Source organism: Nicotiana tabacum, chromosome 9 (genome assembly GCF_000715075.1).
Source record: "Nicotiana tabacum cultivar K326 chromosome 9, ASM71507v2, whole genome shotgun sequence".
Lineage (NCBI taxonomy): Eukaryota > Viridiplantae > Streptophyta > Magnoliopsida > Solanales > Solanaceae > Nicotiana > Nicotiana tabacum.
The window spans coordinates 110,067,327-110,139,415 of record NC_134088.1 but is presented as its reverse complement, the minus strand read 5'-3'; the positions used below and the strand labels follow the sequence as shown (position 1 = coordinate 110,139,415).

The 72,089-nt window shown below is 37.1% G+C and overlaps 4 protein-coding genes across 10 annotated transcripts in view; 3 read left to right on the top strand and 1 right to left on the bottom strand.

Moving 5' to 3' along the window:
- Window positions 1–92, bottom strand: part of LOC142164087 (uncharacterized) — an 816-nt gene extending 724 nt beyond the window's left edge. The window contains exon 1 of the mRNA XM_075221259.1: window positions 1–92. This exon is cut by the window's left edge and continues 724 nt beyond it. Within this exon, the coding sequence (XP_075077360.1) occupies window positions 1–92 (92 nt within the window).
- A 42,447-nt stretch (window positions 93–42,539) lies between these two features.
- LOC107788780 (protein ENHANCED DISEASE RESISTANCE 2) lies at window positions 42,540–52,612 on the top strand. 4 transcript variants are annotated; one of them, XM_016610495.2, is made up of 21 exons: window positions 42,540–43,147; window positions 45,439–45,513; window positions 45,641–45,694; window positions 45,772–45,837; window positions 45,907–45,965; window positions 46,365–46,495; window positions 46,688–46,734; window positions 46,819–46,916; window positions 47,887–47,982; window positions 48,059–48,123; window positions 48,205–48,276; window positions 48,565–48,711; window positions 48,828–49,126; window positions 49,582–49,645; window positions 49,728–49,903; window positions 50,344–50,445; window positions 50,525–50,575; window positions 50,667–50,810; window positions 51,729–51,824; window positions 52,105–52,206; window positions 52,319–52,612. In XM_016610495.2, the coding sequence occupies exons 1-21, from the start codon at window positions 42,992–42,994 to the stop codon at window positions 52,409–52,411; spliced, it is 2,193 nt and encodes a 730-aa protein (XP_016465981.1). In that variant the 5' UTR covers window positions 42,540–42,991; the 3' UTR covers window positions 52,412–52,612. The 4 variants fall into 4 exon arrangements, with proteins under 4 accessions (XP_016465981.1, XP_016465982.1, XP_075078125.1 ...); XM_016610496.2 differs by having other exon boundaries at window positions 42,543–43,147; window positions 45,911–45,965; XM_075222024.1 differs by having other exon boundaries at window positions 42,752–45,258.
- Window positions 52,613–54,740: 2,128 nt separating this feature from the next.
- On the top strand, window positions 54,741–62,142 carry LOC107788779 (protein-tyrosine sulfotransferase-like). Of its 3 annotated transcripts, none has more exons than XM_016610493.2 (13): window positions 54,741–54,929; window positions 55,983–56,070; window positions 56,662–56,839; window positions 56,967–57,038; window positions 57,607–57,892; window positions 59,020–59,160; window positions 60,117–60,221; window positions 60,316–60,463; window positions 60,938–60,987; window positions 61,103–61,171; window positions 61,269–61,388; window positions 61,536–61,670; window positions 61,835–62,142. In XM_016610493.2, the coding sequence occupies exons 2-13, from the start codon at window positions 56,013–56,015 to the stop codon at window positions 61,976–61,978; spliced, it is 1,506 nt and encodes a 501-aa protein (XP_016465979.2). In that variant the 5' UTR covers window positions 54,741–54,929; window positions 55,983–56,012; the 3' UTR covers window positions 61,979–62,142. The 3 variants fall into 3 exon arrangements, with proteins under 3 accessions (XP_016465979.2, XP_016465980.2, XP_075078123.1); XM_016610494.2 differs by lacking the exon at window positions 54,741–54,929 and adding an exon at window positions 55,016–55,138; XM_075222022.1 differs by lacking the exon at window positions 54,741–54,929 and adding an exon at window positions 55,033–55,053.
- A 2,139-nt stretch (window positions 62,143–64,281) lies between these two features.
- On the top strand, window positions 64,282–69,133 carry LOC107788777 (GATA transcription factor 11). 2 transcript variants are annotated; one of them, XM_016610491.2, is made up of 3 exons: window positions 64,282–64,625; window positions 65,695–65,958; window positions 68,223–69,133. In XM_016610491.2, exons 1-3 carry the CDS (start codon window positions 64,623–64,625, stop codon window positions 68,874–68,876), a joined length of 921 nt encoding a protein of 306 aa, XP_016465977.1. In that variant the 5' UTR covers window positions 64,282–64,622; the 3' UTR covers window positions 68,877–69,133. The 2 variants fall into 2 exon arrangements, with proteins under 2 accessions (XP_016465977.1, XP_016465978.1); XM_016610492.2 differs by having other exon boundaries at window positions 64,283–64,625; window positions 65,698–65,958.
- Window positions 69,134–72,089: the final 2,956 nt, after the last annotated feature.

Sequence of the window (72,089 nt, the reverse complement as noted above, 5' to 3'; positions counted from 1 at the left end):
GACACATAAAAATTGTGAGCAGATAATAATGGGGGCATAACCTCTTTTGTTCCGATGAGTTCCCCTCCTTGGCTGGCATGTGCCTTCTTCATAGAGGGGGGAGGCGCGGCGGCCGTCCTAGCATATGGCTGGTGCCGCTCCCTGTTGGGTCGCGAAATCGAGTGATCTCTTCTGGTGTTGTCTCTTCGTTCTTTTCTAGGTTTTTTCTTGTACCGAGGTTAACCGGTGAGTTGGTCTGCTGAGGTCGTCCTTGTCTGTTCAGACCTCGGCGCAGTAAGCGTTATGGATTTCATCCCAAGTTGTTGGAGGATACTTCATCAATTGGTTCAGTAGTTTTCTAGTTGCCCTTGAACCATATTTACTCAACCCATTCTAGAAAGTTGTGACCGCCATCCCTTCGGATACGTTTGGCAGAGTCATCCTTACTCTGTTGAACCAGGCGAGGAAGTCTCCCAAGGACTGCTTAATAGTGAATATGTCATTTACTCTTGCTTCAGCCTTCTTGGCTCAGGCATGGGTGATTACGAACTTATCGTCCATTTCCTCAAAAGTTTCTATGGAGCGGGATGGTAGTTGTGAATACCATGTTAATGCCCCTCCCGTAAGGGTTTCGTCAAATGTTTTATCAAAATAGAGGACACTTGTTCCTTGGCGAGGCTGTTGCCTTTCACGGCGGTGACGTAGTGAGTCATATGATCTTCAGGATCGGTCGTTCCATCGTATATCTTGAGATAGGGCAACATTTTGAAAGTCTTTGGTATGGTATGCAGGGCTGCGTCATCACTGTACGGCTACTCTATGAACCTACCGGCATCCCTTTTTGGTAGCAGCTTAGGGGCGCCCTGTATTTTGTCAACTCGTTCTTGATGTTCTTTCATCTGGTCTCGGAGTGCCTAGTTTTCATTCTCCATTTCTTCCATCCTCTTTAGAATGGCAGCGAGGGCGTTGTCACCTGCATTGTCAGTAATATTGTGAGTTATACCTATCGTTGGAGGGTTTGGTTAGTTACACTGATTGTCTGTCCGTTGTATCATGCAAGCTCTTGCAGTTTCTACAATCATGACTGTAGCGGGTTTGTTGAGGATTCTAGCTAGCATGTCGATCAACCATGCTTCGAGGAGTTTTTTCACAACTAGAGGTGTCCCTTCTTCTGCAGAAGTGGTGGCCCCGTTTTCGCTGGATTTTGTTATGCTGCAGTGTGGTGGAGGCGACCTTTCTCTCCTAGGGGATGTGTTGGGCGTCACGTCCTCACCTACTATTTCAAAGCTTTCGTTGATGACATTCATGAGGTTGGTTGGGAAGTCACTTATTATTTTTGTCCTTTCTCCTTGGTTACCTGCCATGTAGGGTTTTGTGTGCACCTAATGGTTACCTGCCATGTAGATCTAGAGGAAACTAAAAATTTAACTATGAAATCCCCACAGATGGCGCCTAATTGTTTGACCAAAAAATATAGATTTTGGTTCAACTAATTAAATTTATATAAATGAAGGTTAATCTTAGCTAACAATAATATTACAAAGAGGGAGTTCTCAAAAGTGTAATAAATATTACGTAGGTATATTTTAATAACAGCGGCAACACTCAATCAATATTTTAGAAATCAAAGAGAATAACGTAGCATTCAATATCAACAAATAGTAATAAATGGCATTTAAGTAAATAGAATGACTGAGTCACCCAAGAAAGGATGCAATCAATGAGTGTTCTTTCTTATAATGATTAGTGATGGACAATCCTTTGAATATCTAAGTTATTCTTGGATCTAGTGGAAAAGTGTAGACAAGAATCTTAGTGAAAAAGTGATGTTTGTATGCTTGCAATGAAATTTGATTCCCTCTCTCAAGTCAAAGTGTATTTTTATAAATAAATATCACATGTCCCCTATCATTGTGTCTCTTTCTATTTATAGGAAACATGTTCATAGAAACCCTAATAGTACAAGTGCAGAGAATATCTACTAGAATATTCTCCTTTAAGTCCTATCTTAAAAATAGCCGTTATAACTCTATCAAAGGTGCTCAACTTCAGCCTCGATGACAACTTCTCGACTTCAGTCTTGCTGACTCTTCGACCGCGGACTTTGTTGATAATTAGATTACCTCAACGCGTGGCATCCCAGGAATATTTTACTAACACCATTTTCGACTAAAGTTGGATTTTGACCCATATAAGTACAAATACTCATTATTTACGACATGAATTATAAGATAAAGTATTTAATAATGTTCGTTTCTCATAATTTCTCACCTCAACATCAACATAGTTCTAGAAAACTACATTTATAACTTTCCTTCGCGCGGAACTTTCGTATTTTCTCCCCGCACGCCAAATAAATATATAAAACTGTGTTGAAAAATAGAAACTAGAACATCAACATACTAATTAAGACCAAATAGAAACAAAGATTTATTTCGAGCCCACAAGTTGTTTATTTGTGTGTCCTTAAAGAAATTTGGTCATCTCATTGTCGCCCGTTTTTGGATTAATTCTTCCCATAATAGAAAGGAAAACTATTTTGTGATAGTGACAATGCAAATCACATAACTTTAATGAACTCAAATGGTGGAGCAAATCACACTTGACACTTAAGTTTGCTTTTAAAAACAATGTTGTGATGCATAAAAGATGCTGGGATTGGAAGTTGGTGAATGGGGAATGGAGGAAAAAATGTAAAGGGAAAGTAAGTTGTTCCCTTATGCTTTGGAAAAAGCAATTGTCCCTCATTGGTAGTGGAAAGAAAAGGAATGTGCTTATATTAAGAAAGCACTTCTCTTGGTGTTAAATGGGTTGGAAAGAAAGTAAGCCTCGCGTTGTCGTCGTCGTCGTCGCTCGGCTCGGCTTCGGCTTTTGTCAACGATTGATTGATTAATTTTTTGAAAAAATTTTCTTTTAATTATTTAATAATATTGATTAACTTAATTATTAAAAAATAACCTGGAATAACCCAGGATCCGCGCGCGCGATGCGACCTGGTCCGTATCCTTTCCCGAATTATTTTAAATTCTTTTCACGAAATATTTTAAACGTTCCCACCTGTTCCAACAGTCATGGAACCCAGAATTTTACCTTACGCAATTTTTTGAACTTCTTCTGCACAAATAAATTGCAGTGTGATTTACAGCCATTAAGTGTTCGCAGTTCACCAGCGTTTTTGGTACCTATACTCTGGTGAGTTAAATCGTTCTATTCTAGGAGGATAATATTCCAATACCTCCGGTACTTGAGGGGAATAACTTTTATTAAGGACGCACTGTGCATTCAATGAGCTCGATTTTATTCTGAAATATATTTTCAGATTCTGCTTCTGATTATTTACATTTCTACTTTACATTTGTTTTTTCCTGTTTCTATTTTTGTTACAGGAAATTTAATGATTCATAATATTATAGTAAATACATATTACTAACAATCTTAAGGAAATTATATTTATACTTTAATCTGTATTCTAGTTTCTGGAGATTAAAACCTTTGTGGTTTTCTACTCATTCTGAATTTTTCTATTTCTGATTTGAGGATATAAAAACTTTATCGGAGTATTAAAATTCAAAAACGATTTGAAGAACATAAAAACTTCACCGTTTTCTTGTGAAACAATATATAAAAATTTCAGTTTTTGTTTATTAAATATACTATTTATTATTAATTACAATATTGTTTACTGTTTTATTTCTGCCATTAATTGAATTGTTCTGTTGTTGACAGTGAGAAATGGCAATTGAAAATGAAAATCATTTTGCAACTGTTGCAGCAACAACAATAGCCTCGTCAAGTTGAACTGTTGTGCCACCGGCCGAAAAATCGGGAAAATGTTCTGGAGCCAACTTCAAATGATGGCAGCAAAGGATGTTCTTTTGGCTTAGCACACTTGGTATGCAGAAATTCACCAGTGAAGACCCTCCAGTGCCTGCCGCCGACATGCCAGACAATAAAAAGTTTATGATTGTTGAGGCGTGAAAACAGACAGATTTTCTTTGCAAAGGCTACATTCTAAGTGCTTTGGAGGATGATTTATACAATGTTTACAGTGCTATGAATACTTCGAAAGAATTGTGGGATGCACTTGAGAAGAAATACAAGACTAAAGATGTGTGCTTGAAAAAGTTTGTGGTTGCCAAGTTTCTTGGTTGTACAATGATAGATAGCATAACAGTTGGAACCCAAGTTCAAGAGCTTCAACTTATTTTTCACGGCCTTATTGCTGAAGGTATGGTAGTGAATGAGGTATTTCAAGTGGCTGCAATGATTGAAAAGTTTCCTCCTTCGTGGAGAGATTTCAAAAATTATCTAAAGCACAAGCGCAAAGAAATGAAGTTAAAAGATTTTGTGATTCGTCTCAAGAGTGAGGAAGATAAAAAAAAATAGTCGAGAAGAAGTCGCGTGAAAATTCAACGATTATGGGAGCGTATATCTTTGAAGAGACTGCTTTAAAAAGTAAGAAGAGGAAGAGGTCTTTTGGACAGACTAAGGAGAAGAACAAGAAAAAATTCAAGGGCAACTGCTATAATTGTGGAAAAGCTAGTCACAAAGCCCCTGACTGTCGTCTCCCGAAAAAGGACAAGAAAAAGGGACAGAACAACATAGTGGTGAAGAATGATGACATTGATGATCTGTGTGCAATGCTTTCAGAATGTAACTTAGTTGGAAATCCAAATGAGTAGTGGATTGACTCTGGAGCCACTCGACATGTTTGTATTGTCAAAGAAGCATTTGCTACTTACTCTACTGTTGGTCCCGAAGAAGATCTTTTCATGGAAAATACTGCAACGGCCAAGATTGAGGGTTATGGGAAGATATTCCTGAGGATGACTTCCGGCAAGGTGCTAACGCTCAACAACGTTCTTCATGTTCCTACTATTAGGAAAAAATTAACTTTGACTTCCCTACTTGTTATAAATGGATTCAAATGTGTATTTGTATCTGACATGGTTGTTGTAAGCAAAAATGATATGTATGTTAGAAAAGGCTACCTCACATAGAGACTTTTCAAACTCAATGCAATGGTTGTTGACATTATTAATAAAATTTTAGCTTCTTATTATTTATTGTAGTCAAATGATTTATGGCATATTCATTTTGGACATGTCAATTACAAAACCTTGCGGAAGTTAATTAATTTAGAAGTATTGCCTAAATTTGAGTGTAATAAATCAAAATGTCAAACATCCTTATAAGTCTGTTGAAAGGAATTTAAATCCTTTCGACTTAATTCATACCAACATTTGTGATATGAAGTCAACACCATCTCGTGGTGGAAAATAGTATTTTATAACTTTTATTGACGATTGTGCTCGATATTATTATGTTTATTTGCTTAATAATAAGGATGAAGCAATTGAAGCATTTAAGCAATACAAGAATGAAGTGGAGAATCAAATGAACAAAAAGATTAAAATGATTAGAGGTGATAGGGGTAGAGAATACGAATCCCCTTTTGTAGAAATATGTTCGTAATATAGAATTATCCATCAAACTACTGCCCCCTATACACCTCAATCCAATGAAAATATGGAAAGAAAAAACTGGACATTAGAGGAAATGATGAATGCTTTATTAATAAGTTCCGGGTTACCGCAGAGCTTGTGGGGGGAAGATATCCTTACAGCTAACTGAATACTCAATAGAGTACTCCCCCCCCCTCCCCCTCCCACAACAAACACAATCTATTCCATATGAAAAATGGAAAGGAAGAAAACCCAACTTGAAATATTTTAAAGTGTAGGGGTATTTAGCAAAGGTACAAGTACCTTTACCCAAAAGGGTAAAAATTAGACCAAAAACTGTGGATTGTGTTTTCATTAGATTTGCTACAAACAATAAAGCATGTCGGTTTTTGGTTCATAAATCTGATAATCCCGAAATTTATGTTAATACAGTAATTGAATAAGATAATATTCAATTCTTTGAAAATATTTATCCGTTTAACACTCAATGCGAGTCGTCAAGTGAAAGATCTAAACGACCACCGGAAGAACCAAAGGAAAATACTCCAAGTGAAAAGGATCCAAGGCGTAGCAAACGTCAAAGAACATCTACTTCCTTTGGACCAGATTTCGTGACATTCTTGCTTGAAAATGAGCCTCAAACTTTCAAAGCAGCTATGTCATCTTCTGATTCAGCATTTTGGAAAGAGGCAGTCACTAGTGAGATTCAATCAATTTTGGATAATCATACATGGGAATTGGTTGATCTTCCTCAAGGAATAAGACTTTAGGTTCGAAATGGATCTTTAAGAGGAAAATGAAAGCTGATGACACTATTGACAAATATAAGGCAAGACTTGTTGTCAAAGGTTATAGACAAAAGGAAGGCCTTGATTACTTTGACACTTACTCGCCAGTAATGGGGATAACATCTATTAGGGTGTTAGTGGCACTGGCGGTCGTGTATGGTCTTGAAATCTATCAAATAGATGTTAAAACAACTTTCTTAAATGGAGAGTTGGAGGAAGAAAGTTACATGGAACAACCTGAGAGTTTTGTGGTTCCTGGTAAAGAAAAAAAGTGTGCAAACTTGTTAAGTCGCTTTATGGACTTAACAAGAACCCAAACAATGGCATGCTAAATTTGACCAAACAATGTTGGCAAATGGTTTTAAAATCAACGAGTGTGACAAATGTGTTTACATTAAAAATACTCCGGGTCATGAAGTTATTGTTTGCTTATATGTTGATGACATGTTGATAATGAGCAAAGATATGGCATATATAAATACTACTAAGCGCATGCTGGCTAGCAAATTCGATATGAAAGACTTAGGAGTTGGTGATGTGATCTTAGGAATCAGAATTCACAAGACTCCACATGGTCTAGCATTATCAGAGTTTCACTACATTAAAAAAGTGCTTGACAAGTTCAAGTATTTAGATTTCAAGATTGCCAAGACTCCGATTGACGTGAGTTATGCACTTCAAAAGAATGAAAGTGAAAGTGACTCACAACCGGACTATGCAAGAGTATTGTGAAGTTTGATATATATCATGAATTGTACGTGACCAGATATAGCATGTGCTATTAGCAAACTGACTCGGTTTACAAGTAATCCCAATCAAATACATTGGATGGCAATGAAACGAGTTTTGGGGTATCTGAAACATACCCAAGACTATGCTCTGCATTATAATATATAGCCCTTCGTGATTGAGGGATATAGTGATGCAAATTGGATCACCGAATCATCTGAAGTTAAATCCACAAGTGGATATGTTTTCACAGTTGGGGGTGGAGCAGTGTCATGGAAATCATCCAAACAAACGTGCATCGCTCGTTCTACGATGGAATCTGAATTCATAGCTTTAGGCAATGCTGGTGAAGAAGCTGAATGGCTCCGGAATTTCTTTGAAGATATTCTATTTTGGCTCAAATCTTTGGCACTTGCATGTATACATTGTGATAGTCAAGCAGCAATAAGTAGGGTAGGAAGCGTTATGTATAACGAAAAATCTCGTCACATACGACGGAGATACAATACCGTTAGACAACTACTCTCTAGTGGTGTTATTACGATTGACTACGTGAAGTCAAGAGATAACGTGTCAGATCCACTTACAAAAGGCCTATCTAGAGAGGCAGTTGAAAGATCATCGAAGGGAATGGGGTTAAGGCCTAGGACAAGTCATCATGGCGGTAACTCTACCTAGCATACTGGAGATCCAACGAGCTAGGTTCAAAGAGATCAAACAAAATTATGAATGACGGTTCAGCATTGTCAAATAACTTAACCAATTCTCGAGATGAAGACAATGCTCGGGAATCAGGGCAAAACATTAAGGTTTTTTAATGAGTCAATAAAGCTTAAAGCTTTTTAATGATTTGCTAAGTCTGGCTGGAAATGACCAGATAGTGTGTCTATAGGACTACATGTTTAGAAATCACCTATGTGGGTGTGAAGTATAAGCCGCTTCAAGGGGAATAAAAGTAAAGGCCCATTCCCTAAGCACTCATGAAACCAGTCGATGTTTATGGCTGAAATGAACACAACCGTGAGAACTATAGATGGTTAAAGGTTGATTGTGTGACTTATGTTGTCAAGGTATACAACAAAGCTCGACGGTTCAAAGATATCAAATCTATCGATTGACTGAGTATATCCGATATAAGTTCACTACAGAAAGTTCAAAGGGAAACCTACTTATCCAGATGCAATTAATCCTTGCTTGTAAATTACACACTCGTCCGTGCATTCCTTTGTCTTATAGCCATTACCCATTCCTGTGGGGGATTGTTGGGAACGAAAGTTGGTGAATGGGAAATGGAGGGAAAAAATGTGAAGGGAAAGTGAGTTGTTCCTTTATACTTTGGAAAGAGCAATTGTCCCTCGTTGGTAGTGGAAAGAAAAGGGAAATTGCTTATATTAAGAAAGTACTTCTCTTGGTGTTAAATGGGTTGGAAAGAAGGTAAGCCTCGCGGCCTTGTCGTCGTCGCTTCAGCTTCGGATTTGGTAAAAGATCGATTGATTGATTAATTATTTGGACAAATTTTCTTTCAATTATTTAATAACATTGATTAAATTAATTATTAAAAAATCAACCCAGAATAACCCAGGACCCGCGCGCACGATGCGACCCGTTCCGTTTTTTTTCTCGGATAATTTTAAATTCTTTTCCCGAAATATTTTAAATGTTCTCGTCTGTTCCAACAGCCATGGTTGTTTTTGAAATGTTGTAAATTTTCAGAAATAGAGCCAGAAAATGGCTATAAATACGCCTTGATCCCACAATTTTTTCTTACTAAATTTTCTGAACTTCTTCTCCTTCTTCTGCACAAATAAATTTCAGTGTGATTTATTCCTGGGAGGATACTTTGGTGAGTTAAATCGCTCTATCCTGGGAGGATAATATTCCAACACCTCCGGTACTTGAGCGGAATAATTTCCTTAAAGACACACTGTGCATTCAGTGAGCTCGATTTTATTCTGAAACATATTTTCAGATTCTGTTTCTGATTATTTACATTTCTATTTTACTTCTGCTTTTTTCTGTTTTTGTTTTTGTTACAGAAAATTTATCGATTCATAATATTATAGTAAATACAGATTACTAACAAAAGAGAGGGCAGAGTGTTTTCATATTTCCGGTAGTAGAAAATGCGGCCAAACCTCTTAATTTATTGCCATCAAGTTGGATTTGAAATGGTGTGACAGTGCATGTTTGGAAACAAGACAGTGTCTCTTGACGAAAGTGTCTGTTCGGTCACGATTTCAAATTTTTTAAGTATTCGAAAAATAACCGATTGGAAAAACCCGCAAATTTTAAACAAGTGCATTGATTTTGATTTCGAAGTCGAGCGAGCGAGCGACGGTGCAAGCCTTGCTTTTTTCGTAACTCTTTAAAATCTAGAATAAGTAATTCTAGGTATAAACACAACAATCTTGATCTTCCTATCCAATGACAAACAAAATTACTTTGTAAAAACAAACCAATTTAAAAAAATTATTTTCCTATATTTTCCGTTCACACCTTAACTAAAAAACCTCAAATAGATCCATCGTCAGCTAAAGAAGAGAAGGACCTTTTAATTTGTTGGAGTTTTCCCTATAATTAAAGGTCTTAAATATCCAAGTTTGTCTTTTGTAAAATTTGCTTGTTGATGCAACATTTACAAAGGCAAATCAAATACTGTAAGCTAAAGCTTATGATTGCAAAAACATAAAGAAAAAGTAAAAGCAAAGTTTGTTAATGTTGGACTACTTCTTTTTACCGAAAAGAATATAATTCGCACCAAAAAGAATGATATAATAATGGTAATCGGAAAATCGAACATATAATTTTTAATTTTTTAAAAATAGATTTTAAAAATTTAGAAGCTACAAAATTACTATAAGTTACAATAATTAACAATTCAAAATATTCAAAAGACCTATAAAAAATTATAATAAAATAATAACTCATTTGACTTTCGAAATTTGAACTGTATTATTTTTTTTGGAAAAAAAAAATACTATTTAACCGTCCTTATCTCAAGACTCGAATTTATAGCAGAGAGCACTTGGGTAAAGTGTGTAATAATTAGTAGTATGATGCTTACTCACGAGGAAAAGCAGCACTCACAGAGGGAAAAAGTTGTAATGTGTGGAATCTTGAAATGATGTAAAAAGAGTGCCTTGTTGAGTTGGAAGTTAGGTGACGTGGTAACATCAATTGATCAATCTACCTTATACACCAGACAAGGAGAAATATATACTAGTATTTGCTATGATGTATTTGGGGTAAAAAATGAGGATTTTTCCTTAGATATATATTTTTTCTCTTAAATCTTTGCATGTGAAATTTGATAGATCAATACATCTCTGTTTATATTTAAGTGGACAATTACCGACTATTGTTTACCCGTAAAATGGTACAGTTGAATTTATACGTGGTTTAAAAATAAATAAATTAATTTGATCCTAAAATAATAAATGAATTGGATAAAAATATAATGCTTAGCCTTGAGAAGAGGATGAAATAGCAGAAATAGTAATTCCGGGAGCAGGGCTTCCGGACACAACAACAATGATATCAAAAAGCAAGAAGATAAAATTATATTAAGTTTTGAATAGAGTGTGGCATGTGTTTTCCAGAAAATTTGTCTCTCCTACAATGATAATAGAGCTCAACTATTTATAGCTGCACCTAGTAAACAAGGTCCTAAGATCAAGCCCCTCTTTAATGTCAATTACGAGGGCCATTGAAAAATGTGTAACGGCTGGCATGAATGCCATATTCTTTTGTAACGGGCAGTGCACTAAATACTGTAGAATATTCTTCATTAAATACTACCGGATGGCGAATATTTATTTCATCTTTATGAGTATCATTCTCTCCGGCAACAGACGAGATCGTTGTCTTCGGTTTCAACTATCCTCTATCTTTGACACCACGTGTCACTTTCTCATGCGATCATTTAATATAATATATTTTACCCCATACAAATAGTCCCCTACTTTCCAGTGGCATAACTTTGTGTCACCGGAAAGTTGGTAGAAATATTCCTTTTGGCGGGAAATTTAATGATCCCATCTGAAAAGTTTCTGACGGTTGATTAAACGCACGTCTCTCCGTATTTAATGCCTCGAACACATGTCATCCCATGAATTGGCATTAGTTTTGCCGGTTATCGAGGTAATTATGACTATGATTTTAGCGCCTATTTCTTCACTTGTACGCATCAAACTCCTTCATTCAAACCTCATAATTCTTCAAACTCTCTTCATTCAACTCATACTCTGGTCTTCAACCTTTCTTTAATTTTCTTTATAAGAGAAAAGCTTTTTCTTCTTCTCTAATATAGAATGGCTTCTTCTTCTAAAAACCTCAGTTCCTCAAAGAACAAAGGCAAAGTCGATGAGGTTGTTCCTCCTACAGTGAGCATCATCAACCCCAGAACTCTCGTCACAACTAAAGACTTCGAAGAGAAACTTTCTTCTACTAACCCTCGTACATGGGCCGTTGGCAGATACTCTTCTTCCATCCGTCCTTCCAGTATTCCTGCTGTGAAGGAAGATTGTCATTGCCAGGATTTAGATATTATCGCTCTTGATCTGGCGGAGCGGGTAACCCTACCCAAGAAGGATTTTACGTATTTCTATAAGTATCGCTTCACTTTGGGGGCGTTTTCTCTGTGTGGAGAGCTTGACTCCATCATTATGGAGTTCTGCCTCTACTACCAAGTATGTTTAGCACAAGTAAGTCCTTCCGTGTGAAGGACGATTGCTTGTCTTTGGTGCCTGCAAGAAACGGGAGAGGAGCTATCCCTAGCTCACGCGATGAACCTCTATTCCCCCAAGATCTTCCGCTGGGGAATGGTAAATTTTAGTAAATGTGGCCACCATGCTCTACTATCTAGCATGGATGATGACAACGACCGTAGGTGGATGGAACGGTTCGTTGCAGTTGCCACCAATGATATTATTCCGGCAACGGCTTCGTCCTTTCCGAAATCATGGAACTGCACTCGTAAGTTCCTTGTTTAATCTTTCTTTCATTAGAGATCATCTCATATCATTATTGACCCTTCTTTATTTCGCATATTTCATCAACTCGATGGGTACCACCTAAGGTTGAAGGCTTGGACCAGTGGATCCAGAAAATCTTGGACGTCACTACGCCCAAAACTGACACGTGGAAAGAACTGGCCCTTAAATACCAGAAGGCCAAAAATCATGGTAATGTTAGACTTGTCTCGTCTTTGCTTTTTGTGTCAGGAAATTGATTAATCCTTTCTCTCTTTGTTGAATTCAGGTCTACCCCAGGGCTCGGTTGTCGTCCCTGAGGGGGACATTTTGGTTGATCCTCCTGATGCGGCGAGACTGCTTCAAGAGGCATTTACTCGAACAGGCATCTTCGAGCCTTCTTCGGGTGCAACTTTTTCTTTTCGGAGTCCCCTACCGGAGAACAAGCAACCAAAAAAGAGGTGTTTCTCCGCGGTCGGGAAAAAAAATAAAAGGGCAAAGAGTGCCGTGCCCGAATCGTCTTCAGATGTTGTGGTGTCAACCACCTTGCCTGAGCTGGCCATAGATACCGTAGTGATCGATGATGATGGAGAAGCTAGTGATGAGGGGGCTTCTCTACATAGAAGACGACGACCTTCATCAACTCAACAGAATGCTCAATCTGTTGAGCTAGTAACACCAACCGAGGATGATGCCTCGACGCTCTTGGGGGAGTTTGAATTGGTGGAAAATGCCAACTACCATTTCCGGATCCTAGTTGTTGCGCCCGGTGCTGTGATGCTGAGTACCGATTCCTGCCGTCTTCGATTGACGAGCAACAAACAATCAGCACTGCGTTTGCAGCTGCTGCTTCTCACCCTTCAACGCCATTAACTTCATCTCCTTTTTCAAAAACTCTTCCACCAGCAACTGTTACATCACCTCCACCGGATGCACCTGTCCGAGAAGAGGATGTTCCTCTCCCCCAGTACCCAGTTCGTGGGAATTTGGGGCAAAATTATGCCGCCCTCTCAGAAGACCCGCAAAAGAGGAGGAGCGTTATTCTCTCGGTCTCTACCGGATGCAATCTGCTATCCCGGCCGGTGGAGCTTGCTAATTATCTGTCACGACCCAAAAATTCACTAGTCGTGATGGCACCTAATCCAATCCATTAGGTAAGCCAATTTCCAACTATCCAATTCCAATTAAATTTATTTAAAAGAAAATATCTAAAACCGATACATCTCCCCAAGAACTGGTAGTACAAATCATAAGCTTCTAAGAATAGAGTATACAAAGCGGAAATGAAATAAATACATAGTCTGTTTGAATAATACATAAACAGAGCTTTTATAAATCTAAGGCTACCCTGAACAAGAGGCAGCTACAACAGAAACGCAGGTACATCTTCAAGTCCCGCAACCAGCGAGCACAGCAACAACAGTAGCCAACATCTGCACGCAATGTGCAGAAGTGTAGTATCAGTAAAACCGACCCCATGTACTGAGTAAGTAACAAACCTAGCCGTAGGTTGAAAGTAGTGACGAGCTTCTACCAAGGTCGAGTCCACAACCAATAGTACACAACAATCCATAACAACATAAAGCAAATAATACCAGAAATAACTCAGGGATAAAATACACAGCCAGATAATGATTTCAAAAATAGTAGTTCTTTCTTTCAAATCCATCAGTAAAAACCCAAATTGTTTGCTGAAGTTGCCAATAATATGAATAGTTTGAAAACAATAAAATTCTCCAAAAATCTTCTTAATAATAAATAATATATTTCATTTTCCTTCCGGATAACCCGTGTAAAAAAACAAAAACAAATGCATCACTATGCCCATCTGTCAAAAATGTGTGAGAAATCATGAATGATGTGATGTTGTACAGCATGAGAAAAAATACATTTCTATACTTGTATGTCATGTGTGCATGCCAATGCGATGCAACTCAATGATAAAATCATAAACAGCCCCTCGGGCAGAACATCACTCATATACAGCCCCTCGGGCAAACCTCATAGTCACTTGTGCCACTCGGGCATACCTCACAATCACTCTTGCCACTCGGGTATATCTCACAATCACTCATATCTCCCAGTCACTCATCACTCGGCACTCGGCACTCACACTTAGTAGGTACCTGCGCTCACTGGGGGTGTGTATAGACTCTGGAGGGGATCCTTCATCCCAAGTGCTATAATCTGCACGGACAACTCACGTGCCATCATATCAATACCTGGATCCGCACGGTCAACTCATGTGCTACGCTGATAACTCACACGCTATGGTATAAATACCTGGACCCACACGGTCAACTCACGTGCTACGCGGACAACTCACGCGCTATGGTATTAATATCCTCATAATCAGGCCCTCGGCCGATATCAAATATGTTGCGGCGTGCAGCCCGATCCCATAAATATGCAACATGCTGCGGCGTGCAGCCCGATCCCATAAATATGCAACATAAATCAGGCCCTCGGCCTCACTCAGTCATAAACCTCTCAAGCCACTCGGGCATCTCAGTAAAACAGGGCATTCGGCCCAAAACATTTTTATGCATCAAAATAGAGTCATAAAACTGAGTTATGATATGCAATGAAATGAATATGACTGAGTATGACTTTTCAATTTAACACAATAATTCACAGTAATATGACCTCTGTGGGTCCCAATAATACTGGCACATAGCCTCAACATGATTTGTAATATGCTTTTCAGCTCAATTTCTTTAACACATAAAATCGCATGGAAAATACCAAGGTTATTTAACTATAAAATTCTACATAAACAATTATGTCACAATTTCTATAGTGCACGCCCACACGCCCGTCACCTAGCATGTGCGTCACCTCCCAACAATTCACAAAATACATATATTCAGGGTTCACACCCTCAACTCCAAGATTAGAAGAGTTACTTACCTCAATCCAAGCAAATTCTTTATTCCAATAAACCTTTTCTTCTTGATTCGGCCTCCGAACGCCTCGAATCTTAGTCAAAATAATTTGATACAATCAACACGAGGTATAGGAATCAATTCCATATGAAAATGCTAATTTTCCATAAAAATCCGAAATTTAGCTCAAAAATAGCCCATGGGGCCCACGTCTCGGAACCCGACAAAAGTTACAAAATCTGAACACCCGTTCCGATACGAGTCCAACCATACAAAAATTATCAAATTCCGACATCGGATTGACCTTCAAATCTTCATTTTACATTTTTGGAAGATTTTATAAAAATCTGATTTTTCTTCCATAAATTCATGGATTCATGATGTAAATGAGTATGGAATCATGAAATATAATCAATATAGGATAAGGAACACTTACCCCAATGTTTTCCCGTGAAAATCGCCCAAAAATCGCATAAACCGAGCTCCATAAACTCAAAAATAAATAAAAATGGCAAGAACCCCGATTTATAGACCCTCAGCTGTTTCGGGCATCACAGGTAGCGTGGAGCGCTGCCTGTGGCGCAGTTTCCAGCATCCCAAAATTCCCAGTGCTAGGGCTAGCGCCCCACGCTACCCTGGGCGCTCGCGGCGATGGAAACTTATTCCCGACACGGAAATAGGCATAACTCTCTCATACGATGTCCGAATTCAATGATTCTTTTTGCTATGGCTCCGTAATTTTAATACGGATCTAATAATTCAATCAAAACTGAATTTGGAGCTCATTTTCTTAATGTGATATCACATATTCTTGAAGAATCGACATCCGATCACTATTTTAACTTAAGCTTTAAACCTTGGAACTAGATGTTCCAATTCATTCCAAAATCTCACTGGACCCGAACCAATTGCCCCGGAAAGTTACACAACAACTCTAAAGCCCAATTTGAGAAGTAAATGGGAAAACGGGATTGTAATACTCAAAACGACCGGCCGGGTCATTACACTATCTGAACCTTTGGCTTCAGAATAAGATAGGGAAAAGATACAGGCTCTCTCGGGAGAGTGCTTGTTGAACAATTCTATGCACAATACCGCAACGGTATGTCCTTCGTTTCCTACATTATTTCTTCTACCTTTGATATAACATTATTCTAAGTTTGCATTTTCTATTTCGTAGGCCAATTTTCTTGCTTCCGAGGGCCTCCAAAGGTTGATTAGAGAAAAGGGAAACTTACCTCTAAGCGAGATCAACTTTTGGCCGAGCGGGACCAAACTGATGCTCTCCACTCAGAATTGGAAGCTAAAGCTGCTGAGGTTGCTGTATTGGACGCTCGGTTACAGGAAAGCGAGCAAGAAATAAAAGCCCTTAGCCAAGAGATCGCCCCGTTGAGGGTTCAATTTGAAAAAGGCTAGGGCAAAATGGGCTAAAGTCCATAGTGTCATTCTTGCTGCATCCGATCGCGAGGTTGCCTCCGCTGAAAGATTAAATAATTTAGAGGTAGCTTTGAACTCCAAAACCAAAGAGCTTGCTACTGTCGGGGTTAAGTATGCCCAACTGGAGGAAAAGTATAAGAAGACCATTGAGCATAATATACTTTTCAGCTCTACGGTCCGTGACCTTGATGTCAACCTCCAGTCTATTAGATATGCACGGGAAAATCTTTCTACAATAAGAGGTCTTCCGGCCAGGCCTGATGCTACTGATTCTTCTGGTTCCGATTTTGAGTTCTCGGGAACTGGAGAGGAACCGGAAGATGACGATGCTGAGGGCCAAAATGATGAAGGATAAGATATCGAACCGGAGGTAGATCTACCTCCGTCTTCTGGGGGCGCAGATGCTTCTCTTTCTCCGAGTTAAGGAAATGTAGCAGCTTAGCTTTTGATTCTTTTTTCCAACTTTTGTACTTTTGCCGTTTGGCACATTCATTGTAAATAAAAACACTTTTTGCTTAACTACTGTATGAACTTTCCTTTATGCACGCTTTCGTCTAAATATTATGCAAGTTTAATCTTTGCATCTTTTTTATTTAAGCATTTGCGCAAGCTTGTTTCTTGCGTCTTTTTCGTTTAAGTATTTGCGCAAGTTTGCTTTTTGCGTCTTTTTGTGCAAGGGTTCGGGTGTATTTTTTCTCGAAAGCATTTGGATTCCGGGCATAAGTTCTTCCGAAATCAACCCTTTAACGTGAGGTTTTTCATAAGAGAGGGCCCTCTTATGTTTACGATGCTCTTGAAGAGGATGTCTCCTGTTCATTATGGCACTAGCATTTGAAGTTCTTGTTTAACTTTCAAATGACAAAATCAATTCATCGTTCAGATAAGAAACAAAATAGAAATAAAAGGAATTTATTTTATTCTTTTTATTTTTAAAAGTACATAAACATTCGTTGTGCTAAAAATACATTGACATTTATTGTGGCTAATTTGTACAACTTGTTTCTATGGAGCTGGTCATGCAGTCCCCGGTCTTGATGACATAACTATGCTTCCGGGTTCCATACTCTGGTCGAAGCGGCAATCGTTTTTGTCGTATCCTCGTATCATTCCCCCCAGTGTTCGAATGCGAAGAATGTGAATTGGAACACTAGAAGTTTAGAACCTTCGAGGATTCCACCAATGAATTGCTCGATAATCTTCAGTTCGGTAACAAACTTCACTTCCCCTTAGGAATTTATGCTATCGAGCCAAAGACTATCTAACTATCCCCTGGTTGCTTTCACTTGTGAACGATCGGGTAACCTTTGCTCGATAGCAAACTTAAACTTCCCAGTAGGAACTTTGCTGCCGAGCAAAAGATTATCTAACCGTCCACGTGGTTCTTCTCTTGTGTGACTTGTTATTAGAAGGTCTTATTGCTGTTGTTTAAACTTTTCTTCATAGTATGCCTTTTGTTGCTGCCTCATTAAAAACCTTGCTAGAAAAACCCAATTAGGACAAAAACAGGACGAAGGGAAAAATATTGCAGCACATACTTTCAGTACAGGTGATGTTCATCAGCAATAATATCTCTTGAGGTGTGCCACATTCCAGTTTCTTGGAAACTTTTCTCCATCTTGATTTTACAAGTCGTACGATCCTTTCCTGGTGACAACTGAAACCCGGTAGGGGCCTTCCCAAGTTGGACTTAGCTTCCATGTTGTTACACCCTGTGCGTCCCAATGTGACGTATAATAAATATAAGACTTGTTAATCATAATTTAAATGAGTTTAAAGTCATAATATGACTATATATGATGTTTGGATAAAACATATAAAGTTTGGAAAATATCGGATTAAAGTTGCGGAAAGACAAACTAAGGATTTGCCCTGTAATAGAGCTTTTTGAGAAATAAATTTTGTATGCTATATGAGGTCTTTTTGGGACATATTATATACAAATTTTAAGGTATTGGAATGTAGTTTCCAATGCTCTTAACCGTTCATTCATACTACATCCGAATAAAAATATATAAGCGTCGGAAGATGGGTGAATGGGAAGGTGCCAAGCTAGCACCTTTTGACTTTTCAAAAGTTGATATATATGTCTTAACTCGTCTCTCTCTTCATTTATACATAGAACCTGACCAGAGAACACCATAACAACAGTCCTTGAGCTCTCTAATAGTGCTTCAAAGAATAGTATCATCCCGGGCACGGAATCAAGAAGCGATAACATTAAAACGATCCCTACAACGTAAGTATCGCTATATCGCCTCTATTTTTCTTTGTAGTTTGAGTTTTGTAATGTATTTAATAGTTAATAAAATTCCTAATTTCTGTATTTAAGTGTTTAAATATCAAGAAATTTTGATAAATTCGTTTCCTAATAGTTAGAACTCACGGGACGGTGATCGGAAGTCGTGAGTTCGCGTTATTTGACTTGTAATGGACTGTTTTGTGGGCTGTTTCGTGTTGCCTTTGGGATGTATATTTTTATAATGTTTAATGGAGTTTTAGAGTATAAATGGTGTGGAGAAACACCACATAATGACGGAATGGTGGGCTGGTCGTTCGTCGTTACATTGTTTAAGTTGTTTGACACTACTTTGGTTGTCGTTTTATGTATGAAGTGATTAGCGTGTGTGAGCTGTTTTGTGGTATATTGTGATGGAGATAATGTTGAAAAATGATGCTTACATGTTGTTATTGTTGTGCTCTTATTGTTGTTGGTATATGGTATTGGAGGAGGGCCTAGTTACAGGGGAGATGCTGCCCAAATTTACGTAAACGAGCTACTAGTTTAAGTTACAGACTTAGCCTTTACTCAACACTGATTTTAAATCTCCTTATACTATGGTAGATTGAGTTGAGTTGTTTGAAGAGTTTCTTGGAAGGTATTAAGGACTCAATGGAGTTAAGGTATGTTAAGGCTATCCCTTCTTTCTTTTTGGCATGATCCAAATAATACAAATGAAACGAGCAAAATACGCAACTTTCATAAATGGGACTCTATTCATAGAAATTCTAGGGGTGCCTATATTATTGATTCCCCATGTGAATTATTGTTATATCCTCTATTCATGGGTCTCGGAAAAATACGTAATTGATAAAGTTTGTCCGAAAGGCATATTGATTTTATGATATTCGAGAAATCTTATTAACGTATTTCTTATGCATTTCATGCATTTATACATGTACATTGACCCATGGCCAGAAGGCGTTATATACACGTATATTATATGCATATGGGATATGGGAAAAAGTTACGGCATTATATACGCATCACCACCTGATCAGCTGGTATACGTTAATGATTTTGTCCACAGTGGCTGAGATGATATGGTGGGATGCCCTCATAGGCTTGATGATGTTATGAACGCTTATACCTATGCATGGTATGACATTTATACGCACATGCAAGACATTATAAATTTTCATGATTCATAGAGCTATTCAGAATTTCAGGTTGAGTTTTTACTCCATGTTTCTTTCATGTCTTTTATATACTACCGTCATGCCTTACATACTCGGTACTTTATTTGTACTGACATCCCTTTTTCCTGGGGACACTGCGTTTCATGCCCGCAGGTCCCGATAGACAGGTTGAGAGTTGTCCTAGTAGGCTATCAACTCAGCAGAAGGTGTTTGTGCACTCCACTTGCTCCGGAGTTGCCTATTTGGTCAGTATGATTTGAATATGTATTATTTGGTATGGTGGGGCTATTTCCCACCTTTATGATATTTATGTACTCTTAGAGGCTTGTAGACAGATGTCATGTATACGGATACTGGTATGGCCTTATAGGCCAGTACGTCATATGTATAAGTTAGTATATCAAGTTGGGTTATCCTATATTGAGTATTTCCTCATGTTTTATTCTACTTATCTCACGACAGCCTATCCGGCTCATTTACCTATGATACGAGAGATACATTACGTTGGTACTCGGTTGAGTAAGGTACTGGGTGCCCGTCATGGCCCATCGGTTTGGGTCGTGACAAAAGTGGTATCTGAGCAGTTCTGTCCTAGGGGGTCTACAAGTCGTGTCTAGTAGAGTCTTGTTTATGGGTGTGTTGTACACCACACTTATAAGCAGTAGGCTACGGGGCATTTAAGTTTGTCACTCTTTCTTCTTACTCTAGATCGTGTGGTAGAGCTCAGTTGTAAGAAATTCAAATTCCTAAATTCTATTTTATTCGTTATACAACGACATCTATATCCAGAAAGACAATTGGTAAGAGAATGAATGTGGTTGTGGAAGAGTTGAGTCAGAGGAACTCGATTTTGCGTCATGCTTATGATGAGTAAATGTAAGGCCTTCAGTAGATATGTGTGTACTGTGACGTGTGAGCCTCTTGATAAGGAGACTTAAGGCATGAATATTTATCTACCCCTATGGTAAAAAAAAAAAAGCAACAAGAGAATCAGAAGGTAGATACAAGTTTCAACAAGTAAAAGAAGTTAGGTGAAGAAGGATACGACAGTTAGTGAAGATTATCTGTATTTACAATTCAGGCATAGAAATATAAGCATTTTGAGTTACTTTCAACAATAACAAAGATATATTCACTTGACAACACCTATTTCAGTTATGTCCTATGGGAGCTAACAAATATAATTTAAGAGAAGGATGGGATATCAACATCCAGCCGGGGTTAGAGTAACCCAAAATTGTGGATGGATTGTTATCATTAGCTCACATTTCTGAGGGATATTGCAAGCGTGGTAATGGTTCTCCTTGTGAGACACCCAGATAGTGCACTCTAGAATAGTACAATCAGATATGAATACTAGAATGTTCAGAAATTTCAGAAGATTGGCATTGGAATCCTAGAAGGGATAAATATTTACCTTTATATGGCTCTCGTCCCTAGTAAAAAAAAGAATGTTAGGCATTCCGAGCTAGTGAGTTGAATCAATGGGGGGCTAAAAGTGAAAGAATGTTTTGAAGAAGTTTTCATAATAAGGTGATAGACAGAAATATTAGCAAGAGAATAAAAAGAAAGTAAATGAAGCATTATAAGTAAGATGTGATAAATGGATGATAACGGTAAATCAAAATATGACAGGACTACAGATTCTATAGTCAAGTGAAGGAAAAGATAAGAAGTTATATGCCTTGAGACAATAAAAGAGTATAAGCCATAAAGTCATGTCCCTTTTTCGAGAAATGAGTTGGTGACTCATACACGATTACCAGAAGGAAAAGTTACACCCCCGGAGTAATAGAAATTAGTATGGGCTAGTGAATAAGATAAACTGAACATGAATTCGAGACCGAAGGATTTGATAATAGTTGACATTATGAGAATTTTAGAGATCGCGTTCCGGGCAATAATTGAATGGACAACAGAAGAATAACTTTTAAATGTCATTCAGGAAGACGTTTCCCTAAAACAAGCGTTGTGAGCAGAGTTAAGCTTAAGGGACTAAGTGTGCCAATTACACTAGGTGTCACCTTTGTATGTAAGAAATTAAATTATCCCTGGTACAAAAGGGTTAACGCAAGGCAAGTAAGAGTCAGTGAAGATGTGAAAAGACACCAAATATGAAGAGGTGAAACATTTATAGGTAAATTTTCATAGCAATAAATGTTAGTACTCCCCTAAAGGAAGGAATATAGTGTGATATGGTATTAAGTCGGAGTTGTGTGGTTAAGGTAACTATGGAATAATAAAGGAAGAATGTGGTAGAAAGGCAAAAGGAATGAGATTGTATTTATTCAGATCCTACGGATATGATACGACTCCAGAACATTATGTAAGCATGACGACGGGGAGAGGCAGAAAGGGTTCCATCACTAGATGTTATTGATAAATAAGTGCAAATGAACACTGGATACATAAGGAGCTAGTGTGTGGGGTAAGTTAAGACAAAGGATATAACCCAAGAGAGATTACGCAGAATATAGATATGAGAATGGACTAACGTGTAGTTAGTAGTTGATTCAGGAAGAGCCTATCCATGGCTAAACAAGAGGGTACCGACAAATCAGCAGGTTGTGCAAGATAAACATAGCGAAACCCAACATAGGGAATTCAGTCCTGCAAATATGATGACATCGTAATCCTTGAGAAATATTCAGATAGGAGTTGGGATTGCTAAAGGTACCGTATAAGTGTTATGAAAAACAAAATGGTGCCATTGAGAAGACAATCCAAAAGTTTCAATTCAGAATCAACCTTACGAGCACAAGGGCGCGGAGGTAAGTAATTAAGGATAATTATAGGCGAGTAAGAACGTCAAAAAAAAAAAATCTTTCGGGTATACGATGTAATAAGCTCGCAACTTTACAGAAGTCAAAGGGTCTCTCTTAAGTACTACAAAGAAAGACTAGCTGAGGGAATAAGGAAGAAGGCTTCAACTCAGAGTTATCAGAAGTCCTATGCAGATAATCGACGATGAGACTTGGAGATTCAGGTAGATGACTGTGTATTCCTAAAGGTATCACCGATGAAAGGCGTTATGAGATTCGGCAAGAAAGGAAAGCTTATCCCTCGGTACATTGGACCTTATAGGATTATACGTAGAGTAGGCCAAGTAGCATATAAGTTAGACTTGCCTTCCAAATTGGAATCTGTACATCCAGTATTTCATGTGTCTATGCTCTGTAGGTGTATTGGAGATCCCTCTAAAGTCATTCCAGTTGACGATGTTCAGGTTACAAAGCAGGTATCATATGAGGAAGCTTCCATTGCTAAACTAGATAGACAAGTTCAGAGATTAAGAACTAAGGATGTAGCTTCAGTTAAAGTACTTTGGATTAACAATAATGTGGATTAGATAACTTGGGAAGCTGAAGAAGAGATGAAGACTAGGTATCCTCACTTGTTTCCACTTCCATAGGAGGATCAGACTAAGACATCACAGCCCTTATGTACGTATATGGTACTTGATTCTTATGTTAGTTATTGTTATTGGTCGTGTGAGGCTATTGGTGTTATTGATGATTGTGGCCCTGTGTGTCTTTGTATTGTTGGATTTACTGTGTGACAAGTTGGTAGTAGTACCGTTACAGAGGAGACTTTGCCAAAAAATTTATATATTTCTAGGAGTTTAACATTCGAGGACGAATGTTTCTAATGGGGGAAGATTGTTATACCCTGTGCGTCCTAAGGTGACGTATAATGAATATGAGACTTTTTAATCATGATTTAAATTATTTTAAAGTCATAATATTACTATATATGATGTTTGGATAAAACATATAAAGTTTGGGGAAAATCGGATTAAAGTTGCGGAAAGACCAACTAAGGATTTGCCCTGTAATAGAGCTTTTTGAGAAATAAATTTCGTATGCTATATGAGGTCTTTTTGGGACATATTATATACAAATTTGAAGGTCTTGTAATGTAATTTTTAACTATCTTAACCGTTCGTTCATACGATATTCGGATAAAAATATATAAACGTCAGAAGATGGGCGAATGGGAGGGTGCCAAGCTAGCACCTTTTGACTTTTCAAAAGTTGATATATATGTCTTAACTCGTCTCTCTCTTCATTTATACATAGAACCTGACCATAGAACACCATAAAAACAGTCCTTGAGCTCTCTAATAGTGTTTCAAAGAATAGTATCATCCCGGGCACGGAATCAAGAAGCGATAACATTAAAATGATCCTTACGACGTAAGTATTGCTATATCGCCTCTCTTTTTCTTTGTAGTTTGAGTTTTGGAATGTATTTAATAGTTACTAAAATTCCTAATTTATGTATTTAAGTGTTTAAATATCAAGTAATTTTGATAAATTCGTTTCCTAATAGTTAGAACTCACGGGACGGTGATCGGAAGCCGTGAGTTCGAGTTATTTGACTTGTAGTGGACTATTTTGTGGGCTGTTTCGTATTGCCTTTGGGATGTATATTTTTCTACTATTTAATGGAGTTTTGGAGGACAAATAGTGTGAAGAAACACCACATAATTACGGAATGGTGGGCTGGTCATTCGTCGTTACATTGTTTAAGTTGTTTGACACTACTTTGGTTGTCGTTTTATGTATGAAGTGATTAGGGTGTGTGGGCTGTTTTGTGGTATATTGTGATGGAGATAAGGTTGGAAAATGATGCTTACATGTTGTTATTGTTGTGCTCTTGTTGTTGTTGGTATATGGTATTGGAGGAGGGCCTAGTTACAGGGGAGATGCTGCCCAAATTTACGTAAACGAGCTACTAGTTTAAGTTACGGACTTAGCCTTTACTCAACACTGATTTTAAATCTCCTTATGCTATGGTAGATTGAGTTTAGTTGTTTGAAGAATTGCTTGGAAGGTATTAAGGACTCAATGGAGTTAAGGTATGTTAAGGCTATCCCTTCTTTCTTTTTGGCATGATCCAAATGATACAAACGAAACGAGAAAAATACGTAACTTTCATAAATGAGACTCTATTCATAGAAATACTAGGGGTGCCTATATTTTTGATTCCCCATGTGAATTATTATTATATCCTCTATTCATGGGTCTCAGAAAAATACGTAATTGATAAAGTTTGTCCGAAAGGCATATTGATTTTATGATATTTGAGAAATCTTATTAACGTATTTCTTATGCATTTCATGCATTTATACATGTACATTGACCCATGACCAGAAGGCGTTATATACGCATATATTATATGTATATGGGATATGGGAAAAGGTTACGGCGTTATATACGCACCACCACCTGATCAGCTGGTATACATTGATGATTTTGCCCACAATGGCTGAGATAATATGATGGGATATCCCCATAGGCTTGATGATGTTATGAACGCATATACCTATGCATGGTATGACATTTATACGCACATGCATGACATTATAAATTTTCATGATTCACAGAACTGTTCAGAATTTCAGGTTGAGTTCAACTCTATGTTTCTTTCATGTCTTTTATATACTACTGTCATGCCTTACATACTCGGTACTTTATTTGTACTGACGTCCCTTTTGCCTGGGGACACTGCGTTGCATGCCCGCAGGTCCCGATAGACAGGTTGAGAGTTCTCCTAGTAGGCTATCAGCTCAGCAGAAGGTGTTTGTGCACTCCACTTGCTCCGGAGTTGCCTATTTGGTCAGTATGATTTGAATATGTATTGTTTGGTATGGCGGGGCTCTGTACCGACCTTTATGATATTTATGTACTCTTAGAGGCTTGTAGACATATGTCATGTATACGGATACTGGTATGGCCTTATAGGCCAGTACGTAGTATGTATAAGTCGGTATATCAAGTTGGGTCACCCTATATTGAGTATTTTCTCATGTTTTATTCTACTTATCTCACGACAGCCTCTCCGGCTCAATTACCTATGATAGTATGATACGAGAGATACGTTACGTTGGTACTCGGTTGAGTAAGGTATCGGGTGCCCGTCGTGGCCCAACGGTTTGGGTCGTGACACATGCATTGAGTTCGCGGGTGTTTTGAGTTACTTTTCTTAAAACCAAGCTTCCCACTTTGAAATAACGGAGGTTGGATCTTCGATTGTAATATCTTTTTATTCTTTGCTTTGAGCTACCATCCTTATAAGCGCCAAGTCCCTGCGTTCATCCAGCAGTTCCAAATTGACCAACATTGCTTCGTTATTTGCTTCTTTATTCGTCTGAATGTATCTCAGGATAGGTTCCCCTACTTCCACCCATATCAGGGATTCGTACATAAGGGAGAAAGGAGTCTCTCATGTGCTCGATTTGGCCGTTGTTCAATCGCCCATAGTACTCCGTACAGTTCTTCGGGCCATCTGCTTTTAGCTACTTCCAATCTCTTTTTGTGATTTTGTATAATCACTTTGTGCGTTGACTCCGCTTGACCATTTGCGCTCGGATGATAGGATGAATATGTAATCCTTTTGATTTTCAAGTCTTCAAGGAACTTCGTGACCTTTGCGCCAATAAATTGTGGCCCGTTGTCACAGGCTATCTCTTTTGGTATCCCAAATCTGAAAATTATGTTCTCCCACAAGAAATCCACCACTTCACGTTCACCGATCTTCTAATAAGGACTTGCTTCAACCCACTTAGAAAAATAGTTAGTTAAAATCAAAAGAAACCTTACCTTTCTAGGGGCTGGTGGCAGTGGTCCAACGATATCCATTACCCACTTCATGAACGGTCACGGAGACAAAATCAAGTGTAATGGTTCTGCTGGTTTATATACCAATGGTGCCTAGTGTTGACACTTATCGCATTTTTGAACAAAAGCTTTGGCGTCTTGTTCCATTCGGGGCCAGTAATATCCTGCCCTTACCAACTTTAGTACTAAGGAATCTGCCTGACTGATTTCCACAGATTCCTTCGTGAACTTCTCGCATAATATAGTTCGCTTTGGAGGCTCCCAAGCATCGGGCCAACGGGCTTTGGAAAGATTTCCTGTACAATTGGCCTCCTTTAAAGCTATATCATGTTTCTTTGGTGCGCAACGCCCGGGATGTCTTAGGATCTTCAAATAAATTTACGTGCTCAAGGTAATCAACGATATCATTCCTCCAGTCCCAGACCAAATTAGTCGCGTTTACCTCGTAATAGTTATTTGCATCCAGAACAAAGTGCATAAGCTGTACGATCGTATCGGAGTCTAATCCCTTCATTTCCGTTGATAAGCCAAGGTTAGCTAATGTGTCTGCTTCTGCATTTTTCTCCCTTGGTATATGTGTAATCGACCACTCCCGGAACCGAGCAAGCAGAGCCTGAACCTTCGCTACATAATGTTGTATGCATTCCTCTTTGGCTTCGAAGATCCCATAGACCTGATTCACCCCCAGCTGAGAGTCGCATTTGATTTCTATGACCTCAGAATCAAGTCTCCGGGCCAATTCGAGTCCTATAATCAAAGCTTCATACTCCGCATTGTTAGTTAGAGAAACCGTTTTTATGGCCTGCCTTAGGGTTTCTCCCGAAGGCATGGTCAATAATATGCCGAGCCCAAACCCTTTTACGTTTGAAGCTCCATCCGTATATAGGGTCCAAACTCCTGATGTCGATTATGACACCATCACTAACTCTTTGGTAGCCTAGAGGTAATAATCCTGGACTGAAATCAGCCACCAAGTCGGCCAAAACTTATGACTTAATCGTAGTCCTAGGTTTATATTCTATGTCAAATTCACTCATTTCGACGACCCACTTCACTTTTGTCACGACTCAAACCTATGGGCCGCAACGGGCACCTGGTACCTTACTCAACCGAGTACCAACGTAATGTATCCTTCTTATCATACTATCATTGACAAATGGGCTAAACGGGCCATCATGGGCTAACCAGAATAAACATAAGGGAATACTTAATATAAGACGGCCCAATCTGATATAAAAACTTATACATTTTACATACTGGCGTATAAGACCAAAACGATCACTCGTATACTGAACATAGGCCGACAAGGCCATACAATCTTTCATATACATGACATCTGTCTACAAGCCTCTAAGAATACATAATTGTCATAAAGGTCGGGACAGAGTCCCGCCATACCAAACAATACACATCTAAATCATACTGACCAAACAAGCAACTCCGGAGCAAATGGAGTGCACCAACATCTTCTGCTGAGCTGATCGCCTACTTGAAGGACTCTCGACCTATCTATCGAGACCTGCGGGCATGACACGCAGCGTCCCCAGGTAAAAAGGATGTCAGTACAAATAATGTAACGAGTATGTAAGGAATGAAAATCAGTAAATAATAGACATGAGGGAAACATGGAGTAAAAGACTCGACATGTACGTCTGCATAGCTCTGTGAATCATTTCATTTTTATAATGTCATGCATATGCATATAAATGTCATACCATGCATATGTATATGTGTTCATAACATCATCAAGCCTCTGAGGGCGTCCCATCATATCATTTCGGCCACTGTGGGCAAATCATCAACGTACACCAGCTGATCAGGTGGTGGTGTGTATATAACGTCATAACCTTTTCCCATATCCCATATACATATAATATACGCGTATATAACGCCATCTAGTCATGGGTCAATGTATATGTATAAATGCATGAAATGCATAAGAAATACGTTAATAAGATTTCTCGGATTGTCATAAATATCAATATGCCTTTCGTATAAACTTAATCAAATACGTATTTTTCTGAGACCCATGAACAGAAGAAATAATAATAATTCACATGGGGAATAAAGAATATAGACACCCCTAGTACTTCTATGAATAGAGTCATTTATGAAAGTTGCGTATTTTGCTCGTTTTATTTGTATCATTTGGACCATGCCAAAAGAAAGAAGGGATAGCATTAACATACCTGAGTCGATTATCTTGAGAAAGATTACACCGTACTCCTTTAATATTGCAAAATCTCACATTAATTTGAATTGTTGAAGGCTTGGGCGTTGGTTATATGATATATAATATGCAGATGCATGTTAGAGAAATGATTTAACGTTACCTTTGTGTAAGGAAAGCTTGTTGGACTCTTTCTTAAGAGATGTAGGAAATGATTTTGATTTTTGAGATGTTATTCTTAACTTTAGGTGGGCCCCTCACTGCAAGCTTTGTGTCACTTTAAGGTGTGACACCTTTTCACTTTCATTAATAGTCATTAGAGAACTTAGGAAGGCTTGCCACGTTGGGGGGAGGGGGGTTAAGTCTTATCCTAAGTTTATTAATTAATTACCTACTAACTTTAATTAACTTGTTAATTCTCCCATTAACCAATAATCCATATAATTAAGAATTATCTCAAATTACTTAAAATACTACTCACTTTTAATACACTTTACGTACCCTACTATCGTGGTCATGGGGTACCTTGTGTGGCACTAGTCCATAAATACCGAGTATTCCGTATTTTATCCCAACATGTCAAACTTTGACGAAAATTTATTTTCTTTGATTTGCTTACCCTCTCACCTTCACGAATTTACTCATCACTTGTTTGAAATAACATAATTCTTATAATCTGAAAATAATCCCATTCCCAAACTTACGTGATCAGCTTACGATGAAACTTTAACGTACAAAAATGCGGAATATAATATCTCATTTCTGAGCTTATATCAATTTATTTATGGCGTACTTCTTCGTACGAAAATATATGGTGTAACATCATTCCCCCCTTTGGAACATTCGTCCTTGAATATTGAGTGATGCACTTATCATTCTCATAACGCATAGCTCTTGCGAATACTTTAGTACTCTCCTTGCCATCTAGGCAACTGTTCTATGAATAAATCCAAAGGTCAGGGCATCCCCCCCCCCAGGCCTCTTTCTCACACCACGACTTGTGGTCGAAATCCTTCCAATCTCGTAACTATTGCTACCTTCTATCATGCAGCCTGTACGACTCTGACTTTATAAGTGCACCTATGCGATCTTCTCTCCTTTTATTTTCTCCGGCTTTTAACCCTCTAGGCCTCACTTTGTAAACATATACAGAGCTTGATAAGATGTCCCTCTAGGCATCTATCTGTTTATCCATCCGTACGACTTTACTGCCATAACTCTTACTTTGATTTATCGTTACTGAGGTCTGCTACCAAACTCCAGGTTACTCTCGTTGCTTATCCTATATGCATAAATCTAAGTCCTTTAATGTTTTTTCATTACTGTTCATCTTAAGAATGATGGTCTAATCTCGTCTCATACTTTGTAAGTTTTATCCATCTATTGTTGATTCACCTCAATATTGATCTATCATCTACCACTGATAACTTAATCTCTTATGTAACACTGCCGCTAGGGCTCATGTCTCATAGGGGACATCTGGGGTAATTAGATTGATCCACCTAGGGGCGATACTATACTTCCATAACCATATTTTATAGCATCCCAATATGACTCACCTTACATAGGTATTTTAATCCCGTACAATTCATGAAATCCTCTTCAAGTCATTACTCAATCGAGGGCCCAAACGTCATCCTTTATCTATCACAATCACACCCTCATTCCACTACCAGGGTAATATTCCATTTCTTCTAGATGCTATTAGTCTTAGATTCTTTTGAGTTCATTCAGGCTATACTGAACTTTCTATAACTTAGAGAAACCATTAGCTCTCTTGTTTTCATGTGCTTAATCCCCACATTCTCACTCACACTTTCTCATCCTTTCTCCTATCATAAAACCTTATCGCTTTACTATACTTTAGCTTGCGACTTATACATATCTATTTATACTATTCACAACCTTCCTTCAACTTGCTTGCACCATAGATTTTCTTATGTTATTCTGGAACATCAAGCGAGACATCACATCATCTCTAACTCTTCTTTACTCTCTTAACCAGGCTTCTCAATACCTAGAAACCATGGGCTGGAAGATATGCTACTGACGATGCCACTATTATTATTGGATACTGAATCCCCGCGCTTCTAGAATTCTATCTGAAGTAAGGACTATTCACAACCTTCTGCATTTGAGTATCTCGTATGTTATCCACCTTTACCTTACTTATCTTAAATTCTCACATGATATCTTATACCTCTTTCATGACCTCCCTTCTACATAGGTATAATTCACATCCACAACTTAGGATCTCTTATAATACTTGTACCTCTTGTGCATACACAATCTGGTGGTAGCTCAATACTGACTTTTTTTATGAGGCTGGTACTCTTCTAACTGGTTCAATCGTAGGGCCGTTATAGGATATGATGGTTGTACTATCTCTCTTGTACCTCTGATATTAAGAGTGATTCTGCAGTGTCCTCAATCACGATTTCTATAATTTTCTGGGTCCAATAATTAGACTCGTAATTTACTTGGTTGATGTAACTCTTTAGTTTCCTCTTCCTTTTGATCAGCCTTTATGTAGGTTTAAGCTATCTTCCGATCTGTGACTCCTGGTATTAGTGATTACTTTAGCCTTTCATGGGCACTATGGAATATCCATGATACAATTTTCTAACAATTCAATCCTTTGCCTATAATCTGGGCTCAATTCTTTCTTTTAACTTATACCAGAGTCTTCCACGGCTGTATGATTGTCAACATATATGTTGCATGGATAATACTCTGAAATCTTGAGTGCAATCATAATGTAACTAACTCTAGATTATTGATCGAATAACTCTTTCCGTTCCTTCTCAGCTTTCTTTAAACGTAAGCAATTTCTTTTCCTGCTCTTCCTGTCGCCTTGTTGCGTGCATACTTAGCTTATCTTAGTTCCCACGCATGTTTAAATTTTTATGCAACTCATATGATCTCGAATCCTACTTTTGGTCTTTTTACTACCCAGTTCATTAGCCACGGTAGGTGCCACTTTCTTATTTCCTCAGCTAGTCTTTCATTGTAGTACTTAGGGAGGACCCTCTGACTCTTGTAAAGCTGCGAGTTTATCACATCGTATGCTTGGATGGAATTTTTGATGTTCTACCCCACCTATAATTATTCGTAGTTACATATTTCCACGCCCTTGTGCTTGTAGAGTTGCTTCTAAACTAATATTTTGACTGTCTTCCCAGTGGGACTCTCTTTTATTTTCGTAACACTCATACGGTACCTTTATTATCCCAACTCTTATCTGAAAAGTTTTCAAGGATCAGAATGTCATACCCGCGAGACTGAATTCCCTATGTTAGTGTTCACTATGTTCGTCTTGCACAATCTGTTGATTTGTCTGTGTTCCTCTTGTTTAGCCATAACTAGGCTCTTCCTGGATCAACTACTAACTACTCGTTGGCCCATTCTCATATCAATATTACGCGTAATCTTTCTTGGTTTATTTCCTTTGTTTTAATTTACGTCTCGTACTGGTTCCTTATCTATCAATAACATCTTGGGTAGGAACCCTTACTTCCTCTCCTTGACATCGTGCTTGCATAATGTTATGGAATCATAGCATATCTGCAGGATTTGAATGAGTTCAATCTCATCCCTTTTTTATTTTTATCGCATTCTTACTTTACCATTCCATAGTTACTAGAACCACTTAATTCTGACTTAATGCCACATCATACCATATTCCCCCTTTTAGGAGAGCACTAAGATTTAGTGCTACGATAATCTACGTATAGATGTTTTACCTTCTCATCTTTGGCATCTTTTCACATCATCGATGATCCTTATTCGCCTCGCGGTAATCCTTCTGTACCAAGGATAACGAAATTCCTCACTCGCGAGGGTGACACTTAGTGTAACTGGCACATACAATCCCTTAAGCTTAACTTTACTCACCTTGCTTGCTTTAGGGAAGCGTCTTCCTGAATGACCTTTAAGGGTTATTCTTCCGTCGTTCATTCTATTATTGTCGGAACGCAATCTTTGAAATTCTCATGATGCCGACTATTATCAAATCACTCAGTCCCTAATTTATGTTTAGTTTATCTTGTTCATCAGTCCATACTGATTTCTATTATTTTGGGTTCTAACTTTTCCTTTTGGTAATCGTGTTAGAGTCGCGAACTTATTTCTCGAAATGAGGATATGAATGTATGGCCTATACTCTTTTGTTGTCTTAAGGACTGTCACCTCTCGTCTCTTCCTTCACTTGACTATAGATTCTGTAATGTTGTCATCTTTTTGATCTACCGTTGTCATCCTTGTATCATATCTTACTCATAATTCTTCATTAACTCTTTTCTTATTTCCCGCTAACATTTATGTCTATCACTTTATTCTGAAAACTCGAATAAGACATTCTTTTGCTTTTAGCTCCCCTTTGCTCCATCCAGTGGCTCTTCGGGTTGCTTAACATTCTCGCTCTACTAGGGACGCGAGTCACACTAAGATAATATTTATCCCTTCCATGCTTCCAGTGCCTATCTTTGTAGTATTCATATCTAATTGTACTATTTTAGAGTGCACCACTTGGGCGTCTCACAAGGAGATCTATTAGCACATTTGCAATATCCTTCGAAAATGTCAACTAATGATAACAATCCATCCACAATTTTGGGTTACTCTAACCCTAGCCGGATCCTGATATCCCTTCCTTTTATTAAACCATATATGTTAGCTCCCATAGGGCATAACTGAGATAGGTGTGGCCAATTGTACATACCGCTGTTTTTGTTGAAGGTAACTCAAAATGCTTATATTTCTCAACCTGAATTGTAAATACTGATAACATTCATTAACTGGGCGCCTCGTACCCTTCTTCACCTTACTTCTTTTACTTGTTCAAGCTTGTGTCTATATTTTGAATCTCTCATTGCTTTTCATCATAAGGTGGATAGATATTCTTGCCTTAAGGCTCCTTATCAAGAAGCTTGCACGTCTTAGTATCCACATATTCTGTTGGAGACCTTACATTTACTCATCGTAAGCATGATGCAAAATTGAGTTCCTCTAACTCAATTCTTCCACAACCATATTCAATCCCTTATCAACCATCTTTCTAGATGTCGGTATCGTTGTATTACGAATATAATAGAATTTAGGAATCTGAATTCTTATAAGTGAGCTCTACCACACGATCTAGAGTAAGAAGAAAGAGTGACAGTCCTAAATGCCCTATAGCCTCCTGCTTATAAGTGTGGTGCACAACATACCCATAAACAATACTCTACTAGACACGGCTTGTAGACTCCCTAGGACAGAACCTGGCTCTGATACCACTTTTGTCACGACCCAAACCTATGGGCCACAATGGGCACCCGGTACCTTACTCAACCGAGTACCAACATAATGTATCCTTCTTATCGTACTATCATTGGAAAATGGGCCAAACGGGCCGTCATGGGCTAACCAGAATAAACATAAAGGAATATTTAATATAAGACGACCCAATCTAATATAAAAATTTATACATTTTACATACTGGCCTATAAGACCAAAACGATCACTCGTACACTGAATATAGGGCGACAAGGCCATACAATCTTTCATATACATGACATCTGTCTATAAGTCTCTAAGAATACATAATTGTCATAAAGGTCGGGACAGAGTCCCACCATACCAAACAATATACATCTAAATCATACTAACTAAACAAGCAACTCCGGAGCAAATGGAGTGCACCAATATCTTCTGCTGAGCTGATCGCCTACTTGAAGGACTCTCAACCTGTCTATTGAGACCTGTGGGCATGACACGCAGCATCCCCAGGCAAAAGGGACGTCAGTACAAATAATGTACCGAGTATGTAAGGAATGAAAATCAGTAAATAATAGACATGAGAGAAATATGGAGTAAAAGACTCGACATGTACGTCTGCATAGCTCTGTGAATCATTTCATTTTTATAATGTCATGCATATGCATATAAATGTCATACCATGCATAGGTATATGTGTTCATAACATCATCAAGCCTCTGAGGGCATCCCATCATATCATTTCGGCCACTGTGGGCAAATCATCAATGTATACCAGCTAATCAGGTGGTGGTGCGTATATAACGCCGTAACCTTTTCCCATATCTCATATACATATAATATACGCGTATATAACATCATCTTGTCATGGGTCAATGTACATGTATACGTTAATAAGATTTCTCGAATTGTCATAAAAATCAATATGCCTTTCGGATAAACTTTATCAAATACGTATTTTTCTGAGACCCATGAACAGAAGAAATAATAATAATTCATATGGGAAATCAAGAATATAGACACCCCTAGTACTTCTATGAATAGAGTCATTTATGAAAGTTGCGTATTTTGCTCGTTTCATTTGTATCATTTGGACCATGCCAAAAGAAAGAAGGGATAGCCTTAACATACCTGAGTCGATTCTCTTGAGAAAGATTACACCGTACTCCTTTAATATTGCAAAATCTCACATTAATTTGAATTGTTGAAGGCTTGGGCGTTGCTTATATGATATATAATATGCAGATGCATGTTAGAGAAATGATTTAACGTTACCTTTGTGTAAGGAAAGCTTGCTGGGCTCTTTCTTAAGAGATGTAGGAAATGATTTTGATGACTTGCCACGTTTGGGGAGGGGGGGGTTAGTCTTATCCTAAGTTTATTAATTAATTACTCACTAACTTTAATTAACTTGTTGATTCCCCCATTAACTAATAATCCACATAATTAAGAATTATCTCAAATTACTTAAAATACTACTCACTTTTAATACACTTTACGTACCATACTATCGTGGTTATGGGGTACCTTGTGTGGCACTAATCTATAAATACCGGGTATTTTAACTCAGGCCGTATTTTATCCCAACATGTCAAACTTTGACGAAAATTTATTTTTTTGATTTGCTTACCCTCTCACTTTCACGAATTTACTCATCACTTGTTTGAAATAGCATAATTCTTATAATCTCAAAATAATCCCATTCCCAAACTTACGTGATCAGATTACGACGAAACTTTAACGTACGAAAATGCAGAATGTAATATCTTATTTCCGAGCTTATATCAATTTATTTATGGCGTACTTCCCCGTAGGAAAATATGGGGTGTAACAGCCAGCCTACCCAAAAGTATGGGTTTATGAAGGATATTCCGCAGGGAAAAGGTGGTCACCACCGGTATCAAGTGACATTGGAAATAAGGCCTTAGCTTCCGAGCGGCGACTACGAGGGCTAAGGCCAACTTCTCCAAATGTAAGTAGCGAGTTTTTGTTCCTGTTAAAATTCTACTAACGTAATAAATTGGAGATTGCGTACCTTTGTCCTCACAGACTAAATGACGCTTACCGCTACCTCCGAGACTGCTTAGTAGATTAATAATTTTTCACATTCCTCCGACTTTTAGAGGACTTGATAAGTACCTTTTCAAATCCCTTAAGGCCTGCTGACACTCCGGGGTCCATTCGAAGTTGTTCTTCTTCTTGAGTAACGAAAAGAAATGATGGCATTTCTCTGAAGACCGGGAAATGAACCTGCTCAAAGCGGTCAATCTCCCCGTGAGCCTTTAAACTTCTTTTACGCCTGATAGCTGGTCCGGGATATCTTTGATGGCATTTATTTTGTCAGGGTTAACCTGAACTCCCCTTTGTGATACCAGGGATCCTAGGAACTTCTCGGAGCTGACCCCGAATGCACACTTCTCAAGGTTAAGCTTCATGTTATGCTTCCTTAGGATGTCAAAAGTCTCTTGCAAGTGTTTAAGATGATCACCTTCATTCAAAGACTTAACAAGCATATCGTCTATATAGACTTCCAAGGTTTTCCCTATTTATTTTTCAAACATTTTGTTTACGAGCCGCTGGTAAGTGGCTCTAGCGTTCTTTGGCCTGAAGGGCATCACATTATAGCAATATGTGGCGAAGTTTGTTATGAACAAAGTCAAGTTTTTTCCTGATCCTCCGGGTTCATCTTAATTTGGTTGAACCCGGAGTAAGCATTGAGGAAACTCATCAACTCATGACTGGCCGTTGCATCGATTATTTGATCAATGTTTGGCAATGGGGAACTAGTCCTTTGGGCATACTTTATTCAAGTCCTTATAGTCTACGCACTTGCAAAATTTATTATTCTTCTTTGGAACTACTACTATGTTACCTAGCCAGTATGGATACTTTACCTCTCGGATTGAACTGATATCAAGTATACGAGTTACCTCCTCTTTGATGAATTTGTTTCTGGCCTCTGCAATAGGACATTTTATTCTGTCTTATCGGAGGAATGTTGGGATCTAAGCTTAGCTTGTGCACGGCCACTTTCGGCGGTATACTTGTAATATCCGCATGCGACCACGCAAAACAATCGACGTTAGATTTAAGAAATTCAATAAATCCAGACCTTAGTTTGGGGTGCAGTCCTGTCCCTAAGTAAAATTTCCTCTCCAAGAACTTTTCGAACAATGCGTCTTGCTCAAGCTCTTCATATGTGGACTTTGTTGCATCCGTCTCTTTTGTTACCTGGATATACCTTGGCAATTCATAAGATTCCGACACCTCTTCCCCCCGGTTGACTTCACTTGACTCGGGAGCAAGCGCCGATTCCTGTAATTGCTATACCGCATGTTGTTTCCCTCTACTACAGGAGACCAAAAATGCATTCATCTTCCTTGCCGCCAGTTGGCCACCCCTTATTTGTTTAATTCCCTCGGGAGTTGGGAATTTCAGCAGCCAGTGATATGTCGATGGCACATCTTTCATCTCATGCAACCATGGTCTTCCCAGGATAATATTGTAGCCCATATCACCATCCACCGCCTCAAAAAAAGTCGTCTTCATCACCACCTTCGGCATTCGTGGGCAGCAAGATCTCTCCTCGGGTTGGCACGCTTGCGAGGTTGAACCCAACGAGGAGTTTTGTGGTCAGAATGATGCTTCCACTGAGTTTGGATTGTTCCAATACCCTCTATTGTATAATATTGTCCGAACTTCCTGGATCTACCAGAACACGTTTGATTTTAAAATCTAAAACATTTAGAGAAACTACCAATGCGTCGTTGTGTGGTAGCAACAGTCCATCCGCATCTTCATCTGTGAAGGTGATGTCATCTTCAGTGACTTTCCGGAGTCTCTTGCTGTGGGTTATTGATACCTTCGTCTTTTTTTATGTCGAGAAGGTAAACCCGTTGATCTCGTTCCCCCCGAAAATCATGTTGATCGTCAGACGCGAGGGATCTTCTCCTGCTTTTGAGGATTCCGTGTTGTCACGATTACGACAATAATTATTTTTGGCTCGGTCACTTAAGAATTCCCTGAGATGATCATTTTTCAGTAGTATTGCCACCTCTTCACGCAGATGCCGGCAGTCCCCAGTCCGGTGACCGTTCGTCCCGTGGTATTTGCACCATAAATTAGGATCCCTCTGGCTGGGATCGGACCTCATATGCTTCAGGAATTGTGCTTCTTTAATATTCCTCATAGCCGATACCAACTCTACTGCATTGACGTTGAAGTTATATTCTGAAGGTTTGGGGTAGGAAGGATCCCGAGAACCCGACGTTTCTTTGTCTTGCAATGATCTATTATTCCGGTCGCGATTAGTTCTTCAATCGGTAACGAAGCTGTCTGCCGACCGGAAATCTCTGCCATGTCCTTCGGCCCTTTCATAGGGCAAAAACCGATCCCTCAAAGACTGTCTATCTGTGTCGAAATCATCTTTTAATTTCTCTTTATTCCTCTCCCGACCTTTAGTCGACGCTGGGCAGCCGAGTTGATCATCTTCAATCTTTATCTTTGACTCGTACCGGTTGTGAACATCCGCCCAAGTCGTCGCTTGGAACTCAATCAAGCTTTCCTTCAACTTTTGGGAAGCATCGGAACTTCTCAGATTCAAACCCTTGGTGAATGCTTCAGCCGCCTATTCATACGGAACAGCCGTGAGCAACATTTATTCCTTCTAGAACCGGGTTACGAATTTTCACAGTAACTCAGACTCTCCTTGTGCAATTTTGAATATGTCGGCCTTCCGGGCCTGCACCTTTCTAGCCTGGCATGGGCCTTAATGAAAGAATCCACGAGCATCTCGAAGGAGCCTATGTAATGCTCGGGTAACAATGGATACCACATCAAGGCTCCTCTCATGAGAGTCTCTCCGAATTTTTTCAGCAAAACTGATTCGATCTCGTGGGGAGCTAAATCGTTCCCCTTCACAGCTATTGTATAGGTGGTGATATGCTCATGTAGATCTGAAGTCCCATCATATGTTGTACGTCTGACATTTTAAACCCCTTTAGTGTCAATTCTGGTGCCGCGCTTGGTTTGTATGGCAGTTCAGTATACTTATTTGAGTCCGACCCTTTCAACACGGTGGTGTACCCGGGATCTGGTCCATACAGGCATTCACTTCCCTCATAAACTGTATGAGTTCATTTGTGAAGGGATCACTCTCGTTATTATAACCGAATTCGCTCCCTCCGGCCCCATCGAAGCCGACCTCGCCCCTCGGGGTGTTGTTGTCGACCCTCTGCGTTGTTTGATTTGCGGGAGAACCAGGAGGAGATAAACCTCGCCCATTCGCGTTATTAGAAGCACCCGATAACGCCTGCTTCAATTCTGTCATTACCTTATACTGCCATGTGAGATGGCCTAGAATGGCCTCTTGTTGCTCTTGCAGGACCCTTACCGCTTCGACCACGTGCTCCTCTTCAGCATCATCAGGAGTCACTTCTCGAGCGTGTCGTGAGTATCACCTTCCGTGGACAAGTGTGGCCTCGTTCCCCTCGCTGCGGGTATCGCTGATTGAATCCTCATGCTAAGGGTGATTTCCTTGGGCCTCAGGGTTGTGTGTGTTGTTAACACCATTATCTACCATTTTCTATGATTTTTTGCTAAGATCAAATAATCAAACACGTTAGTAAAAAAAGGCCAGGATCAACTTTATTACACAACTGTCTAAGTCCCACGGTGAGCGCCAAAATATATTCCGTAAAACGCTACAGTTGAATTTATACGTAGTTTATAGACAAGCGAATTAATTTGATCACAAAATAATAGATGAATTGGATAAAAATATAAATACTTAGCCTTGAGATGAAGACGAAATAGTAGAAATAGTAATTCCAGGAGCAAGGCTTCCGGACACAACAACAATAATATCAAAAAGCAAGAAGATAAAATTATATTAAGCTTTGAATAAAGTGTGGCATGTGTTTTTCACAAAATTCGTCTCCACTACAATGATAATAGAGCCCACTATTTATAGTTGCACCTAGGGAATAAGATCCTAGCCTCCTAGGATCAAGCCCCTCTTTAATGTCAATTATGAGGGTCATTGAAGAATGTGTAACGGAGGGCATGAATGTCATATTCTTTTGTAACGAGCAGTGTACTAAATGCTCTAGAATATTCTTTATTAAATGCTACCGGGTGACAGACATTTATTTCATATTTATGAGTATCATTCTCTCCGGTAACATACGAGATCGTTGCCTTCGATTTCAGCTATCCTCTATCTTCGACTCTACGTGTCACTTTTTCATGCGATCATTTAATATAACATATTTTACCCCATACAACTATATAATAATACTGATGGTAAATTTAACGTTCAATAAGTTTTTTTTCTTTCAAGTTCATGTTACAGTTTCACATGCTTATGAGTAGGGGCAAACGGGCGGGCGAGTCGAAATAAGTAATGCAAAAACGAATATTTGACCCGACTTATATTTAATGCGGATTAAAAATAGCTTAAACGATGAATAATATGAGTAATAATTGCAACATCCAAATTATATTCCCCACCCCCACACACACCCCACGAGAGAAATTGGGATAATTGACATTTGAAAGTGCCATGTCAACGCGCTTGAATAAAACTATTCATATTATATATGTTAAAAATCAATGGAATTTTGCTACTACATATTCAAAGGAGTCAACTTCAAGTCGTTATCCCACAATTTTTCCTTAGCGTCTTGTAAGGAAAGGAAACGAACAAATACTACATTGGTCGTTCAAAAAGACAGAAATAGAAGGGTGGTAGGGTTGTGAAAAAGATGGAATTGGACGAGGTTCTCTCTTTTTCCTCTTTTTAGGAGTGATAATAATAAAGAATTCTCTTTTATATTTTTAAAAAATCTATATGAGTGAGGTTCTCCCTTTTTCTTCAATTTTTGATTTTTACTTTTTTCATTTCCATCCGGTTTCTTAGCATTGAAGCCCGATAAATCTGAATTCTTATTGCATAAGATATTTAAAGGGAGAAATACTCCCTGCCAAAACTTTTTTTTAATTTTAAAGCTCGAATCTAAAATCTCTAATAATAAAAAATATATAAATTATTGTATTTCCACATATATTATACGTTTCTATTTTATGATGACAACTTTAACATATTTGATTTTCTTTTCTTCTAATTTACGATTATTTCAACTAAATTCTAATTGACGACCTGACTCGATGAGTTTCATATAGTCACCTTTGGACCACCAAGAGTTTTATTTGATTCTCGGGTGAGCCACATTATTGGTTACAGGTTCGACCGAACTCAGTAGTTTTTGCTCAAACTCTGTATTTGTATTAAGAAATCCAATGAATATATATGTACAAATTATTAATTTAGAACTCAGTAACTTAAAAGGATTATAATTTCGAACCCGTAAGGTTTAAATCCTAACCCCAGATTTGATTACACATTTATTTTGTTCTCAGTATCTCTAAATGATATTTAAAGGATAAAAAAATGAGTGGAAAAGAAGAAGAGGGCGTAAGATTATCTAACTCAACCTGAAGGGTGTAAATGAATGGCATTTTCCAATTTGTTTACTTATAAAACAGAAATATAAAGACTAAATTGATGCATGCTGGGAGTTGGTTGGGCATTTCCGATATTAATTTTTATTGGGAAAAAGGTACGAAAAGGAAAAAAATTATAATATAGGATAATATTAAAAGTAAGATAAAGAATGTACAACTCTTAGTAGGTACCAAAATACAATATACTCATATGTTAATGAATAAATAAAGCTGTTCTTTCAATCGTGAGTAATCATTGTATGTTATTCTATATTCGTTAAAAAAAAAATGAGTGAAAAGATGAAGCAATAATATTTCCTTTTCCATTAATTTTTTTTCGTCTTATGTCATAGTGATTAATATTGTTAGCAACAAGACTTACTTTATAAATTAAGAGCTTTTGAGTACACTTTTGGGATGCAAATATTTAATTTGAGCCCATTTCGAAATCGATATGTGGTCATAAAATTTTTAATTTTCACTTGAATATAAATTTTGAAATTTTTCGAAAATTTGTAAAACTTCAAAAAGCTGTTTTTCAAAATTTTCACTCAAATCACTCACAAAAATTAAAAAACAATCCAAAATCATATTCATGTCCAAACACAACTCTAATTTTCAAATATCATTTTCACTTGAAGAAAAATTTCACCTTTTTTCGAAATTTTACAATTCTTATGTCCAAACGCCCACTAAATATATGGATCTGTGGTAAAATTTAATTTAAAAGGCACTTATTCCACATTTTCACCTATAATTTGAGAAAGTTCACATCAATAATAATAATTACAATAATAAAGAACAATAATAACAACAAAAAATTCAGTAAAATTCCATAAGCAGAATCTAGGGAGAATAGTGTATACACAAAACTTATCTTTACCTTGTGCAAGTAGAGAAATTATTTTCGATAAACGCTCGGCTCAGGCCAATTACAATTATAATAATAATAATAGATTTAAATTATTATTTGTAGATGCGGAACTAGAATTTTTATAATATAGGTGCACCACTAAAGAGAAAGGGAAAAAATGTATTAAGTGAGAATTAATCCCTCCTTCTCTAGTTAAATAACTCAGAATTCAACCAAGTGTGCTATTTAGCCTCTTTGGAGCATAAGTGCCAGCAAATTAATATTAGATTAATTTTTAAAAATACGCATATAATATATCTAATTTGACATAAAATTTATGAGTTTAGGTGGCCCATATATTTGGGTTAAGAGATCCGCCCCTGATTATTTGGGATAGACGATTATACAAATTAAAAAATGTGTAATAGGTGTCTTTAAATTAAATGTTAAATATCATTCCAACCAGAGTCAATCAAAATGTGTGTGCTTACGCTTACTTCAATATGTAACTTTCCAGATTGGTTTTGCCGCAACTACCAATCAAGACTTTTCGCAACCAAAGGGGTAAAAGAGTCAAAACAAAACTTTTTCATCATTTGCCAGCCAAACTTTTGTCTCTCACGTATCCAATTTCAGTTGCTTTTATATTTTCTTCATCACAGAACAAAAGTAAATTACACCCACCATTTACACACACAGAGAAAAGCAAAAAAATAGAAAACAAAAAAAAAGTCTTTCTCTCTCTATACTAGCAAAGACACAATCACAGAGTAACAGTACATCTCTGATTCCCATTGAAATTTTTTCTTTGGGGATCAGAGTTTAATTCTTCCATTTTTGGTCTTGTTTCTGTAAAGGTTGTGCATAATTTGGCAAAAACTGAATAATTTGGTTATTTGTTAAATTTGATTTTCCAATGGGTGTTTCGGAGAAGGATAGTAGTAGGATGGAAGGGTGGTTATATCTTGTTCGTTCAAATCGGTTTGGACTTCAGTACTCACGAAAACGATACTTCATTCTTCAAGACCATTTTCTTCAGAGCTACAAATCTACACCAGTTTCCAGTAACGAGGTATAATTATATTCTCTGTGTTCATATATTTAAATATTTTGTAATGACGGTGTTTTCCGGTTAGTTTGCGTGTACCTCGAACTAATTCAGCAAATGCTAAGTGTTTGTTGGTAGATGTACATATTAGTACTTTATTTCTTGTTTGGGAAGTGGTAAATTGTGATTTAGGATTTATGTTGTTTGTGCCGATGACAATGAGTTGATTTTGTTTGATGTGCTAATATTAGCAACTTTACAATTTATCTATGTTGCTAGTTGTGTGAAAAATGGGAGATTATATTTCAGTTTAATTGCTGGTTTAACCCAGAAGATATAGTTTATTCACTTCGATTGCGAAAGGACTTGCATGAAGCTGGAGTAGGCTTGTATAGTAAAGGATGTTATAAACTAACTATGAAAATCCTGATGCTAATTTCTTAATTGCTCAGCGTGAATTTGTGACTTGTGATTTTGGATACTATACCACTCATTGCATATCCTAGTTTTTGTCCATATTCTGCATACGTTTGTTGTTTGGAATATCTGTAGGTACCGGGTAACTCTGCTCACCAAGACTTGGGTAGATTGGAAGATATCACCTAGTATTTTTTTTACCTCCGGGATTTGAACTTGAGGCCTCATAGTTCTCCTCCCACTTCATTGACTGCTAGGCCATACCCTTGGATGCGATCGTTGTTTGGATATCTCAGGATTTAGTTTCTTAGGAGTGATACATATTATAATGCTAACAGTTTACTTCGTGATCAAAGAAAGAGGATTTTAGGGAAACTATTGCATTTTATGTTGATCCATACCGATATTCATCCTATTGGTTTCCTCTCTTTCAAATACTTCCTCGATTGCGAGCAAATCCTCTTGTTGGATATCATTTCCTAAGTGATCACTTTATTTGATTAGTGAGGGATAGCAAATTCCTGCAGCCTATGAGCTGAAAGTACTAATATTTTTGGAGCCCAAAAGTCTAGTTACTATGGTCGAATCTCTACCTAATGCATGTGCTGAAGATACCACGGGCTCAATTGCACATATATCTTGATCAGTAAGTGTATCCATTCACTAGTCATCACTGAACTCCTATGGAGTCGAGAGTGTTGGTGTGCACTTCACACCTTGAACAGCGTGTGACTTCTTATTGATTGGGAGATATTTGGTAGTTGGTGTGAATTGGTTGCATAATTTGTTGCATTGTCGTATTTCAAGCGGTAGACTCTTATTCATGTGTGTTTTATTTGATATCTAACTGCTAGTGAGAGTGGTGGTTTGGCCGACTATGTTGTATGTGGAGTATTGTCCAGTTAAGAGCTCTCATGCCCAGAAGTTGAAAGTAGCAGAAATGAGGATGTTGAGATGGATATGTGGGTATACTAGGAGGGATAACATTAGGAATGAAGATATTTCGGGACAAGGTGGGAGTGGCTCCCTTGGTGAACAAGATGCAGGAATCGAGGCTGAGATGGTTCGGGCATGTGAAAAGGAAATGCCTAGATGCCCAGTGAGAAGGTGTGAGGGGTTGGCAATAGTAGATCTGAGAAGAGGTAGAGTTAGGCCAAAGAAGTATTGGGGAATAGAGGCGGAGCGAGGATTTCAAACTAATGGGTTTGAAATTCTAATCATTAAAGCTACTGGGTTCTAAATTAATAATTTATATACATTCAATAGATTTTGTTAAGACAAATACAGGGTTCAAACCAAAATTACTGGGATCAACCGAAACCGCTACCGGCACTCTAGCTCCGCCCCTGTTGGGGAAAGGTGTTAAGGCAGGACATGACACAACTGCAGCTTACCGAGGATATGACTCTTGGAGGGTGTGAAGGTCGAGAATTAGGTTAGAGGCTTAGCAGGTAGTCGAGCGTATCTTTTCGCCAGACCAGTAGTTTTGGTATTATTCTCGTACTTTTCCCATCCTTAGACTTTTATTACTACATGATATTTCTTTTGCTTCGGTTATTTTAATTTCTTGCTGGTGATACTGTTTATTTTATGGCTTTTTCACTACTGCACTTCTTGAGCCGAGGGTCTATCGGAAACAACCTCTCTACCTTCGCAAGGTAGGGGTAAGGCTGCGTAAGCACTACCCTCCCCATACCCCACTTGTGGGATTACACCGGGTATGTTGTTGTTGTTGTTGTTGTTGTAACTGTTAGTGATAGATTCTGATATTAAAGGGTTCTGAGGTCATAAGTGGGAGATATGTCTGTTTGTGAAGTTCTGCCTTTCACTTCTTGGAATTACACATTTGCCGTATTACCAGGACTCATTGCAATACGTCATCTTAACTCTTTTGGTAGGATCCTATTAGAAGTGCAGTTATTGATTCCTGCATTCGCGTAACAGACAATGGCAGAGAGAGCATTCAAAGAAAAGTATGTATCTTCACCCCAGTTTCACTTCATGGCAGAGACAATATCTGCTCTCGCTATATTATTCTGATTAAATTCATCTGTTTCTTTACTGAGACTTTCTGCTGAATTTTGCTTCTACATTTTCCAGGTCTTTTTCATTTTCACGCTTTATAACACCTCAAATCATAACGATCAGCTGAAGGTACAGAAATCATCCCCGTGCATTCAGTTTTTATTTTTATGGGCTGTTGGTGAATAAATGAAATTTATGAACAACAGTTGGGAGCAAGCAGTCCTGAGGAAGCTGCAAGATGGATCCAGGCATTTCAGGAAGCAGCTTTAAAGGTACAGACTGGTCAATTTGAGCTGTTTTATTGTCTCTCGTTGGCAACTGACAATAATAAGTAAATCTAGGCAGACATGAACAGAGGAAATCAAGTGGATTTTCCCAGGAGTGATTCACACACTTTGAGGTATATTTAGTTGGTGCATTACCCTTTTTCTTTGCTCAGGATATAGCATTTAAGTTATTCACTCCGTTGCATTTTACTTGGCTGTATGATGGAGCACGGACTTTAAGAAACAAAAAAAGAAACCCTTAATTTAAACATGCCATGACATTTTTATGGCTATAAAACCATTGGGAAATTTAAAATTAAAGAGTTTCTAAATATCGAAAGGTGTAAATCTTTTTGGAATAAATCAAAAAGGAAAGAGTGCCATATAAAATGGAACAGGGGATTATAAGTTACTTATAGGGACCGTCACTGGTTAATTTTCTCATTGTGTAAAATCGAGTTCCAATTAAGCCTCCATCTCAGGACTGTAGTTATTATTATTACTACTTCCTTACGGTTTTGTTTTGCTCGCAGGTTAAATTGTTCCAACAAGTCTTATCGTCTGAGTTCGATTGATTGGACTGTCTGTTCATCCTCAGTTACAGATGCTATGACATCTGATGTTGTTGCACCCTCGCCTTGGGCTATCTTTGGGTGTCAGAATGGTAGGTTTTGATTTTACAGTTGTGTTTGAGGATGGCGGGATTAACATTTCTAATTCCTACTTCGTAGACCAATCCACATCTTCTTAGAAAATTTTGGAACTATTTAATGTAAATTTATGAAGTATATGCAACTTAGTTGTCAAGTGGTCTATCTCCTCTCCTTTTGTTGACCTGAATCACTTGGGTATGCAGGTCTTAGGCTGTTTAAGGAAGCTAAAGATAGGGAATCTCTTGGAAAGGTAAGTCGATATTCTCCAGCTCCTGTGGGCTGTGGCAGTAAATATATGAAACTAATGCTGCTGAACTTGTTCTATGCTTTGCAGTGGGATGATCACCCCGCTATAATGGCTGTTGGTGTAGTTGATGGAACTTCAGAGGCCATTTTTCAGACACTCATGTCACTTGGTCCTTCAAGATCGGAGTAAGTTGCTGCGAAGTCCATGGAAAAAGTATTTTATCCCCCAAAAAATAAAAAGAGAAGTCCATAGCAAAAATCACCGTAGGCAGAAATGAATAAGATTTGACTAAAGTAATTTATAAAACAGGTGCTAGCAGGCAGATACATTTTAGCCGGTCACCCATGTCTTCTGCACTTTGAATGATTTTTCCCGGTGATTGTTAATCAGGATTCAACTTGAGCAGAAATGAATTTTTGCCATAATTTTTTATTCAGGATGCAACTTGAGAACTGTAATATGAGTTTGCGACCATATGAATCAACAATTGAGTAATAATGTTTGGGTAAAGTTAAAAGCTGGTACAGCTAAATGTTTAAGAATGAATAAACAAATTTCGTCTGTATGATTCAAGTAATCTGAAAGCAATTTGTTTAAACTTTGGCGATTCAAAACTATTGACAATCAGAATCTATTTATGAACTGATATTACTATACATTTAACACCAAGTACGCAAGTAAGTGAATCAAGAAATAGAAGTTTTTCACTTAACCTCAAATGTCCAATAATATAATTCATAAACACAGTATATGTTATTCAACTTCCCATTGTCTGAGGAAACCATTATAGGCTCAAATCATGTTGAAGAAAGCAGTGCTTTTTGAATTGGGGATTGGAGATTGACATAGATAGTTGTGAGGAGAGATGAATTAAAGAAACTGATGCGTCTTCTTAGTTATCAAGGGATAAAAGCCCTAGATAATATGTTCAAGGTTAAACAACAAAAGAGGGTATTGAATGACTGTTTACAAAGTACACTATTCCAAAAAGAATTTCTTAAAGGCAGCTTATATGGCCTCTATGTGTAGAGAAATGGACAAGAAATAGCCTTTTACAATTTGTCATCTGCAAGCTTATTAAACTGCAGTGGTATACTTCTCATCTTGTTGATTCTCTTATGTTGTGACCTAAATATATTTTATTTTATGTTGCAGGTGGGATTTCTGTTTCTACAAAGGCAGTGTGATTGAACATCTTGATGGTCACACTGATATAGTTCATAAGCTTCTAAATCGGGATTGGCTACCTTGGTATGGTTCATGTTTCAACTCTGGAAATAGTTTGTTGTTCCTCTGTTAGGGTTATAATTGACATAAGACGTTGCAGGGGTATGGGAAGAAGAGATCTTCTTTTGCAGCGTTATTGGAGAAGGGAGGATGATGGAACCTATGGTACTAACTCTATTGAGGATTTCTCTATAGCTGCTTCTTAGAGAGCTAGATCCACCATAACCAATCGTTTCTTCCTTGCAGTTATTCTGTACCATTCAGTGTTTCACCAGAAGTGTCCACCTCAAAAGGGCTACATTCGTGCCTGCCTTAAAAGTAATGTATGCCTGTAATGTAGAGCTGGTTCTTCGTTATTGCTGTTATGAACCAGTTGTTTATTTGGATCATGGATGAACTACAAAATGACAAATTACTTATGTGCTTGAATGCCAGATTTACTAGTACATTATGCATGTTGACATAGATTTGTCGTTACACTGAATCAGCCATATGCTTTTACCACCATTTTATGCACAAGATTACTATAACAGATCTGCATGTTTTGGATGTACTTTGCCATTCAATTGGGACTCTTACAAATTGGCATCCCCTAAATCCATGCAGGTGGAGGATATGTGATATCACCAGTTAATCAAGAGAAGAGGTCAGTAGTCAAGCATATGCTTGCTATTGACTGGAAATTCTGGAAGTCATATGTACGGACATCTGCGGCCAGATCTATAACAATATGCATGCTAGGGAGACTTGCTGGTGTGCTTTCTATGTGATTTCTAGTTCTGTCAAGTTCATTAGTTGATTTGTCCAAGTTTGTATTCTATGACTGTTTACCAGACTCAACTAAACTATTTTCCACTGCATTTTTGTAGCTTTGAGGGAGCTTTTCAGTGCAAAAATAGGAAATTACTTGCCCTCTGATGTGTCAGGGGAGCTGGTCAAAAGCAAAAGACTGCGTCAAGTTGAAGAAGAAATTAAGCTTGAAGTGCAAACCCGGTTAGAAAATGGAAAGAATTTGGCAGATCTGGAGGAAGAAGTAGTTAAAACACCTTCAAGCTTGATGGGTTTAAACGATGCGGCAGATGAGTTCTTTGATGTCTCTGAGCCACTGGATTATGACCAATCAGAAAATGGTTGGCCTTCTGATTTTGGCCCAGAGACATACTCTCAGGTATTTACCTGTTTAAAGTTTAAACCATAAGCTTAGGGAGTTGTTCTATAAACAGGTAGTATCCTAGAAAATCAGGAGTCTGCACGAGGCACGACTTCCATGATGAAATCATTTTTGTCGGATTGCCTTCTAGTATTGAGTGAAAGTGACACTTTGGTTCAAATGAATCTCTACTTGAGTAGAGCTTCATGTTTGTTTCTGTGGTATCACAATAAGAGTCTCTAATCTGGTCTAAGGTATATACACTGAATTAAGGATATATGAAATATCCTGGGAACCTCCAAATCTTAGTAGCCAACGATGTTAATAAATCAACCTCATTTTCTCAACACCCACCCAAAAGAATCATTTTCCTACCTCATCAAAACCTAAATCCTTTGGTTCTTCTTCCCATTCCTTTTATGCATATGTTTACTCCTATTTCCTCATGTGTATTCTGGTTTTTGAGTTTACAGGATGCACGTCATCCCAAATTGTCAAGTGCTGCAGTTTTTGTGAAAAAGCTGCATGATCTTGCAGGCAAGTTTGATGTTTGTTGATGTGTTAGGAAACTCGATTATGTTAAAGTTCTAAGGACTTAAGATTTCTTTTAATGGTGCAGTTCAGAAGAGGGGCTATGTAGATCTGCATGAGATGGCAAAGGAAGATACATCATCTTGTCACTATGGATCCACTCTTCCAAAAGATTCAACTTGTAGTTTGCCTTGCAGTTGGACTGAAACAGATCCTTCTACTTTTCTTATTCGTGGATTGACCTACCTAGATGATCGTAAGAAGGTGAGGTCTCATTTGATTCATCTTTCTCACTTAGCTTACCATAAGTATGTTCTGGTTCAATTGTTGTGGTCCCCATCTCTTAATTGATTGATATTGGACTTTCGGGATGGTTCCATTGTTTAGTGGACACATACAGTTCGGTTTTTCTGTGGACTAAAGATTAAGGTCTGAGATTTGCTTTCTAATCATTACATGGAAACAGCATGCAGAACATGCTATATCACAACTCACAGCCAAATGTTAGTCAAGCTGCATTAAAGGAAACAGCATTATTTGTAAATCCTGCACGCTACTTGGCTAGGTGTCTGCTATGCTGGAGAGCATGTGGATGTTCTTTTCTTTATTAATGTCAAAAGATTCTTAAATTTGATACTGTAATCAGAATCTAGATACTTCCTCGTGTTATTATTCCGGTTTATCATTATGCCTCTCTTATACAGATTAAGGCAAAAGGCACCTTGATGCAAATGGTGGGTGCAGATTGGTTGAAGTCTGACAAACGGGAAGATGATCTAGGTGGTCGGCCTGGGGGCATTGTTCAGGTTTCTTCTGTTATTCAATAAAATAGAGTGATCATATTGTTTAATTTCATGCCTACTGGTCACTATCTTTTCTCTGCAGAAATATGCAGCAAAGGGTGGTCCGGAATTCTTCTTCATTGTGCACATACAGGTATGACTTCTCTTGTTTCGTTCATATACTTTGATATCCTATAAAGCTGCCACCCAAATGCTTCATTTTGCGGTATATCACTTGTGTTCAGGTCCCAGGTACAACAACATATAGTCTTGCTCTCTACTATATGATGGATACCCCTTTAGAAGATTCACCTTTGCTGGAGAGTTTTGTCAAAGGAGATGATGCTTATAGAAACTCAAGGTTCAAGCTGATACCATACATATCCAAGGTTTGTTTTTTGCAGATTGGGACTGAACAAAATCACTTTTCATATAAGGTTGACATATTTTTCTCTAAGTTGCTTAGTCCATTTAGCACATCAACATTCATGTGCCATGTGCACTGGTCCATATCATTTTGCACTTCTCTTCTGTTGCATCTCAGCTATTAATCATACCATAGCTAGCTAGTGTGCTCAATTTTTTGCAAAACTGAATGTCTTCTTTTGGTATTTCTACAGATAGGTTTTCATAGAGGTTTTAAAATTGATTAATTTATTTTGTGCAAATGATTATGAGTCCGTTTGGATGGGCTTATTTTAAGTAACTTTTAAATCAAAATAGCTTTTAAGCCATAAGTTAGGAATTCTAGCTTTTGGCTTTTGGCTTGTTTTTGTCATTTTAGCTTAAAAACAAGTGTTTAAAAGCACTTTTTTACTTTATCCAAACACTACAAAATGGCTTAAAAGCGATTTTGGCTTAAAAGCACGTAAAATAAGCCAATCCAAACGGGCTCTATACCTAGAAATAACAGTAATGAATATTAACAACGGTAAATCTTTCAATTTCAAGGGTCTAGAGATATTACAAAGTATGATGGCCAAAGAAATTCTTTTTGGGCCTACATAAATGCAGAAAGGTCATCTAGAAAGACACAGGGATGCTACATGTTTAAGTTATTATAGTTGGATGCTGCATGCTTGGTTTATTATTCAGAAACCCATGTATCCTAGAGTCCTGTTTTCCATGCAGAAGATTGTATATTTGCTAATAGTTGTTCACATTTTGGTTGCACTGTCTATTTTTGTTAGCATTTCTGATAGTACCTTGGACATATCTCATACTATTTGTCTCAACTGCTGGATGCGTTGTAATATTCCATCAATTAACGTACAGTGGTTGTATTTACATGAGCTTTCACTTTTCAGGGACCATGGATAGTCAAGCAGAGTGTTGGGAAGAAAGCTTGTCTTATAGGTCAAGCATTGGAAATTAATTATTTTCGTGGAAAGAACTACATAGAGGTAAAGTTTTGGCACTAAATGATGCAAAGTGTTGTTGTAATGTTAAGAACTGATGCTCGGTGCAGGTATATGTTCACGGTTAAGGATTTCTGAACATTATCATTGTGGTAAAAGTTGAATAGTTTTTGTTCTCTTTTAAAAAAAGTAGTATATACTATATCGTGTTAACTATCTTTAGAACTATAAGTGGAACCTGAAGCTAACATTGACCAACATCACCATGTTATGAGGTATCGTGCTCTCTCATTCGTAAACCTGAAAAGTTATGTTGTAATTTCAGCTCGGTATAGATATTGGCTCATCTACTGTTGCAAGAGGTGTTGTCAGCCTTGTTGTTGGTTACCTGAGCAATTTAGTCATTGAGATGGCCTTTCTTGTCCAGGTAAAATTTCATGTCCTTATTCTCCATCTAGACAAGTACTTTAACTCGTGATCTGATGATCATAGCACGTAGATATGGTTATTAAAGCACATTGACGATCTTTTTTTTACAGGCCAACACACCGGAAGAGCTCCCTGAGTATCTTCTAGGGACCTGCCGTCTTAACTATCTGGATGTTACTAAAGCTGTTCAAGTGAAACCATGATCTTATATAATCTCAGTTGATTTCTAATACATTCAGTTTCTAAGTAATTAGTCCAGAAGCTTACAGGATGCTAGGGTTATTCATTTGCACAGGAAACATGAATGACACCTTATATAAAACTACAAAACTGTTGTAAAGTGACTAGTGAATGTCCAATTCTTTGATTCAATCAAAAGCCACACCAGCAATGTGCTGCATTAATGTTTGTGTATAATCAACAAAATTGTGCTGTTTTCTAGTTTTTGGTAAACCCCATTGCGGGAACATGCTTTTCTTTCTTTTCCATTATTAAATGCAATGTTTTCTCTCGAGACAAGAACCAAATGGTGGTGTTGGGGAAATGATATTTATCATGTACTAACATAACAACGGCGGTGTTCGTGCCAATTTGCAGACTCTTTAACTAATCTACTCAGTAGTATGTATTAACTTTTATCGGCACTAATATCAGGTAATAATATCAGGTAACTCTGTCCATTAAACTTAGGTAGATTTATACCTAAATACTTTAGACGAAAGAGTTTTATATAGTAGAAGTTACTACTTACTAGGCTAGCAGAGGTTATTGTAAAACTGGAATTCTGATCTTCTGGTCAAGATCTGTCCTTTAAGAATTAGATATGATGTTAAAAACTATTTTCTTGTTAAATAGTTGAAGTGGAAATATGCAAAACGTAGGGGAAGTAAAATCACAATGATAAAAGTTAAATTTGCGTCATGTCATCATTGTTGTAGTTGTGTCTGGAATTCATTGGTCTAATTAATTTGTATTTGTGTTGTAGAAAGTCCTCGCTTTCCACCGAAGAGGACTATATTCAAGGGTTCAAATCTAAAACCTCTAATTAAACGCCAAAGAGTTTTTATCATTCCACCATATTTCTTGGTATTAGTTTGCCTTAACGTGGAACAAATAGAATGTGAGTGAGGCATATATGAACATAATAATGAAACATGTTGAGACTTGAGATGAAGGATAAATACCTTCTTTATTAAAAGTGAATCAGTAAGTTCTCTCCTTATAATCTCTTCTGCTTTCTTTATTGAATCAAACGTGTTATGAGTTACAAACTATCATTAAATGGGGATTAAAATAAAAAGATCAGATAGTTTAAAGAGATACTAACTTTAGTATTAAAAAGTGAACGAGGACTTCCATTTTCAATCCTTAAATGCTACAAATACAATATTCTTTAACGTGTTGTTAAATTATGAAATTTCTATAGAGCTAGTAAATACTGCAACCTAAAAAAAGAAAAATTATACTGCATAAACGTTCTTAAAAATAATAATCGATAATTGTATACTTTTTGTATATTAATATATAGTATACATATTTTGATATATAATTATTTTTGAACGATCGACCAAATGTGTAACTTGCCAAAAAAAAGAATATATAATACTATAATAAATACCACGTAGGGATAATCTTCCAACTGCTATTAAATTACAAAAAAAGATATGTATGCATTAAAGTTTTACAAGTCAGAAAAGGAAAAAAAGGGAAAGAGTATTAAGAACAAAATTAAAGTTGTACACATCCAACTCTTGTAATCTGAGTCGAGGATTACTTTTCCAATTTATTACTGGTAAATTTTATTTATTGAAAAATTAATGAAAAAAGCAAACACTAAAAAGATGCCGCCTTAAAAAAACAATAAAAAAACTACTCCACCAAGTGCAAGTGCAAAAGTGGTGGATTCCACTACTGCTAGTCTAAAACGAATAGTTAAAGACTTAAGAGTAAATGTCTACTGCTAATTCGAAGTTCTTTTTTAGGATTTTACCATTTTATGGCTAATGGTCTGTATGTTCCAAAATTATTTGAAACGTAAAAAATATTACCATAAATATTTGAAACGTAAACAATTTTGTACTAAATTGTGGATTGAAACGTAACATCAGAAATATTTTCACGAGGCACTCATTATCTAATATTTTAAATAACACTTTCTTCATCAAAAGTGAAAAAGTTAATTTTCAAATAATTCATTTCCTTCTAATTATCTAAAATTATAACTTCATATTACTTATAATTGTTAATGAACTTTAAAAAGTTCTCCTATATTTGTATTCATAGAAAATAATAAATACTCGATAAAATAATTGAGGTTAGTTCAAGCTGACTAGGACACTATCGTGGTTCAAGGGTATTTTTACTATTACAATTATTATTAATAACTCTAACATAGTAAATTGTTTTTTCAAAAAATATTTTTCGCTCAATAATTAAATATCAGTAAAATATTTTTCATATAAATATCTTTTTGACTTTGACCTTCTTCATTTTCTGATTTATTAATTAAGAAAAACACAAAAATCCCATCACACTGATCAGCGAAACAGTGTTTCGAATTTTCCAGGGAAAAGCTCAGTGGTTAGATTCCGGATACTTCTCCGATCGGAGAGGTTGCCGGCGGCGAAGTGGACCCCACCACCCCCAATTCCTGATAGTGGAGGAGTTTTCTCTGGTTTTGTGCATATTTATGAGCACGAGATCTCGAAATTCCATAAACAGGCTAGCCCCATTTTTTTTTTCTCAATTCTCTTTATTTCATGCATTCCCCCTATATATATATCTGTTTTTTTGAGTGTTGTGTGTGTGAGAGAGAGTGGATTTTCAGCTCGTTGGATTTTAGAAGGTAATTAACCTCCACCCCCTCACACACCTACACAGGAAAAAAAGAGGAAGAAAAGATTTTTACGTTGTGATTGGCGTTTTGATAGGTGGGTGGGTATTTATTTTGGATGAGTTATCATTTTCCACAATTACGTTGTGATTGGTTGAATTTTTACTGGGATTCTTGAATGGTTATGAGTATTTGCCCTGTGAATTCAGCTAGTTGTTTGTTTAAAGTTCACTCCACCCCCCCACCACCCCCAAAACAGAAAGAGAATAATTTCAAATTGTGACAGGTGTTTTGATAGATGGATGGGTGTTAAATTTGGATAAGTGCTCATTTTTCACGGTTAAAAATGCTAAAGTTTGAATTTTTACTTGGATTCTTGAATAGTTATGAGTCTGTATTATGTATATGCCCAGCGAATTCAGCTAGTTGAATGTTAATGGTCACTCCCCACTCCCCTCCCCCTCCCCCTCAGAAAAAACTTTACAGTTGTGATTGGTGTTTTCATAGATGGGTGGGTGTTAAATTTGGGTAAGTGACATACATATATATATATATATCCCTGTGAATTCAACTAGCTGAATGTTAATGGTCCCCCCCCCCCCCATTTGGCGTTTTTATATTTGGGTGGATGTTATAATTTGGATTAGTCTGTGTTTAGCACTGTTGAAAGTGCTGAAGTTTGAATTTTTACTTGGACTCTTGAGTAGTTGCGAGTGTCTCTGTGTGTATTATCTATATGCCCTGTGTATTCAGCTAGTTGAATGTTGAAGGCGTCCCACCCCCCTGTTATTGGTGATTTCATAATTGGGTGGGTGTTAGAGGACTAATGTCCGGTTAAAAGTGCTGAAGTTTGAATCTTTACTTTGATTCTTGAATAGTTATCGGGGTCTACACTTCATTGGAGGATTCTGATTGTAAAAAGTTCTTCTTCGTCGTTTCAGTTTGACTTTTGGGATAGATTGGAGGTGGGAATGAGGCAGAAGGGTGATAAGTTTGACGTTCTTGTGATCCTGGTGTTTTTGCTCTTGGGTATGTCTCTTTATTTATTGCTTATTCTTTTGTACTTTATATCATGGATAGATTTTGGTCTGAAGGATATTTAGCTGTTTTTCTCCTTAAGAAATGTATGAATTCTCAGTATCTACTTGTTTAAACCTATACCCCTCTTTGTTAATTTCTAGTATTGCATGGGCATTCTACTTCTGGCTAGCACATTCCTCTCTTGATTTCCTTTGGGGTTCAGGGAAGACTAAGGCTTGTAAAAAGAAGCTAATTTAGTCTTTGAACCTCGTATATATTTAGTAAAGTTCAACAGCAAAAATTTAAAGGCCTTCTTGTGATTAAAAATTTGCCGTCCTGAAAATCTCTATTATAGCTCTGATTGAAAGCTGAATGTTTCATGATACTTCTGATTTGAATATTGTCACGATGATGATATCTGTCCTTGTGTTTTTTGTTTGGGAAGTTACATGCGAATGCTGTTTATGTTGTAAGTGAAGCATTATGGATACGATTCATATGAAGTTCATAAGATTTTTTCATAAGCATGTCATGGAGCTCAGTTTAGGGGAATGGGGATTTATATTTATCTGGGAAGTGATAATGTTGTTTGGTGCGCAGTTTCTACCATATCAAAGGCATCTGACAGCAAAGATGGCTTCGTGCAGTGTGAACACATTGTCAAGCAGTGGGCGGCTTCTTCACTTGACTTGGAAGTCAAAGATGACAAACATGTCTTGCAGAACTTGCTCTTTTTTCTTCATGTCCCCAGGACTGGAGGGCGAACATATTTTCATTGGTACAAATGGCTTCCATCGATAAATTCCTTACCCTTTGACAGGGATGAGGAACAGAACTGCTTCGACGAAACATTGCATATAATGATCTGCATATTGGCTAATGATTTATTAATCGTGTTTGTGCAGCTTTCTTAAAAAGCTTTATGCCAGTTCTTTGGAGTGTCCACGTTCGTATGATAAGTTAAGGATTGATCCAAGGTAATAATTTCTTCATTCTTTATGCATCAAATCGTCGCAAGTATTGGTCATTACTACTTTCAAAGTTGTTAGAACGTTATATTAGATGCTATGAGAAGGCACCTAAGCGAACTCATAAGTTAAGTTGAAATGACAAATTGCATTAGGCATTCCAGTGTAGTAAGGTAACTTCTGCCCATTTGACTCTTCGTTTTACTCCTATTTGTGTATTTTGGAAGTTAGAGTTAATGGGAGCATTATATGATTCAGAGTATTTAGCTTTATTGAGAAGAAATAAATGGTTTACCGAACTAAAGTACATATTTTTATAAGGTCTGGTTGTTTGGAAGCATCCAGGTAGAAGCTATTATATCAATCATTTTGAAGTGTGCTGGAGCACGAAATCTCTCTGCTTTTACTTCAGCAGTCTTCCTATGGTAATATAGTAATAGAGAAGCAATTCTGATTAGCGCTACTGTACAGTTTGTTCTTTGTCTATCTGCTTCCTCTTTTCCTTTTTACCTTTTTCAGTTCAGGAAATCTAATTAATAGTTGCTCTCAATTTTACTACTTTTCTTTGCTGGTGCAGACAACCAAAATGCCGCTTGCTGGTTACTCACGATGACTACAGCATGATGTCCAAACTTCCCAAGGATGAAACTTCTGTGGTGACAATCCTTAGGAATCCAATTGACCGCGTTTTTAGTGCTTACGAGTTTTCTGTGGAGGTAGCAGCTAGGTTCTTGGTGCACCCTAACTTGACATCTGCCACTAGAATGTCTGGACGGCTGCGTTCAAAAAATACAATCAGCACTCTGGATATTTGGCCATGGAAGTATTTGGTCCCTTGGATGAGAGAAGATCTATTTGTTCGAGTATGTCTTTTTAACAGCATTTGTCCATTCATCATCTTGTCCAGTGAGCTTTACCTATCATGCATGCCTCTATATTAACAAGTTATACATATACATCTAAAAACCTTATTCAGCCAAATATATTAACCACCGTTGTCAAAGACGCGCTTAAGACCTGAAGCGAGGCTCAAACACGTTGAGCGTTTCGCCTCGCTTTGTGGGTGCTTTAGTGTTGCATCAAAGCTCTAAGGTATACTTTTCCTTGCCAATGAGTGTAATCCTGAAAAGGTGACCTTAAACAATTGATATTTCACTTTATTGTGAATAGTTTTTCAATTTCTTTGTCCATATATTTGCTATTCATGCTTATAATGATTAGTCTTGGACTACATGCATAGTTTTACTTTTTCTCCCGTTACGCCTTTTTTGATTAAAGCCCACGCTTTATTTGCGCTTAAAGCCCCAACGGACCTTAGAGCTATTTTGCGCTTTTCGCCTTTGATAAATTAACCTGAAAGTATAATTGTCTTTATCTAGTTTTCTTTCCTCATCCTCCAAATGTATTCAGACTCTGTCAATACCAACATGTTGATCAGATAGTTCCTTACCAACCCATGGTTGAATGGGTTCCTTTACTGATCATTCGCTGCTTCCTTGCCATCGGAAATTATATTCAGTTTTTCTTTTCTAGCATATTCCGCAGTATAGTCTGTACTATGTATCAGGTATTCCTGAGGTAGTGATAGTCATGGATGTCCTGTTTCTCAGATATCTCATCATATGATGCCTCTGTTTTGTTTGGATGCTTCTTAGTTGCATTTATTTGGTTGCTAAATAAAGTACAAGATGCTTATTATTTTAAATAATTCCTCTTTCTAGTGTGTACAACAACTGGTCCGAAACACATTACCTTGTTTATTTTGAGACATTATATGTTTCTACTATGTATGAAGTTCTTTTCTGATTGTATTAGGAGGCTTATTTCAAAATACAATTAAAATGACTAATAATCTTTTACTAGGTTTGCCCCCTCTGATGTGGAGGCAGGGGCAGCAAGGTGGGGGGAATTTCTGTCATGCATTTCTCCGTAGCATTATGAATTTGTCTTACTTAAATCATTAATATGTTGCATATCCTCTGGGCTGCAGAGGGAAGCAAGAAAACAAAAGGGCAATTCTGCTGTTGCAAGCACTAATCCATATGATATGGAGGAGATGGTGATACCTCTACATGAGTATATTAACAATCCTATTGCTCGGGACATCATTCACAATGGAGCCACATTTCAGGTATTATTGCCTGGTTTTATAGTTACAATTTGAAACCGTGCGACCTCCTTTTCGTTTTCTGCATTCCATTGTTTGGAGTTCTACAAAAGCTTAAATTAGGGATCCAACTCGGAACTTTTGTGGGAAGGTTGTGAATGGCATGCTTATGTTGGTATTTTACTATAAAAAAGGGCAGCCCGGTGCCCTTTTTCTTCTGCTTGATTGGTTAATTGGTGTTTAACTGGTTACTGGAACTACAGTTGGAATCCTTTTCTTTTCTGTTTCATTCTTTTCAGAAAACATTGGCAAACTGCAATGAAACTGCAAATTGCTTTAAACTTTGAACGTGTTGGCCCTAGACCAGCCTCAGATACTGCCTTGCGTGCTATTTGCTGTATCATGAAATAGTCTCTTGCTTTAACAATTTTATGCTTTTGAAAATGTTTTCTCAAAACAGATTCTTCAATTAATGCAAAAAAAAAAAAGAGAAAAAAAAAGAAGCAACAATGATATATGACGAGGCTCCTTATCATTTCTTTGGCTGTAGCAAAGGAGGGATTCTTTTCTTAGAGAGTGGATAGAAAGGAAAAAAAACATTAGTGCTGTTTCTGCATAATTGTTTTGGTGCCTGCCTTTATAATTGTCTCTGCTCAGAATGTCACAACTAGTATATCACGATAACCATGAAGCCTAGGATCAATTTACCAGAGCCTGGCATATATAGTAGGGTTGATACCATACAAGTTTACTGAGATTAGATAATCTAGTAACCTGGGATAAAGAAGTTGCTATTTAGTTGATTATAATGGTATGCATACAACATTCCTTGTGTCTAACGAGTGGGGCAGCAATAGCATAACTAAAATTTTGTTCTTGATTTCTGAAGGATGGAAAGAAAAGAAACCCCTCCCCCTCTCCCGACCCAAAGGAATGGCTCTTGAAGTTGTTTCATCTGCCTGATAGTGTCTAATTTATAGGTCGCAGGACTTACAAACAACTCTTATCTGACAGAGGCACATGACATTCGTCACTGTGTACTGAAGTATCAGTCTCTTGGAGATTATGTGCTTAAGGTTGCAAAGGTAATAAGCCACGCTAAATAGCGACTCTTCTGTAATATACTCTGCTATTATCCCCTTCTTGATGATGGTTGAAATTACTTGTAAATTCTTGCAGAAGAGGTTGGATGATATGTTGTATGTTGGACTCACGGAGAACCACAAAGAATCAGCCACCATGTTTGCAAATGTAGTCGGTACTCAGGCAATTTCACAGTTCACTAGTTCTAGATCACATGGAGATCATGCTGCTAATAACAACTCAGGTCAGTTTAGAAGCACCTTATTTCACCGAATTGATGTCTTGGCTACAAATATTCCTTTTTTGTTCTACGGGTATCATGTAACAGTCAATGGTGGGATGAATATCAGTTTGAACACACTAAGCAGACGCTCAGCTATACACTTCTTTTTTCTATTTATTTTTGTTCTTGATGGGGTGAGTTATTGAACCCGTCACTGAAGCTTCCACCTTACGAGAGCGATTTTGGTGGTCCCATTTTTTTTCTTATTGCTTCATCAAAAATTCCAAAAATTGGTCAGAATTAGAGGTTGAGTTTATAGAAATGTTTTAAAAGTTCCTTATCAAAAAAAATAGAAATGTTTCAAACGTGAGTTTATAGAAATGTTTCAAATTGATTTCTCAAGAACGGCCTATTTTCTGCTAGAATCTAGTGTTTTTCAAGTTGGACACTTACTAAGTTGTAGTTTTGACGATTACATCATCTGGTTGTGCACAGAACAGAGATCTTCACTGCTAGAATCTGATTTTGATAACACTTATCACCATGTAAGATTTCTGTCTCTCTTGAAATGTGATCATTAATTGCCTTATCGGCTTTAAATGCCTGTTTGAATATCATATTAAGCTGTGACTTTAATCCTTCATTTCGCCCAAACTTCAGAGCAACAGCTCATACGAAAAGCCCAGTCAAATCTCATCAGTTGAGCGAGGTGAAGCGACAAAGGAAAATGTAAGCCCATTCCTTTGAAGTCGAAGACAATGTCTTTCTGTTCTAACTGCAACATATGAGAATGTTCCAAAATGTAACTTTTCTGCCTCCATAACAGATGACTGTAGGAAAACTCATGGATGTGTATGAGAGCTGCATTTCGAACTTAAGGAAGTCCCAATCTGAAAGACGTGTAAATTCTTTAAAGAAAATTTCTCCAGCAAATTTTACAAAGGAGGTATTGTAGCCAAATCCTGTTCTGTTTTTCAACCTCCTGCAATTTTCATTTTTACATGTTTGCCCACGCAGTTCTACATACTTGGTTTCAGATTTATCAAGGGTTCAATCATCTTATCATAGACATTCATGGTTTCAAATTTGACAGGGACGTCGTCAGGTGTCTGAAGCACTTCTTCAGGAGATCACATCGTTAAACAGCCTAGACGTGGAGCTTTATAAATATGCCCAAACGATCTTTGCAAATCAACACAAACTCATGTTGCAGAACAAGATTGTCACAGTAAGTGCCCAAACGATCTTTGCAAGTTAACATATCTTTGCATAAGCTACAAGCACTAGAGCATGTTTGTGTCTCATCCTAAGGAATTTTACGTAGGGCATGGATTTCAACGAGAGCATTCTATTTAATAAGTTGCAGGCTTAATCGTTTGTGCTATTTTGCAGAACCAGGTGGACAATGGGTTCGACGATTCATATGGTGCATTTTCTTGGGAAGCCATTTCTATTGCCGTTTCCGTGCTCTTTGTTCTTCTAGTTGCTGTTCTTTTTGAAACTGCAAAAAGAAGAACATCGAAACTTAAGTTATGATTGTATTGCAATATCTCCGACATTAATGACCGGAAAAAAGGAAAAGAAATTGAATAGAAAGATAAAGTTAGCTCAGTTAGCATGTAAGATGATATAGTGGAGGTAACTATACTCGCATGCAATTTTGTGGGTAAATCAAAGCTTAATGTAAAATTTTGTTCCAATACCCCTTGCTGGCTACTGCTTCTTGTTTACTATATACTTTTCTATTAGATGTTCTAAGCAAATTTTCTCTCTGCTTCTTCGGGTAGGGATAAGGTTTGCGACTCTGCGTATACACTACCCTTACCAGACCTCACTTGTGGGATTTTATTGGTCGTCGTCGTTGTTCTAAGCAATTTTTGTTTATATTCCCAAATATGTTTCACTGAAAATCAAACCCTTTTAAAGGGAGTATAAAACTACTTATGTTGTAAAAATAACAAATACCCGGTTACAGAAGTGGATTCTCAGGCAAACCACATGGCATTTGATTTACTTGTTTTTAGAATTTTGGTTTTTATTCAGATTTTTGGATTATGGTTCGGATTTAATTTTTGAAAATTTTGAATTTCAGATTTTTGTATCTCCGCAAATTCAAATTATTTATACCTTATGTAGTTATAACCCATGCCAAGTTAGTCCGTTAGCAAACTAAATCAGTCAATATTCATTTTCACGTACCGATTCTAAGTAAATCGTTTGCACGATCAAGTGATTAATATTTAACCCCCCCTCTATCGCTAATTAAGGTGGAATTAAACGTTTTGAATTTGCAGTTTCTTCACTAATGTTAGGAGAGTAATTGCAATATTTTAACACGGAACGAGGGATTATTACGGCAAATTGATATGAATACCTTAGTTGAATATGCTTTCTTCTAAGAAAAAAAGTCTAATTTAGCGAAAATTAAAATATGAAATAACTGTTATTGTTTCCTTTTTGTGGTTTCGTTATTGTATTTCTTTTGGACTATGTTGTGACTTTGTTTTTCCTGAGCCGATGATCTATCAAAAACAATCTTCCTACCTTGTCAAGTAGGGGTAAGGTTGCGTACACATTACCCTCTTCAGACTCCACAGACAGGGATAAGAAAATCGATTTGTGTATTTAAAATCCAAACTAAAGTTACTGTATCTAGTCCGAACTGTGCGAATCCACCCCTACTAGTATGTATCTAGTCCGAACTGTCCGAATCCACCCCTACTAGTACGTATCACTGCATTTTCCTTTGCATTCTACCATACGTTTTTATAGATCAATAAATATCATATTTAGATGTATATTGCAATTCAATCTAATTACAACTATTCTAAAAAAATTCTACCAAGGATAAATGATCCAAGCATACATACATACAATAAAAGAAACACTAGAAAGCATTTCAAACAGAAACTGTCCAATCGGCACACAGTAACATTAGAACCTCCCAACCAAAATCATATGCATTATTGCATCAAATTATTAGTGTCAGAATTTTTTTTGATGGGGTCAAAGAAAAATAGACCCCAAAAAAAAAAAATCAATTTTCTTTTTTGGAATTATACTGTATTAGTATTACCCTTTGGTCAGAAGGGACCATCACAAATATTGGACCCACTTAACAACTCATCAATTATCAGATAGGAGTAACATTTACACAAACTCAGGTCCCATACCATCAAAATTATCGTAAAATTTATTCATTTTAGATATTTATATTAAATTAATAAATATAAAATATATATCTTTGATACCTAAATTATCACTTAACAATATTTAAACAATTAAACAAGTATTTGAATTTAAATTATTTTATTTGACATAAATAAATGTGTAGAAACCTTAAAGCAACGGTAAATTATCGCAGAAATGATACCGGGTAGCCACTTTTAAAGGCTGTTATTTAAGAATTAGTCAGTGTGTCCTGAATTTTAATTTTTCGGTTCAATTTTATAGGACAAAAACTTCCAGAATTGTGTTAAGTTAAGATTTTTAGTTTAAAATTTTAGGACAATATAAATACTGGCTAATCTCTAAATAATATCCCTGAGAATGACTATTTGTGCAATTGCCATAAAATTATCACTGTGTGGCTTATAGATTACGGTTCGAGCCTTAAAAGCAGCCACTTACTTGTATTAAGTTAGGCTGTCTACATCACATCACTTATGTGCGGCCCTTTCCCTGACCTTGTGTGACCCTTTCCCCGACTCTATGTGAATATCATATACTTTGTGCACCGTATTGTCGTTCAATAAATATCATATGCAAATAAATATTTATCTTAAAATTAGACCATAAGTCATAAGATCACTTGTCTCTCCCTCCAAAACAATCACATGATCCGCCGACCATTTCACTTCCCTGCTCCTCCTCTTCACCCTATCAAATTGCATTATTTCATTAATTTACTTTTTTCACGAAAACTTAAAGTCTGAATTTCGAAAATCCAAACTCTCCAAATACTCACCAATTCAGACAAAAAGATTTCGAAAAAAAGTTATAAAAAAAAAAAAGAAAAAAAAAAGAAAAAAAAAAGAAAAAGCTTTTATTTTTCTTATTCCCCTTTATCTATATCCTCTTTCTTACCCTATCTTTTTGTTATTCGTCTATTCTCTGCAAAACTAAACTTCGCCCATAAAGTGCAAATGCCATACTCAAGGGTTTAAGGGGTTTTTGTTCTATGGTAAGTACACATGCAAAATATTCACTTCTTTTTTCTCATACCCATTTCACTATTTTAACTAAAGTTTGCATCTTTTTAAGGTAAAAACTCACCTTGTGTTTTTTTTCCAGCTTTTTAAGGTGTGTTGAGAAAATGGGTCAAATATTTTTGAAGATTTTTGCTACTTTTTTGTATAAATGGCTAATTTAGCTTAATGGGTCACTGAAATTACTGAGCTTTTGAGTTTTTTCCTTGGGAATTAATTTTTTCTATTTTATTGCCTTTTTTTCATATATTTTTTAGCTGCTGAACTGAGCCGACATGTTTGTCTCTTGTTAAGTTTGCTAGGGCAAAGGTTTTTTTGGTCATGTGAAGTTGATGGTACTGTTTAGGAAAGTGACTGACAAAACGTCGTCGTTTTTATTAGGAGTAAGATTATTTTTCTTAATTTTATAATTAACACGTGTTTTTTTTAATTATCAGTTTTTCCCTAATTTGGTCAACAATTACTCTATTTAGACCAAAAGATTCTCCTTCTGCAGCATTCTCTTGATTTATCCAGGTGCAGAATTAGTCTATATTTTAAAGTGATTAATATAATGGGTATTTAAAATTAATTTTTTTCATTAGTGTGATAAGTACTTTATCATAATTAGATGAAGATTCTATTTCATAATTGGATTCTAATTAGAATCCTATTTTTGGTACAATTTTAGTACATAGCACAAAGACACGTATCAAATATGTTGCAACTTTGTTCCTTACCTACTAAGATTTTGTATAAGCAAAAATTCGTGTACCCTTATATGGATAAAATTTGAATAGGTAATATTAATCCAACCTTATGTATAGTATTTACCCTTTTTTTCTCTTTAAATAAACCTTAGTAATCTATTTCCTAGGTTAGGTTCACGTTTACTTAAATAGTGCTACATAATTTTGGAAAAAAAATATAATCTATATGGTGAGTTACGTGTATGAATTTTGTGCATGAGTCCTTTTTAAATACTCTTTAATGGTATCATTGTCATAAGTATTTTGTTCTGTTTTTTTTGGTGTTTTAAAGTTATAATCTTTTTTTGTACCTCAGAAGATGACTATGGTTGGACATTGTGGTTATTTGGATGGAATTCCAACTGGTCCTGTTGTTGATGAAGATTTTGATGATATACTCAATTTCTTGGATTTTCCCTTGGAAAGTTTGGAAGAAGATGGACAAGGTGTAGAATGGGATGCTAGTGAGTCCAAGTTTCTTGGACCGATTCCGACGGATGCTCTTATGGCTTTCCCGCCCGTGCCTCAAGGCAACATTGGTAACAGTCGGGTGAAGGCAGAGCCAAATTCCAATCATCCTGTGAGTTTTCAGTTTTCTTTTGTAAAGCTTGTTTATGTTGAATGCTTTTGTGTTGTATGTTTTTGGTTTCTTTGTTTTGTAAACAAATATGCAAGTTGGTGGCGTAGACTTATGGTTAAGAGGTTTTAGTAGTTTATATTGTTGCTCTTTAATGAGAATGCTGCTGATAATAAGGGTGAACTATGTCTTCTATTTGGAAGCCTATAAACCAGGGGCAGTGTCAAAGCATGAAAGTTGGTACTTCTGGTTAAATTTGTTCGACTCACGCATGCCCCCTTTTTTTTTTTATGTTCCTGTCGAGCCTCTACTGTTTTCAATTATGGATTCACATATGAAAGCAATGGCATTCTTGTATTGGAAATCCAAGGTTTGATAAACAAAGAACAGCTTATGTAATGTTAAGATATGCCCATGCTTGATTCCTAATAAACAATGTAATTCTAAGGTGATTGTGTTGGCTTTGCTTCTATTTTCTTTTCCTTTCAATCTGTCCTATGCCTTTTTTCTGCAAATGTAGTCCTTTGCTCTCTCCAAACTATCGTGCAGTTTTAGGAGAAAGAAGGATTTTCTATTTGTTTCCTTGTAACACTTGTTCTAAAAATATATTAACTTCTTCTTCTCCCTCTCCCTCTCTCTGTTTCTTTTTGTTTTTGGTTTCTGTTTTCTGCTTCTCCTAGTTGCTCCTTGGTAAAAACTGCATGAGCGAAGGCCAGAACTTGTGTTACATGGAATTCTGCGAAATATACTGTACCAGCTTGTCATAATGTTACGGGATTGAAATGGAAGGATGAAATATATATATATTTAAATCTTGCTTAAGTTGGTGCCTCATTTAAAGAAAAATGATATGGCGTCCTTATCGAAAAGGTAATACCAAAAAACGCAAGTGTCCCTATCTAGAAGCTACAATAAAATGTTGGGTTACAAGCTGTTCCTTTTCATCTCTTCTGCTAATGAAAATTCTTGGGTGGAGAATACCTACTCCAATTGCTATCGTCCATCATCTGCTATGGTGTCTGGTTAAAGGATAGTGCCATGATCAACGTGTAAGAAAACTAGTTCATCAACTAAGTACTTGGCTTGCTTGAAATTTGCAGTTGGTAATGTGGTTTATATAAGTTACTATGAGTGATCACAGCTAGCGGCATTGAGTCAAAGTCTCGGTCACTTTAGCTGAATTAACCTTTAGTTTCAGTTGAAAATATTAAAGAACTTCCTATCCCTATTTTTAGTTCTTCTTAAAGATTAATGAACCTCAAATTTCTGCGAAGATGGGGATTGTCAGAGTCAGTAAAGATGTTATTGTATCTTTCTTGGCGATTCTTTTTTCTTCATAAGATATCTGTCATAAGGAGTTTTGATCTTCTGAAGAAGAGTAACTTGTATGTTTAATAGAAGAACATATTGAACCTTTGTACTTGAATTGCTGACCATAAAGGTTAAGAAACGAGAAGATTATTCTTGTTGCTCAGTCTTTTGCTTCTCTGAAGAAAGAACTAATCTGTTGCACTGAAACAATACAAAAGCAATTCTCTGAAAATTCCACCTAATAAAGTAATTCATGTCTCTCTTCTAGGTTTGAAGTTAATAAACTAATTTTAACTTCTGAAACCTTGATAGCTAGCGATTAACATGATGCTTTTCTTTAAGCTGTTTTGTTCATTTATTTGTGTTTCTCAAAGTGCAGCAGAACATTCTCACCTTGTAGAATTGCTTATCTAAACATGCAAGCCCATCAAGATATTAGAAGAATTAACTCAAATAGCCGCCCACAAGACTTCTTAAACTAGAAATAGCTGGTGGATGCAGTGGCGGAGCTAGCCCTTTGCTTACGGGTTCGGCCGAACCTAGTAGTTTTTGTAGACTCTGTATTTATCTTGTGAAATTTATGGAATATGTACAAATCATTATTTTAAAACCCAGTAACTTAAAAGAACTAGAATCCCAAACCCATAAACTTCAAATCCTGGCTCCGCCTCTGAGTGGATGTATAATATTATGTGTAATTCATGTATAATATGTGTATAACCGCGTATAATCAGTGTGTAATCTATGTATACTGACTAGGAAAAGTAAATAGTGAATCCGGCCAGATATTTTTGTAAAAGCTGAACGCAGTTACGCATGTAACTTCTTAGTTCTTTTGTTTCTCATAGTTTTTCTTTGTAAGCTGTTGTAATCAACTCTTAAAAGAGTGGTAGTGCAGAAAAGCTGCTTGTCATTTATATATCACATACGTTCCTAATTAAGCGCTACCTTATCAGATCAAAGTTACTGAAGGCCAGGGAAGTGGTATTTTCCAGACGCAAAGCCCGGTTTCAGTTCTTGAAAGCAGCAACTCCTGCTCTGGTGGAAAGAGCATATCCATCAAACATGACATTGCCATTCCCGTACGTCCACGCTCCAAGCGTCCGCGATCTTCAGCTCTTAATCCATGGATTTTGATGCCTCCCATATCTGCTACAAGATTTGCATCCAAGAAGACTTGTGATGCTAGAAAGGGTAAAGAGAAGAAGAGAAAGATGTCACTGCTATCAGTGCCACAGATAGCAGATGTTACCAAGAAGAAGACAACCTCCACGCAACAGTCTAGTTTCAAAAAATGCACACATTGTCAAGTCACGAAGACACCTCAGTGGAGAGAGGGACCATTGGGACCAAAGACATTATGCAATGCCTGTGGAGTTCGCTATCGGTCAGGGCGTCTATTCCCAGAGTACCGACCTGCTGCTAGTCCTACATTTGTTCCAACTTTGCACTCAAACTCTCACAGGAAAGTCGTAGAGATGAGAAAAAAAGCTCTGTATGGAGAAACATCTGCACTCGAGGAACCTCACAGTGTGATCGTAGAGGGCCCTCCAATGTCACCGGCGCCAGAGTTTGTTCCAATGAGTAGCTATTTGTTTGATGTATACTGAAGAGATGATTATACTTTTAGTTAGGAGCTTAATTTTAGTTTATTGTTTTATTTTCGATGGGGTCATGGGTGGTTCTGCTGGTATGGTGGCTACTCGCGTTATGTGTCGATGTACAAATGTTGAATCTTAGGTGTCTAGATTAGATAATTGATTGGAGGTCAGAAGGAAAAGCTTTGAATCAATGTTTGATAAAGCAGTTCCTCTTATGTAAAAACTGAACTAGATATAGTAGATGGCTAGGTTTCATTTTTACCCCCTTTATTTGGCCTTCAATATATTTTTATTAGTCTTAGTGTCTATGGAGTAGTAGCTTTTAGATACAAGAATTTGCATATTTGCAACATGATTTTGAATGTTTTCTCTTCAAAGAGGATTGATCTTGCCACACTGCAAATATTTTGTGTTTCATTTAAAGAGATTGGAGTTGCATTACATCCAACACTAGCAACTTAAATCTGTACTCAAATGTTGCAAAGTTCAGATTTTACCAAGCCTCTTACATGTTCTTGCTGGCTGTTCTACTATTCACGTGCTCACTCCTTTTCAAAGAAACAACTACACTTCAATCGCAAGTAAGTTGAGGTCGCCCAGTTGAATTCTCATGTCATTGAAGGGGAGTCTTGGAGCAACGATAAAATTGTCTCCCTGTGACTTATAGGTCACGGATTCGAGTTGTGAAATCAGTTAGTGATACTTGCATCAGGGTAGGTTTCTTACATCGCACCCTTTGGTGTGCGGCCCTTCCCCGGACCCTACGTGAATGCGAGATGCTTCGTATATCGGGTCATGTATCGTTCTATTCAAGCTCGTTTCAGTTCAATGCAAATATGCGATGTCATTTAGTTGGTATTACATTTTAGTTATATTATATTGTCTAAATGCATATGTAGCCCCTTAAACTTGCCTATTTTTTCTATTTAGACACTTAAACTAAAAGATGTACCTACTGAACAATTAAATTATATTGTGTCAATTGAACACATTTTTTTGTAGCAATCCAAAATACTTCATGTGTGAGGTTCAAATGCGGTTGACGTGGCAGTGTTACAAATAAGAAAATGACACATCAGCTCACCTTTTTCTTCCACCTTCCCTTTAGGCTCCTTCATTAAATACCCAATCCCCACGTGAAAACACCAGCAGCAGCAAACTACCCCATTTTTTGATTAAATAGCTACCCACTGCAGTCCAACTTCATCATTCCAATGTACTCCATTCTATATTCTTTTATACTATATTTTACATTGTCATTTTAAGCTTAATTTCTAGCAGAGAGATCTATGAATCTTGTTGATTGATGGGATCAAACTTGTTCATCTTTTAATCATGCCATACCCAATAAAACCTTCAAAGCATTCACGAATAGGCGTGTCAATGGTTATATAAGTAGGTTATTTGAAAGAAATGGGTTTTATATATGTGAGGAAGAAAGAAGAAGGTATTCGCCGGTGGTTTGAATTTCGCCGGTTAGGGTGGCAGTGGTGGTTTTAGGGAAAAGTGATGGAAATGGTGTCGGCAGTAACGGTACCGATAGTGGTCCGTGAATCGTCCTCCTTCCACTAATTTGATCTTCTGTTGAATGACATAATTGGAAGGGACCAAAAAATTGGTTAAGCTAATTCTTCCTTGGTGCTGAATGACAAATTTTTTCCACCTATATATTTTGTTCTTTTATGTTCGCATCGCTCCATTCTTAATTTCTCGAGACGAAGAACAAATAGTTGTGGCTAAGGTAGAAGTCAAAATTTAATGGATAGTTTTTGAGTTAGAAGCAAAGGACAATTTTGTAGGTGCCTAGCTTTTCTCGTTTCCATGTATGAGGTTTATTAGTTTTTAATTAAGATAATTTTGATAAAAAGGAGTAAGACAAGTTTTATATGATGAAGAGGAGAAGTAACTGTGGAACCAAAAAAAAAAAAAAAAAACTAAAACAAATAAAGGGATTTTTTATTTTTGAGGTGGTAGGGATGGTGGTGGCAAATTTGAGGTTGAAGGAGACAAAAGTAAAAAAATATAAAATAAAGGTTAGGACTTTTCACTCTCTGAAAAGAGAGTGTATTACACATGCTAAGCCATGTCATCAATGTGTGTTCAATTGCACAATATGATTTGAGTTGAGGTGTCCAACAGGTACACCTTTTAGTTCAAGTGTCTAAAGAAAAAATGGACAAGTTCAAGGGGCTTCATATGTATTCAGCCTATTATATTTTATGTTATATTTTAGGTCAAATATACGGAAGAAATTGAATACTTTGTGTTATCTATTTATTTTACAAAACATCAAGACTCAAAATATTTCTCTGTATAGATATACTTCATTTTTATGAGGTCTATTATATATTTTTTTTTTTTAGGTATACCTATGTACTGTGTGGGTTTTCTATATTTTTCTTGTAAATTTATGTTAAATTCTCAAAAATAGGAATTAATTGAATTTTAAAAAAATGCATATATAACACTGGAGAGTACTTTGGAGATTGGCAACCAGTTGCCTGGCTGACGTTGGTCCAGTTCAAACAAAATTCTCATCCAGAAAAAATCAGTGCTCATCCAAAAAAAAAAGAAAGGAGTCACATGTACTCCTTATTTGTTCATCAATTATTGTACATTGGGCAATTTGTAAAAATTAAAGGGGAGGAAAAAAAAGTGGGAGGAATGAAATGGATTGGAGCCGTGAGATACCATGCCATATGACATCTACCTAAGCAAAATATCACGACATGTGGGATGATGTTGGTCATAGTAGAGGGGCCTAACGGCAAAAGGGTATTTTTGTTCCAATTCTATAACGTCAGGGGCTGTAATAAATCGGTAGTATAATGGGGGTACAAATGATCATTTTCGCATAGTAAAGGGATATTTTTGACCCTTCTCTGAATTGAATAAATATATGTTCATAATTTAATTCACAAAAATTAAGAATCAAGGATATATTTCATATTTAAGTTCACAATTACCGCAAGCTTTTCTATGTAGCATCTTCTTTAATCTTATCCTTGTTTAAATTACTATGAATTTAAAAAAGATTTACAACAGTTAAAGTTCATAGAACACAAAGTTAGAGAAAAAACAAATCCCCTAGAGTAAGAAAAGATTTTGTTCACAATTTAATTCACAAATATTTGAAAATCAACAAATAATTCGAAATTAAGTTTTTAAATATCCGAAATTGTTTATATATGGGAAGTTTTAAACTTTAGTTTTATACTTGTT

Coding starts and splice junctions, on each gene's coding strand:
- LOC107788780 (XM_016610495.2), top strand. CDS start 42,992: ATGGGTGTTTCGGAGAAGGATAGTAGTAGGATGGAAGGGTGGTTATAT. Junction 45,514..45,640: donor GAGAGAGCATTCAAAGAAAA/GTATGTATCTTC, acceptor TACATTTTCCAG/GTCTTTTTCATTTTCACGCT. Junction 45,966..46,364: donor AGTGATTCACACACTTTGAG/GTATATTTAGTT, acceptor TTTTGCTCGCAG/GTTAAATTGTTCCAACAAGT.
- LOC107788779 (XM_016610493.2), top strand. CDS start 56,013: ATGAGGCAGAAGGGTGATAAGTTTGACGTTCTTGTGATCCTGGTGTTT. Junction 57,039..57,606: donor AAGTTAAGGATTGATCCAAG/GTAATAATTTCT, acceptor TTGCTGGTGCAG/ACAACCAAAATGCCGCTTGC. Junction 60,988..61,102: donor TTGATAACACTTATCACCAT/GTAAGATTTCTG, acceptor CCCAAACTTCAG/AGCAACAGCTCATACGAAAA.
- LOC107788777 (XM_016610491.2), top strand. Junction 65,959..68,222: donor AGCCAAATTCCAATCATCCT/GTGAGTTTTCAG, acceptor CTACCTTATCAG/ATCAAAGTTACTGAAGGCCA.